General features: G+C 29.4%; 4 protein-coding genes and 3 long non-coding RNA genes across 7 annotated transcripts; 2 read left to right on the forward strand and 5 right to left on the reverse strand.

Moving 5' to 3' along the window:
- Positions 1-20,459: 20,459 nt before the first annotated feature.
- Positions 20,460-22,589, reverse strand: LOC136086712 (uncharacterized). Its single transcript, XR_010641526.1, has 3 exons — positions 22,405-22,589; positions 22,140-22,236; positions 20,460-20,655 (listed from the first exon to the last, which is right to left on the reverse strand). It is a non-coding gene; the product is annotated as an uncharacterized LOC136086712 (long non-coding RNA).
- A 3,586-nt stretch (positions 22,590-26,175) lies between these two features.
- On the reverse strand, positions 26,176-29,029 carry LOC136086713 (uncharacterized). The gene is made up of 3 exons (XM_065809019.1): positions 28,364-29,029; positions 28,045-28,131; positions 26,176-27,964 (listed from the first exon to the last, which is right to left on the reverse strand). The coding sequence occupies exons 1-3, from the start codon at positions 28,892-28,894 to the stop codon at positions 27,257-27,259; spliced, it is 1,326 nt and encodes a 441-aa protein (XP_065665091.1). The 5' UTR covers positions 28,895-29,029; the 3' UTR covers positions 26,176-27,256.
- Positions 29,030-33,206: 4,177 nt separating this feature from the next.
- On the reverse strand, positions 33,207-36,514 carry LOC100202286 (heat shock 70 kDa protein-like). The gene is made up of 4 exons (XM_065809022.1): positions 36,165-36,514; positions 35,925-35,998; positions 33,589-35,085; positions 33,207-33,479 (listed from the first exon to the last, which is right to left on the reverse strand). The coding sequence occupies exons 1-4, from the start codon at positions 36,367-36,369 to the stop codon at positions 33,267-33,269; spliced, it is 1,989 nt and encodes a 662-aa protein (XP_065665094.1). The 5' UTR covers positions 36,370-36,514; the 3' UTR covers positions 33,207-33,266.
- Positions 36,515-41,168: 4,654 nt separating this feature from the next.
- On the forward strand, positions 41,169-41,977 carry LOC136087083 (uncharacterized). Its single transcript, XM_065809589.1, has 3 exons — positions 41,169-41,223; positions 41,271-41,504; positions 41,586-41,977. The coding sequence occupies exons 1-3, from the start codon at positions 41,169-41,171 to the stop codon at positions 41,975-41,977; spliced, it is 681 nt and encodes a 226-aa protein (XP_065665661.1).
- Positions 41,978-51,041: 9,064 nt separating this feature from the next.
- LOC136086714 (uncharacterized) lies at positions 51,042-53,047 on the reverse strand. The gene is made up of 2 exons (XR_010641527.1): positions 52,917-53,047; positions 51,042-51,622 (listed from the first exon to the last, which is right to left on the reverse strand). It is a non-coding gene; the product is annotated as an uncharacterized LOC136086714 (long non-coding RNA).
- Positions 53,048-56,347: 3,300 nt separating this feature from the next.
- Positions 56,348-59,581, reverse strand: LOC105844776 (heat shock 70 kDa protein-like). The gene is made up of 4 exons (XM_065809023.1): positions 58,997-59,581; positions 58,768-58,841; positions 56,761-58,257; positions 56,348-56,651 (listed from the first exon to the last, which is right to left on the reverse strand). The coding sequence occupies exons 1-4, from the start codon at positions 59,199-59,201 to the stop codon at positions 56,439-56,441; spliced, it is 1,989 nt and encodes a 662-aa protein (XP_065665095.1). The 5' UTR covers positions 59,202-59,581; the 3' UTR covers positions 56,348-56,438.
- A 6,818-nt stretch (positions 59,582-66,399) lies between these two features.
- Positions 66,400-69,968, forward strand: LOC136087285 (uncharacterized). The gene is made up of 4 exons (XR_010641688.1): positions 66,400-66,684; positions 67,625-68,295; positions 69,248-69,322; positions 69,459-69,968. It is a non-coding gene; the product is annotated as an uncharacterized LOC136087285 (long non-coding RNA).
- Positions 69,969-72,089: the final 2,121 nt, after the last annotated feature.

Genomic DNA, 72,089 nt, shown 5'->3' on the forward strand with positions numbered 1-72,089 from the left:
CGAACATCAGTTCTTTGGAATTCGTTTCCTTCACCTTGCTTTCCTGATTCATATATTTTGCAATCTTTTAATTCGTCTGTCAATCGTTTTCTTGCTCTATAAGCTTCATCTTTTCTCTTCCAGTAACTTCCAACTCTATTAGTGGCTGCTTGCAGCTATGTTGGAAGCGAAGATGTTGAAAAAAAAAAAAAGCTAATCTATTTAGAGCCTACTTTACTTAAAGATATGCAAGGTTATCACTGGGGCACTTTACTTTTAGATTGTAAAATTATATATTTACATATTATTTACAAATCTATATTTTTTTATAGATTTGTAATAATTTATATTAACTACAAAAATATATTTTCACATTACCATTATTAAAATAAATTACACATTTAAAAATTTTATATTTATATTGTAACAAATATATTACAAATAACACAAGTTATAATAAACTATTTTTATATTACAATATGCAATTTTAAATTATATAAAGAGGTATTTAGAGATCAATTTAATGCCCCATTTTGCTAAAAAAAAGTAAATTTTAAAATCTTCATTTTATTAAATCTTGCTGATAAATACATGAAATCTGAAAATCAATTCAAAAAACAAAAGCATTAGCCAATATAACAATTACAACATGGCATTTTGTGAATGATAAAATCAAACTAACCATGAGCGAGACTAGGTTTTTTCAAACCGAGACAAGACCGAGATGAGAAGTTATTACTTCTCGTGAGACCGAGAACAAGACGAGACGAGAAATTTAACAATTTTTGAAAACAAATTTATTAAAATCCAAGTAAAAAAAAAAAATGTAAACATGGTTTTGACAAATAGACACAAATGACATTTCTCAAATGTAAACAACTTTTTCAAATATTAATTCAGAATTTTTTTGCCAAATTTTTCCAACAAGACAATGTTTTTTCTGATTAAGATGATTTGTTCTACTTTTTCTGGGTCTAAGTTGTGTCTGGATGATCGGACGACATTTCCACCTGAGCTAAAATCTCTCTCGGATTTAGTTGAACTTGCTGGAACAGCTAAAATTTGTCTAGCTAATGAAGAGAGTTTTGGCAATGTATTTGAATGCAATTTCCACCAATCAAGAATCGGAAAGTCTTTTTTGGCATCAGGGAGATATTCATACTGATACATTTCGCTCAAAATAGGATTTAGATGTTGGCTCTTGTGTTTCAAGTCTGCATTTAACTTGCGCTTCAGTTTTAAATTAGGGGACAAATCTGTTGAAAGGACTCTGGCAAAAGGTTGGCACTCAACATTATCCTTAACCTGTGAGGCTAACCATTCTTTTGTTGTTTGAAATTTTTTGAAGAGCTTCAAGTGAAGTCCTTTTAAAGCAGGATTTAAGTAGTTTGCTGCAGCACTCAATAAGTTTCCAGTGTAACAAAGAGGAAATCTTTTCTCAATGCAGCTTTTCAAGTTTTTTGCATACAAGACACTGTAGCCATTTTTTCCATCCGTCTCAATAAATTGATCAATTTTGTCATGGATTAAATAAAGAGAATCGACGACAGTGTTAATTGTTGGAATAGACTCAGCCGACCACGTTTCTTTAGCTTCTTTAAGTGGTACCAAAATTTTTACTGCCCCCTCGATTGATTTCCACTGTGATGCACTGATGGTCTTTAAAGAAAAAATATCTTCATTTGCACATAAGCTGATAATTGCACTCTTTAGATGTAGGACAGAAGCCAAGCAATCCAGTTCACTATTCCATCTTGTATCAACATATTGGCGTAACTGTCTAAAATTGATTCCTTGAGCGCCTGATTCTGATTCAAGCAACTCAGCTGCAACTGTTGACTGGTGAGTTAAAGAAGCCAAATCTTTGCATGTTTGCAACGCATCATCAATTCCAGCAGTCATTCCAAATAAGTCTCGAACTGCACATTGCAAAATATGATTGTTGCACAAGTATTGGTCAAGGCGCTTTGACAATTTGACTGCAAGTTTCATGTCTCTTGCCTGGTCGTTCACGCAGTACATTAGCAAATCAGCAGGCAAATTTAGTTCTTCTAAGAAAGAATCTAGCTTTCCTTCAATTAAGATACCTGTGTGTCTGTCTGGGAACTCTTGGATATGGGGTGTCCAGTAATGTAGTCTCCAATTTTCGTCAATAGCATAAAAAGTCCACGAGATGTAGCTGTCCTGAGCTCTAGAAGTCCAAAGGTCAGAAGTAAATGCAGCATTTTTTAGATTTGGCGTAATCTCCGTTATTATGCTCTTCATTCCAGCTTGAACTTCTCTTGACCGAACTAAAAGCTTTCTTGAATATGTTGTTCCGTGATGAAGGATCAGTTTAGGGTTTGCAATGTCAAACAATTTCTTGAAACCTCCTCCTTCGACTGCTGAAAAGGATGCCAGATCAGTGCAAAAGTAATCCAGCATTGCAGAGTCAAACTGTTTATGAATGGAATTGTCTTTGTCATATTTGGACATTGTTTCAAGCATTTCGACCATGGTTCATTGTTTCTTCTTAGGAAGAGGAAGAAGAGAGTCGTCATTTTTTTCAGAATACTCAACGTAATCTTGGCTGTGTTTTTTTTCGAGGTGACGATGAAGTCCGCTTGTGTTTCCATCTTTTGTTTTCAAAGACTTTTTGCACGCCTTGCATTCAGCATCGTCATCGTTTTTTGAAAATATCTCCAGATTTTGTTTTTTCTTGGTGACATTTTTGATCGTTGAAATGCGGCAAGAATATTTCTTTTCAATATGAACAATATGTGTCAAGTTGAATTCCACTGGTAAACTAATGAAACTAAGTCGAAAGTGCACCTATTCTAATTAAAGAATTTAATTAAAAATCTAATTAAAAATTAAATTTTTAATTAGATTTATTAAAATCACTGAGTCAAAATATTAATTAATTAAAAAAACAAATTATTAGGCATTTTGTAAATTATAATAACTTTTAATTTGGAAAATAATATAATATTTAAGTCTCGTTCTACTTCTCGCGAGAATTTTCTATTTCTCGTTTCTCACGAGAAGTTCCATTTTTCACGAGAAACGAGAATGAGACGAGATCTCGCTCATTGTTAAATCAAACCAGTGTTTTTGGTTCTGTACCATGGTGCTTAACATATAAATTTTCAGGCGCTTAAATGAATAATATGTCCATTCACATTCATATGGAGTTAATGAATAATATGTCCATTCACATTGAATTTTTTAATATTTAATATTTGATTCACATTGAATTGTTCACATCCACATTGGAGTTAATGAAAAAATAGTAAGTAAATTTTTAATGTTTTCACAAGCAGGAAAATTTATCACTTTTAGCAACTCAGTAATATTAAAATGGATATGACCTTTTTAAATTTAACCAAAAAGCTTCGCATAAATGAAGCTCACAAGGTTAAAGCATGAGAATTCAGTAAACCTGTTCCATAAAAGATACTAAAGATATGATAAAGTCCTTCATCATATCTTTTAGTAACTTTTATGGAACTGAAATGAAATGTTGCAAACACTTGATTTTTAAAATATTTTACAAGAGTTGACAAGACTCGTATCATTACAAGAAATTATCTTTTTCTGTAATATACCTTTTCAAAGAGATTAATTTTGTTTCGTCATTTTGCTGCGTAATGTTTTCAACTTTATAATTAAGTGACATTTCAGGCTTACACTTCTAACATCTAACATTAATTTTAAATTTCATAACAAACTTTATATATTATAGGGTGGAAGTGTTGCGGTACGTCAGATAGTGTTTTTTTTATAAATAAAATCAATTACCCAAAATTTAAATATTAAAAACTAAACTAAATAAAAAAAATCAATCATAGAAAAAATAATGTTACGTACGTCCTGATAATCGCAAAACAAAGGATTTTGACCAAGATTTTAATTAGGGTGAACTTCTTTGGGTATGTCCAAAAACTGTTATAAGTAAAAATATCTTGCTTTTTTAACAAAAAATAAATAAAAATTTAAAAAGTTTATTACAGTTTAATAAAATAATATTGGGGACATCCATCGATCTTTCTAATTAAATATTATTTATTATTACTTTAATCCCCATTTAAGATATTTTTGTTTAAACTTAAAAAACCGCTCTAAGCAAGGGGTTCAAGGTCGTTAAAGCGAAAAAGTTACTGGTTTCTATTAGCAAAACATAACAAAAAAAAAAATTTTTTAATGAAAACGAATTTTCACACATTTTAATATACTTAAAGTAGTAAAATTAATATTATAAAATTGTTGATAAAATATTTATTTATTTATAAATAAAAAGTGACATAAATGCAACGTTTTTTAAAAAAGATAAAAACCAGGTTGAGTTATTGAAAAAAAAAAGAACAAAGGAAAAATCGCTTTAACAACTTTTCGCTTTTAAACTTTTCCCTTAAACGACCCGCTACCAAACAAGAAGCAATTTGTTTACTTTAAACATGAAGCACAAACTTTTTTTGTTCTTCATAAGGGATATAGCGATAATAAAACTTAGATCTAATTTACTTGACGTTTTAGTAAAAAACTATTTTTATACGCAATATCAAATATTCTATTAACTTTTTTTTTTTTAGATTCAATTTTATTTTTGGGTGCGTTTACAGACGTACTAGACGTACCCTACATCTGCCCCTAAAATTATACACATTATGTGATTATAATAGTTCGTAGGAATAGAAAAAATCAAGGCAATATGATGCGGCTTCTCCTTTTCTATTTAGTTTATATGGTTTAACTGCGTTGTTCGTTTAATGTTTAATTTCCATTTAGTTTGTATGGTTTAATGCGATTCTTCGTTTTATATTTATATTGTAACTAACTTTTGTATATTTGTATGTTTTGAATGTTTTTTGTATGTTTGTAGAATAATTCGTTTCATATTTAGTTTCTACTTAGTTTAATTTATATGGTTTATGGTATTAGTATGGTCACTCTTTTTATATTCAGTTTATAAACAAATGAGTATATACGTTTTAGTAAAGTTATTCTTTTAGTATTTAGTATAAATTTAGTTTAAGTTAATACGGTATACTATAAATATTCGTTTTCTATTAAATTTATTTTTTTTTTTTTTTTTTTTTTTCTTTCGCTGTTTATATAAAATAAAATAATAAAATTACAATGAAACTTTTACGTTACACAAAGAATATATATAAGACAGACAGGAGCTCAAAGAAGATACGGATGACTGGTGTCACCACAATCTTTTCATAGAGCCCCTTTACAATAACATTTAAAGCCCACATGGCTTTAGTAAATTTACAATAAAACATTTTTTCTGAAAAATACTACGTGAAGAATAAAACTCAATAACATAATTTACAATAACATTAAATAACATTTAAAGCCCACAAGCCTTTAGTAAATTTACAATAAAATATTTTTTCTGAAAAATACTAGGTGAAGAATAAAAACTCATATATACATCCTCATATATACACATACACATACACAAACACATATGCAAACATACTTACACACATATATATAAACATACACGCATAAATATTAGAAGTTAAGGAGATGCAATTTCATTTGTCGTTTAAAAGAGGAAGTGCTTTTCAAATCTTTTATATTGTTATTTTTTAACTGATTCCATAATGACGGACCTTGGTTAATAATTGAGAATTTTGACACTTGCGATTTTACTCTGCTCAATTGATAGTTATGGTTGCTATTTGATCGAAGATTGTATTTTTGTGAAAACGCCGATGTAAAAATATCAGAAAATACTTTTGGCAGCAAGTTATTCTTATATTTATACATAAATATTAATATTTGAAGCGAATTAAGTTTTGATATATTTAACACATTCATGTATTTCATTACAGGGGAAGGGTTTTCTAATCTTTTTAAATAGTTAACCGCTTTACATGCGTGGTTTTGTAGCCTCTGTAATCTTATTAATTTAGTTTTGTGTGTGTTAGCCCAAACAATATTAGCGTAAGAGAGATGACAATGAACAAGACTGAAGTAAAGCATTTTGCGTGATTTATAATCAAAAAAGGCCCTAGATTTATATAATACACTTATAGCAGAAGATATTTTTGCTTCAATAAGACTAATATGTTTTTTCCATGATAGGTTCTCATCAAATATTACTCCCAAAAACCTTGTATAATTTACTCGATTTATTTCATTTTTATTAATTGACAGTTTTGGCAATTTTAACGGAAGATTAGTTGATTGTCTTATTTTATGGAAGAGAGTAAAACTTGTTTTTTTACAATTTAATGATACCTTATTAGCTATAAACCATTGGTTAAAGCTTTCCAGTTCAGCGTTCATTGTTTCGAACAATATTTTTACATCAGAATTGCTGTAGAATAAATTTGTATCGTCTGCATACATAATTGACGATATTTTATGAGAAGCTTTATTCATATCATTAACATATATTAAAAATAATAAAGGTCCCAAGATCGATCCCTGTGGGACACCGCAATCAATATCAAGAGCTCCTGACTCCTCCAGGACAACAAACTTTTATTCAGGACAACAAACAAATTTTATTTAAGTTATACGGTTTAATGATGTTTTATGTTTTGTTTTTAGTTTATATTTATTTTAATTTTACACGGTTTATTGATGTTATTCATTTTAGGGTGGTGCAGCTGTTCGTTTTATATTTAGCTTACATGTAATTAAATTTAGTTAAAATGGTTTGGTAGCAGGAAAAAATCCCCCTGAGAAAAAATTCCCCTGGATTTTTTTTACAACGCATAAAATAAACGATATCAATAAAATAGTTGTTTATAATATTAGTATTTTATACATACACATTAAAATACGAACAGAACCTTAATCCTTCATTTTTCATAAATCAACTGACAAATAAGTAGAACATACAAGGAGTGTACATATATCGACTGACAAATAGATAGAACATGCAAGTAGTGTACATATATCGACTGATAAATAGATAGAACATGCAAGGAGTGTACATATATCGACTGATAAATAGATAGAACATGCAAGGAGTGCCGCTAAATTGACTGAGGGTTTTGGTTTGAACAGGCAATCTATCATTTTCAAAGCAATATTTTTTTAAATAATTTAATTTTGGGGGGATTTTTTCCTAAAACCAATCGTTTATTGAAAATATTTGTTTTACATTTAATTTACTTTATATGGTTTAGTGAAAATAATCGTTTTTTATGTTTAATTTTTATTTAGTTTTAATTAATTTTATACATTGCAGTCCAATTCTTTAGTCTAAAACTAGTTTGTTTAATTTGAACGCTTAAGGCCCGTAGTAAGTTTAATACATGGAAAGAATAGGTATTACACTAGAGAAGGTATTTTCAACCCAAAACTTTTCACTTACAAGAAAGAAACAACAGAACCTTTTTATGTGTTTGTGTAAAACTTTGCATTAATAAGTACATAAATTAGACTGAAAAAAATTAGAAATCTGGTTAGAAACCTGGTTAGAAATCTGGTTAGAAATCTGGTTAGAAATCTGGTTAGAAATCTGGTTAGAAACCTGGTTAGAAAGCTGGTTATGACAAGAATAACCATAAGTAGTTTATGTGTTAAAACCCAAACATTTATGATTGCCATCGTTGTAGTAAGGATAATATGATAAACCAATTAACATAGTATTACAAAATTCCTCTAAAATGTTATATATAAAGCACAACACCAGCAGTATTATAACAAACAACGATAATAAAAATATATTATAATAGAGAAAGTACGAGCAGAATTACTTAAAGAAAGAGTATTAAAGTATATCAGCGTTAAAAATAGTTCGTAAATTATGTAGTAAAATACCAGATTCTCGTAAGGAAGTGGATATAGTATTGCCCTTACAAGGATTCAATACTCTAAAATATGACGTTTGAATATTTTAGAGGTGGGTTTTACGAGCTTTCTAGGAATGCTCATTCCTAAAAAGCTTGTAAAACCCACCTCTACGTCCGCGTCAAGCCTTTTTATGTTACAACATTTGAGAGGACATACATTTAAAAAGATACACACTGGTATATCTTTAAGAGAGTTAAATTATGTAGTAAAATACCAGATTCTCGTAAGGAAGTGGATATAGTATTGCCCTTACAAGGATTCAATACTCTAAAATATGACGTTTGAATATTTTAGAGGTGGGTTTTACGAGCTTTCTAGGAATGCTCATTCCTAAAAAGCTTGTAAAACCCACCTCTACGTCCGCGTCAAGCCTTTTTATGTTACAACATTTGAGAGGACATACATTTAAAAAGATACACACTGGTATATCTTTAAGAGAGTTAATAAAAACTATTGTGCAAAAGGTAGTCTTAAGGGAATAGACCTAAAACATAAAACCTAATAACCAAGTGAGTGTTTAAAACAAGGACATATTTGTATGAACTAACTCTACCTATAAAAAGCTTTTGTAATTTTTTGTGTAAAAATCATCTAATAATCTCTTGTCATTTTGTAAATAACAAATATATTAGGTACATGGTTATCAAACAAAAATGCTAAACTCAAAATATCAACAAACCAGACCTTTTATACATTTTATTTTGAGTTCTCAATACAGGACATCAAAATGTAATAATGAGCCTATTATACTTTTTTGATTATTTAAAATTAAGCGAGAAATTTTCTTAAATTTCGGAAAGAAAAGGCTATATTGAGGCAAAATTAAATATTGTTTTGGGTTGACGAAAACAAAAAAAGAATTTCAAAAGCGCTATTTTATTCAGAAGTGCTTCAGTGGACAAACTTCCGTGAACAATTTTAAAAGCAAAAATACAAGTGTTGTTACCGACTTCGACTAAATTGACTAAAAGTCGGCTGGACAAAAGTAATCCACTTCAAAAAACCGAATCGTCGATTTAATTGTCTATGGTGTTACAAAAAGTCGAGTAACTGCCTTAACATTCTAATATCTTTTCATTCGATTTAATTTCAATTTCAAACTTTTGCTTGTTCATTTATTAACAGTACATGTGCTACTATAACTATTACATATTACAGTCATTTTTTTACTCTCTTAAAGTTTTATCTAATTTTAGCATCTTAGCTGTTTTTCGAACTTTATTTTTCACTCTATGCTTGTGATTTTTATCAACACTTTCATACAGACCGTTCCAAGCTTCGAGACCTTGTTGAAAACTTAATGGCGAAGATTTAAAATCTAAATGCCACTTTATAATGTTGCAGTGTATAGCAGAGAGGTTTTGATGATTTAGAGCAACCTTTGCGCAGTTGTTAGAGTTCTGGCTTAGAACCCAGAGGTCCGAGGTTCGACGCTGGCTCTAGTTCAATAAACAACATTCGTAAGGAAGGAGGCGTGAACTTTTGAGTTAAATGCTCTTCCGTGGTCCTCTTTGATAAGATTTTCTGGATAGGATTTCTGGGAGCACCTTAAAAACTACACAGAAAAAAAAAAAAACTGTATACCAATAATTTAAGGTTTCTTTAATCTGTCTGGGTAAAAAGCCCGTCGCCAGAGCTGGCCTGCTTGCACAACTGTTGTACAACAATTCTACAACTATTGAAAACCAAGCTTTACTTTTGATAAAAAAAAACATCAGAGGAATCCAATAACTTGACTAAAAAATTAGGAAATCATTATTGCAAGTCAAGTCGCGATAATCATTTGCAATAATGATTTCTTATTTTTTATTAGTCATTTTTATAAGTCATTTATTAAATGACTTATTTTTTTGCATTCAATAAATGACTGTTTAAAATCCCGCTACTAAAGTACCGTAAAAACACCTAATTTTATTTTTATTTTTTTATAAACAAACTTTAACAGTATTAAATTAACACAATACAAATCAAACGATAAAAAAAATAATTCAAAAATTTATTTACAATTATTTTAGCTTTTAAATTGAAATCTAACCAAAAAAATGAGAAAATAGCAAACTTAGTTTTGCAAATAAAATAAAAGTTGTATAAGCACTATTTTGTGCTAATTTGACGCTGAATAATATTATGCAAAAAATTGTATAATATTAATAATATTGAATATTGCATAACATTAAGTATCTATAATATCTACAAAAGAATATCTAAAGAAAAATTCAAAATGAGACAGAAACAAACAAACAAAAAAAACTTATTTCCGGATACAAGTAATTATCATTTGCTCTCGCATAATCTACAGTATTGGACAAAACATTTGCAACCAACATCGAGCAATGCTAAAAAGTGTTCCTAATTTTACATGTCTCAAAAACATAACGAACTATACTACCACAGCAAACAGTTCAGGAGTCTAGAGTCATAGCATGCCATGACATGAGCAATCAGCTGACAGGTGACAGCACACAGGCAGAATTTCGTTGACAAGTGCCATTTTGCAGCAGACAAAACAAGTGCAACTTTTTTGGTTTGTTTCATTTTCTTAAGTCTGGTCCGTGTCAACGACACGGAAGTTTTTTAATAATTAAAGGAAGTATCCAGAAGTTTCCAAAAGTTTCCAGAAGCATACAGAAGCTTCCAGAAGTTTCCAGAAGAAGCATCTGGGAGCATCTAGTAGCATCCAGAAATATCCAGAAACACTCAGAAGCATCCAGACGCATCCAGAAGCTTCCAGAAGCATCGAAAAGAAGCATCTAGAATCTTCCAGAACAGGTTCACACAGGTTCATTTTACTAAATAAGAGACATGTAAACCGACATGTAGTTCAGTCAGTATATGGAAGTCAATCAATCAGTATTATCAAGAAAGTTTATCGAAGTGAGTTTTATCAAAGTGTTTTATCGAAGAACATCAATACAAGAAGTGAAATACAACAAGTGTTTCATTACATCAATACAGTCCACATCCAACCAAGACGTTGTGTTCCACAGAGCATTATTGTATCATCACAAGGTAAACGTAACGCGGTAAGCCTTGAGAAGCGTGATTATTTATTTTTATTATTTTTATGACTTCAATTGCAAAAATGGCTCCCGACAGTCTTGGATTGGAACTAAGAAAGGAAATTATTGGCGATTACGTAAGTGGAATGTCACAAAAAAGTATTTGTGATAAATATCGCGTGAAAAAATGGACCGTATCAAGACTATGTTCCAAATATCGTTCTACGGGGAAGTTGGCAGCAGATAACAAAGGTGGAAGACCGCGTTTCACCACTTCTAGAGACAATTCTATGATTGTCAGATACGTCAAGAAGGATCCCTGGATATCATTAGTCGAGATACAAAAACAATTAGAGCTGTCTGTATCGGACCGAACAATCAGACAACGTGCTGTTGAAGCCGGATTGTTTTCTCGACGCCCTGCAAAGAAACCGCTGATTTCACTAAAAAACCAAAAGAAAAGACTCCTGTTTGCTACATCTCATATTGACTGGAAGGTGCAGAAATGGTGAACTGTCCTGTTCAGTGATGAATCGAAGTTCAACATCATTCGGAACGATGGCATTTGCCGTGTACGTCGACCGGCCGGAAAACGCCTCGATTTATGTTACTGTCATAAGACCGTGAAGCATGGTGGAGGCAATGTAATGGTCTGGGGGTGTTTTTCTGCTAACGGTCTAGGGTCTAATACATCGAAACGATGGAATAATGGACCGTTTCATGTATAAAAATATCCTGAAAGATGTTATGTTATCTCATGCTGAATGGAATATGCCAATAAACTGGGTTTTTCAGCAAGAAAACGATCCGAAACACACTGCAAAAGTAGTCAAGCAGTGGTTTCAAGACAACCACCTATCGGTGATGGATTGGCTGCCTCAATCTCCGGATCTCAACTCTATCGAGAACCTGTGGGAGATCGTCAACCGCAGAATTAATCGTGAAGATATTCGTAATAAGGATCAACTGTTCGAACAAATCCAAAAGGCCTAGGCAGCGATTCCACAAAGTTTCATTGATAACCTGATCGAATCTATGCCTCGAAGATGCAAGGCTGTGATCAACAACAAAGGATTCGCCACGAAATATTGATAGCGAAATACAGCTTGGTCAACATTTTGTCGAGTTGCACTTGTTTTGTCCAGAAGGAAATCAACTTTTTTTAATACTTTTGATTAATTTATTAATTTTCGCGTACAAATAATGAACTTTGTGATGAATAAAACTTGAAGAACTTTGTCTCTAAACAGTTACATAGTTATTTCTCTCAATTGAAAAAATGCAGCACTTTTATATAAAGAAACTAAATTAGCATTATTTGGTTGCACTCGTTTTGTTTGATACTATATATGTATATATGTATATATATATATATATATATATATATATATATATATATATATATATATATATATATATATATATATATATATATATATATATATTATAATTGGAAAGGTTCAATTTCTTCTCGATTCGGGATTTTATTAATAATTTTAGTATTTAATCTTAATTAATTTAAAAAAAAAAAATCTGTATATTGGAAATATTGGTTGTATTTATATTTTTATACGGCAAAAAATGGAGAGAAAAAGAAAAAAAAAAAATCTTGTGTATGTAAATGTGTTAATTAATTTAATTCCAGATGCATGTAATTATTATTTATTCACCCATAACTTTGTGTATATGAATGAGTTTGTGCGGCCGTGGCGCAGTGGTTAGAGCGCTTGCTTTATAAGCAGGAGATCCAGGTTCGAAACGAGCTCTGGACAAACTTTCGCGTCACGGTATGGAAGGAGGCGTGAACTTCCTGGTTAAATGCACTTCCGCGGTGCTCTGTGACAAGACCGTTAGGACTTCTCCGGGCACCTAAAATAAAAATTGAAAAAAAAAAAATTTTAATTATAGTTACAACGTATTTATATAAATGTCTAGAAAAAATAAGGGACTAGGTGGTAAGACAAACCTGTCTTCTTTATATATATTATGCAACAAAGAACTTGTTCTTAAATATTTGTACGGCTAAATAAATGAATTAAAAAAAAAGAAATTGTTTTGACTCCATCCAATCCGTTTTGCTATTATTTTGATAAACATTTTCAGCGCCACCTATGCACAAGCTTTTCATAATATATTTTTTGCCAGTTGTAATATAACCTCAGCCGATGCTATAGTTTTGGACGAAACCAATTTTTTTTCTTTTAAACATCTTTGCTTCCAACAAGGCTGCAAGCAACCACTAATTAAAGTTGGAAATTACTGGAGGAGAAATGATGAAGATTGAAGAGACAGACGACTTAAAGGATTGCAAATTGTATGAATCAGTGAAGCAAGATGAAGGAAGCGAATTCCAAAGAACTGATGTTCGAGGAAAAAACTAGACGAATAAGCGTTTTTGGAGCACTTAGGAACAGTCATAGAACAAGGATGAGACTTAATTGAATGACGAGTAACACGAAAATGAATTTTAGTAGATGACACAAGAGACGCCAGCTCTTTAGAGCAGTTCCCATTATAGTATTTGTAGAAAAGAGAAAGAGAAGCAACTTACGACGATGTGATAATGGTTGAAGGTTGGCTGCAAGAGCAGGTCCAACTATGTTTACAATGCGTTTTTGCATCTTGTCTGAAAGAGAAAGGACACCATTAGAAGAACCGCCTCAGATATGGCAACAGTATTCCATTCAAGGCCGGATTTGAGATTTATAGAGATAGAGAATAGAATCCGAAGAAAGAAAGTGTCGAGCTCGATAAAGAGATGCAACCTTAGCAGATGCTAATTTTTCAACAGAATTGATACATGGTTTCCAAGAAAGATTGGAAGTAAGAGTTAATCCTAGAAGATGAAGGGTAGATGACTCATCGAGAACATTACCGTTCATAAATACAGGAAGATCTAAATTATTGCGATAACGATTAGCTAACAAAAATTGAGTTTTATCTGTATTGAAGTTCACCAGCCACTTTGAGCCCCATGCTGTAGCAAAAGTGAGATCCTTTTTAAGCTCAAATGCCCTCTCCAAGCAAACAAAGAGTATTGACTTCTTATCACGACTGGAATAAATGGTAGTATTATCAGCAAACAACGCCACCTTAGATGTGAGAATATCTGGAAGATCCTTAATGTAAATTAAAAAAAGGTATAGGGCCAAAAATAGAATCTTGAGGAACCCCTGAAGTTACAGAATAAGAAGAAGAGTGCTGTCCATTGAGGACAACTTTTATACTATGATTCGAAAGGAAGGATTTAATAATCTTAAATTTTTACCAGATACAACATAAGAAGAAAGCTTATGGAGAAGACCAGCATGCTAAACTTTATCAAAAGCTTTAGAAATGTCAAGAGCAATGGCCTTAACCACTCCACCTTTATCTAATGAACAATAAAACCTATCGGTTATTACTGTTAGCAAACCAGCTGTAGAATGAGAAGATCGAAATCCATATTAATGGTCAGAAAGTAGGTTATTAGATTCAGATAAAAAATTAAGTGTTTGTTAATTAAAGATTCAAAAACCTTGCTTATGATGGGAAGAAGATTAATGGGACGGTAGTCAGACAATTCAGATCGCGCTCCGGAATTTTTGAAAATAGAGATAACAAATGCCGCTTTCCAGCAGGCTGGAAACAAGACTCTGATAAGCACTTGTCTAATAGTTTTGAGAGTATAGACGACAGCTCCGGAGAACACTTCTGCAAGACAATAACAGGTATGTTGTCCGGGCCACAAGCTGAAGAAGAGTCTAAGATACAGAAAGCTGGATGGTTTTAGATACAGAAGCTGGAGTGATACGAATGTCAAGCAATGGATCAACCTGTTTGTTGGCAATATCAGGTAGAACGCAACTAATGGAATCAAGAGATGATATTGATAAAAAGTTCTTACCAAACAACTCAGCTTTGTCTTTAAGTGAGGTGACAAAGTCTGAACCATACAAGAGAGGTGGAAACAAAGATTTGTCCTTATTATTAATACTATTAAAGATTCTCCAGAAGTCACGAAAGCCTAACTTATGAGATGAGATTTCATGACCTGAAAATAGCGGGCTTTGGTGTTAGACAAAACTTTACAATAGTTTCTCGCAGTAATAAACAGACGTCTGTTTTCTGAAGATTCGTTTTGCTGATAAACATGGAAGTAACGGTTTCGATTGGCAATCGCAGCAGCACAGTGTGAGGAAAACCATGGAGGAGAGTGAGGCTTGACCTGGAATTGTCGAGAGGGAATAAAAGATTCCATGCCAGCCTGAATCCACAAAGTTATGTAAGAAGCACAATTGTCGACAGGAAGACAAAAGATTTCTACCCAAAGGTCATCACAAAGAAAATCGTGGAAAGAATCCCAGTCAGCTTTAAGGTAATTGTAAGAGGTACGATAATAGGGGGATTCAGGTGATGAAGAAGAATGAGATATTAGTTTTAGAGAGATCAAACTGTGATCAGAAGCAGCTAATGGTGAATGTGGAGAAGCTGAGCACTGACTAGTATCAGAAATAAGACGAGTAGAGAAAGTAAATGATTCGGATTGTCTGAAAAGCAAGTTAAAAATTTGGAAAGTTGACTATTTGAATTAGGGATGAGAAAGACAAAAGTTGTGGACTTTAATGTCTGCAGAATCCATGACAATAGATCCAAGCCATTCGATGAGCATTAAAGTCACCTACACAACAATATAACCTGATGGAGAAAGGGAGAGGGCTTGATCAATATGATCATAAATAACATCAAAAAGGGTGCAGTCTTGAGATGAAGTAGAGCGATATAGAACAAAGAGAAAGGCAATAGAGTGAAGTGGTGCTAAACGAAAGCACATAAAAGAATAGTCTGTGGATTCAAACCTAGTTTTTCGACTAATGGGTGAACTCTTACGAATGTAAATGCACAGGCCAAGCATGTGACTATTGGAGTCTTTACGAATTAAGGGAAGATAGTCATCAACACTAAGATCGCAAGATGATACAGCTGAACTTAAATTAGTCTCACAAAGAGCAAGTAGGTCTGGTGTGTTAAAATGTTACTTCGAAGACCACGAATATTAGTGAATGGTAGGTTTAGAGAACTTGGTGATGATAATGGTTTTTTGTGTTTTATAGTTTTTGGTTCTTTATTCATTTTTAAATTTGTTGAAGAGCTTGACTTAAAGCATAGATAGTACTCAGAACACTGTTCAATATGCCCATGCAATTGCCACATTACTAATAATAAACCCTAAACGTAACAAAGGGCTCCAAGTGTGACCTCGGCAATGCACACCAAAAGTAAAAACAGGGACACCATCCATGCGCAACATGGCACAGTCAATACTTTGATATTTTTCAGCTGTTGATGGAATCAGCCTCTCTGAGAGCTACCACAGAGTTCGGGAAACCTGACTACCAGCCGGCCAAAGAACCATAAAACTGAGTTTAAGAGTTGTACCTTCATTAAAAGATAATGGCATAAAACAGCATGAGTTGCCTAGTCATAAAAACAGAGACACAAGCAAAACCCATGCATTGAGTCAAGAAGATCCAGCATTCAACATCCTAAACTGGAATCAATGTAAAAAAATACATCTGCGATAGCCTAATAGCTGATGAAGGGGTGCGAGGCTGATCAATAGATAAAATCTGTTTGTTTAGGAGGCCTTCTACAAAACAGTAGCTGGATGCATTTACCATCTGCCCAAGATGAATGTTATCGAGACACCATCTCTAGCCTTTACTCAACCAAGAGCCCTAAAGCAGGGGGTGTTTTAAGTTGAAGTTGGCATCTCCTAGCCTTTGCCTAAAAAGGCGTATCCTACAAGGCAACAGGACATGAAGCAGATTGTACTGGGTTACATGTTACCAGTAGCAGGATAAGCTGATCTGACCTGAATGGATAGGGTAGGAATAGTTTGTTTGGTTTGTTCCTAAATATTTTGAAGTTCGCATCAGTTTGGTCGTAAATAAGGTATATAAGGTATCGTATTCGGTATATTTCCTATCTCTAGTTGCTGGCCACCCTTTTCCCTTCATATTGATATATTTTATTAACTAGATGTCTTACTTGCGGTATTTTACTGAAAGAAAAGTGAAGCCTCTTTATATTTGTTACTAAATACAGCCCGCTAATTGTAAGAAGGGCAAAAGCTGAAGCCGATGCATAGAATTTAAAAGTTAAAAATGCAAGTCAAATGTTCTTAATAAATTAAAGATAATTCATAAACGTTTTAACTTATTTAAATGTGTTATATGAGCCTGTATATTAAAAAGTTTTAACTAAGAATTACAATTCATAAAAAAATGCTTCAAAGTTTAGTTTCACTTTTGTATTCAAATTTTATCTTTCTGATCGGAAATGAGTTTATGAATGGGGTATTTCACTAAGTTAAGTAACCCGGAAATAAACTAATAGGGCAAACCGACCTATTAGTGGCCACGTCCTATTAAGAGCCGCTTTTTTGAGGGCTGTTTTCAAAGATTTTTTAAACAGGTTGATCAAATATTTGGATTTTTTCTTCAGCTATTTGTACTATAAATAATATGCAATATATATTTTTAGCAATAGTTTATAAATAGAATATTTATATTATGTTGAAGAATTCGTTTTTTTTGGGGAGGCATTTTTTAGGTTCAGTTATTTAAGTAGATTTATTTTAAAATTTAAGTCATATATTTATCTTTTAAACACTTTGTTAAGCTACAAATAATAAGTTTTAGAATTTTAAAAGGCTTTGTATAGCAACACTCACATTGCCCAATTATTGTCCACATAATGTACCATATTGTAGCCATTACTTTGTTTGTTTTTATTTTTATTGTAAACTTTTATTGACACAAGCATGATATTAAGAAATTTATTTAATTTACTCACTTAGGTATTCAAATAATTATTTCTTTCATTTGTAAGGTAGAAGTTTTGTTTTGCAACAGTCTTGTTGCAAAACAAAATAATAAAAAAAATATATTTGAAAAACTCAGACTAATAAAGAAGCAAAGTATTGTAACCTAAGTATTAGGCTTACTTTAGGTAGTGATGCTCTATTCTTTAATGATATAAATTGTTATTATTATTATTAGTATTATTATTATTATTATTATTATTATTTATATATGTGTGTATATATAAATATATATATATATATATATATATATATATATATATATATATATATATATATATATATATATATATATATATATATATATATATATATATATATATATATATATTTGTACGCATGTATGTTAATATATTTAACATGCTTATATTTAATTCGATTAATATAAGCATGTTAAATATATTAATATACATACTTATATATTATTCAATATAATATTCCCAGAGCAACACTAAGAAAATATCTTAGAGGAGACTCCGTAATTGGAGTTAGACCTGGACCTCCACCAAAGTTACCAAATTATGTAGAAAAAAAGTTAGTTAATTATGCCACATCTAGAGCACATAGCAGTAATGGATTTGGAAAAAGACAATTTATGAAATATGTCTCACAGCTTAGTAAGAAATACAAGATAAAGTTTAAACATGATACCCCATCAGAAAAATGATGGCGATTATTTAAACAACGCCATAAAAATATGGTTTTAAGAAAACCTGAAGGAACATCATCTGCTCGACATCAATACACGTCAATCCATAAAGTTTCCAAATATTTTTTAGCACTTCAACAAGTTTTTAATAAGTTGGGTACTTATGTTATGCCTACTTTAATTTGGAATATGGATGAGACTGGACTTCAATTAGACTTTAAACCACCCATTGTTGCAGCACAGGGTGCCAAACATCTTTAACCTCGCACTTCAGGAAAAAGAGAAATCATCACTGTTATTGCTGCTGTGAATGCAGCTGGTAAAACTATTCCACCACATCTAATACCAAAGGTAAAAAAATAAAATTACTTCAAGCTTTTAATAGAAGTGATGCACCAGTTGGTTCAAAATGGAGTGTTAGTGAGACTGGATGGACAAAACAAGGAATAGCATATCTTTGGTTTACAAATACATTTTTGCCAAACATTGGAATTAACAGACCACAGGTATTAATAGTTGATGGCCGTGATTCTGACAATTCATTTGAGTTATTATCAGTTGCTATTGACAACAATATTGAAATTGTTGAGATGCCAACACATTGCTCTCACTTGTTGCAGCCATTAGACAGTACTGTATTTGGTCCCATGAAGACTTATTACAATACTTGTTGTAGTGATTTAATGAATACTCTGTTACAATGAATAAGTCAAACTTCTGAGGATTGTTCAAGAAAGCTTGGGATCATGCATTAACTGCTGCTAACATTATTTCTGGTTTTCAATTATGTGATATATTTCCCTATAATCCTTCTGCAATTCCATATGAGGCCTACTTGCCCAATTCACTTTACTCTGACAAGTTAATAGGGAATGAGAATTTGCTTAAATCAAGCTTTGATTTCTTTAAAAATGATACCATAAATTATTAATCTGGAATATCACTAAACAAAACTTTTAAAAAAATGGGGATCCCAATTCAAATTGTACTTTTATCGATGACGTTGATACAAGTGAAACTATAGGTATCGTGTCTGAATCAGAAATTCTGAATGTAGATTTAGATAAACTGGATAATGATACAGCAATAATGTTATGGAATAGTTGTTTAACTCCAGAACATTTGAATGCTTTTAATTTCTGTTATCAAAATGGTTTTGATATTTCTGATAATTTGTATTTAGCATACAAAGACTATAAACCAGAATGCAATCAGTAATGTTTCTTTTGATCTCTCATTAAAAGAAGCTGTTGAAACAATTCCTTTATCAATAGAAACAGATATTCACTCTGTCTCTATACAAAATACTAGTGTTGATTGTTCTAATCCAATATCTATTAAAACAAGTTCATTGAAAAGTACCATTGACAATGATCATGATGTTCTCTCTTACCCAAATTTTGTTGTCGATAAGTCAAAAAACAATAGAAATACTAAACAAAAGTATTTTGTTCTAACTTCTCCTGAAGCTATGCAAGCCAAGTTAAATGATCTAAAAAAGAAAGAGGAAAAGGTTGAAGCTACAAAACTAACAAAACTGAAGCAACTTGAGGCAAAGGAAAAGAGATTAAGACTGCAACAGGATAGAGAAATAAAAAAGCAATCAAGACTTATTGATTTTGTTATTACCCAGTCGGCAAATTTAGTTGTAAATGCGCATTAGAAACTCGTTTAAATACGTATCGATGTGGTATGCATGTTAGCCATTTTATCGTGTCGAATACGCATTAGAAATACGCATTAGATGCGTATAAAGACAGGTATACAATACGACGCCTTCTGAGTATCAAACACGCATTTGAAACTCTTGTAAACACGTATAAAACACGATAACCAGAGAATATTCAATACGATATTTTCCTGGTATTACATGCGCATTTAAAACTTTCCAGAATACGCATTATTTACGAATATTTGTTAGCCATTTTATAGTGTCAAACGCGCATTAAAAATAGACATCAGATGCGTATAAAGACAGGTATACAATACGACGCCTACTAAGTATCAAACTCGCATTTAAACACGTATAAAACACGATAACCAGAGAATATTCAATACAATTTTATTAACTAATATGAATTCATAACATAATGGTAATGACTAGCAGTAAGCAACCCGTAATACGGGTTATGAGTTATTAAATCATTAATAACAATAAAAACACATTAACAACTTGATATATTATCTAAAAAATTAAATACAAATTTATCTATAAATATTTTAACTTTGACTCCCTATCAGCAACGTCATTGCTTATAGTGAACGACGAAGACCGCATTAACATCAGTTGAGTTCTTTTTAAAATCTGTCACAACACAGGTACCAGAAACGCTAAGTCAAGTAAAGCCTGCAAATACCTAAAAAAAATTACAATTTTTAATTACAAAAGTACAATTTGCATTTTATTGTTAGTAGAATTAGGATAATAATAACAGAAAATATATATTCCGTGACTACAGAATAATTAAAAAAGATTATAAAAAGGCTAGGCAACACAATGTAGTAACACTGGCAAATAACACCACAACTTAATAAAATATTTTATTAACTTAAATACTTGGACTGAAAAGATTTTATTAATTACAATATTTGAACAATCGTGAGACAATTATAGTTAAACAATTTAAACAATTATACCATAAAATAGCAAGCAAATCGTAAAATATTTCTTAGAAATTATCTATTTTTTTCATTTGACTACTATTTTCAAGTTGCCTATAAGCCTTTACATTAATAACTTCGTTGAGCCTAATACTATCTATTTCAATTTAACTATTATCATTAAACATATTAACAGTAATCTTACTATTGCTGCAACTGAATAAATGAACGTAAAAGAATCTTACAAATTGTGATCTTTTCTAATTAAAGACTTTATTTAAACTTAAGATTTATTGAAATCCATATCTTTTTATATGTTTACATACATTAGTCGTTTATCAAAAATATTAAACAACATTTATTTACATCAATTATTTTTAATTAAAAAAGAATCTAGACTACATTGCACAAAATTATTTTTACCTTAATGCACAAAAATAATAAATGCACCACCTTGTATAAAAAAATGAAGCAATGTCAATCAGTATATTTTACTCTAAATTAATTATTTAAATATATATATATATATATATATATATATATATATATATATATATATATATATATATATATTATATATATATATATAGGGGAACATGGGGTAAAATGACAAATGGGGCAAGATGACGACCTACAGTTATCTCTTAAGCAAAACTAAATATAACAGTTGATTTTAGCTGAAAGAGAAGTAGATTAATTTTACTAGATTTATCAATGGTTTCTTTTTAAATATTATTTTTGTGACGAAAGCTAAGTATTAAAAAAGTTTTTCTGACATTGAGAAAAAATTTTTTTATCCTTGTTTGACTTGATTTATTACATCGCTACATCACCAGCTAAAGGTAAGTTTTAATTTTTGGGACAGACTAAGATACAGGCGTTTTTCGAAACAGTTGTCATCTTGCCCCATGTTCCCCTATATATCTATTCACATACCTTTAAAAAGTGGTATTACACTTTACACAATGAAATATGGAAAAACATCATCGTTTTTTCAACTACTTTCAAAAGGAATTTATTTATTTTTTCTAGTCTGTTATTTTTTCTAAGAAAGAATATTTATATAGATACAGAGAAATATAAAATATACTGAAAGATTGGCAGATTTATGTTTATAAACTTTTGTGTCAACAAATTACAGTCAGTTTTCCATGTTAAATACATAAAATATATATCTAATATAACATAAACCAAATCTCAAATAAATCCAATATAAAATAAAACAAAATAGTAAACTTACTCAAATCAGGATCAGTTATACCGTGTGAAGTAACTAAACAACACTTCAGTTCTTTTCAATTGCTCTAAAAAATAACTTTCAGCTCTTTCCAATTGCACTAAAAAGAAAAAAAAAACTTACTTAGATAAGTTGCCAAGTTCTTAAGAATCTGAAAACAAATAAGTAAAAAAACAAAGAACAAACAAACATTTATTTGTTAAAACTACTATATTTAAACAAATTAAATTTAAAAAAAAAAATTTTCAGCTCAAATTTGCTTGCATACCTTGCTTGTAAAACCATGTGAATAAGAAACACATTTAGAAAAGCCTAGAAACTACTTAAAGATGACATATGCAAAATTGAAGTTTGAACGTTGACTGGACTAATTATTAGCAGATGTTTTTAAAAAATTCATAAAGATTTACATATATTTGTTCTCTTATATTGCATAAATCCATCATATGATAAATCTGACATGAAAAAATGTAATGGATAAGTAAATATAAAAAAAAACATCATATATGAATCACAAATCAAAATATCAGATAGAGATAAGATGTCATGATAAGAGAGTAGTAGTTGTTAAATATTGTTATTTCATGTTAGCTTTTAGAAAACAATTCATGTTGGTACGTCATGGTTCTAAAAATTCAAATTAAGATATAAACAAAATATATATATATGGCAAAATGATTTTTCTTGAGTGGCTTTTAGTGAATGATTAAAAGCAGTGACTTTCAATAATAAAACCACTTATAATTTTTAACAATAGACACCAACATAAAGGTAAGCCAAATGTAACAACATTAGTAACATAAATAACAACTTTATGCAAAATCTTGCTCAACACATTTGCCAAGTCACACACTTTGAAAACATGATCCATAAATATTATAAGAAGTGTTTATATGTTATATAAATTTAAATAAATATATTGTGTTTTATAGTTAGTATATATGTTTATACTATGTTGTTTCCATGTCATGGAAACAACATAATATAAGCATATATACTAACTATAAAACACAATATATTTATTTAAATTTATATAACATATATAAACACTTCTTATAATATTTATATACACAATAGATACATTTTACACTATTTTAAAAATACATTTAGAAAACAATTATACAACACATATTACCACATACATATATTTATCAAAAACATTTTAATTTTGAACATAATATAAACATATATGCAAACTACAAACATATATAAATTGAATTGAGTGAACAAAAAATTTAAAAATAACATGAAAAAATCTAAAAATTCATATTAAGAGATTAAAAGATTCATATTAATTTATATATAAAGACATATATCTCGTAATAAAATATCAAATTATAATCATATTTAATTTAAATCAAATACTTATTGAATAAAGAACAAAAAAACAGATAAAAGAACTGCAATCCTAATAACAAAATTTAACGTTTAGCAACAATTAAAATGTCAGTGTTGGCTCAAAATTTTAACTTATTTTTCTAACTTTTCTAAAACAGAACAAAAAAGGTAATAGCATAACAGAAATAATAATAATAAAATAATAATCAACAGAATAAAATAAGCAAGGTATGAAATGATAGGATTTAACGTATATTTGAATTATATTAATTTAGGACTTCATTAAACTAAATTAACAAATTTAAAAGTAGTATTAAATATTTTTATGATAAAGTTTTAGTAACTCTTTTAGTGCAATAAAGTACTGTAACTGTACTGGAGATAATTTACTAAATTTCTCAAGAGAAACCTTTTTAATTTAAATTTTGTTTTCGCAATTTCAGTTTAAGCATGCGCTTTAAAAGCAAAGATTTTCGTTTTTCCATTTTTTGTTAATATTTGATCAAAATCAGGTTCGATATCATATCCGATTTCGATCAAATATTATAAATACGTATTTTTGATAAATAAGTGGTATTGAACTCGAATTCGAAACTTAAAACTAAATGCGTATTTTTCTGGTATCAATGGCGGTATGTTATACGTGATCAATACTCCAAGTATTTACAATACTAGATATGCCGACTGGGTAACAAGTGAACAAGTTAATACTTTTTATCAAATTTTGTTAATACTTTTATTTGTATTTCTTGAGTTTTGATTGATAAAATTTCTTTGAATCAATATACAATTTTATAGATACAGTTTTACAAATAGTTTTTTTCTTTTGAAGTTATTCTGCCCATTGTTGGAGGGGGGTACTTATGTCTAAGCTAGTTTTTATTGAGTAATTATACCGTTTAAGGTGGAAAACTCCTCAGAAATATGAAATTTTTGAAAACAAAAATTATTTTCTTGTTTTATGCAAAATTTATCAGAGATTCACAATCTGAAAACTGTTTTTGAAAATTCGCTATAGATCTTCATTAAAATAGATTTTATTGAAACCTAGTATTTTAAGCTTCCTTAACCGCTATAGCAACTATACTATTTTTTACCTTTACTAAAAAATAGTCCAAAATCCTATTTTTTATATGAAAAATATATCTTATCAAGTAAATTGTATTTTCCATTGTTCAAAACAACTTTAGTATAAAAACAGTTACTGGAAAGCACATAAATATATCATAAATCTTCAACAATGGCTAAGGCTTGCAGAGACAAAGAACTAAAAATAACAAAAGGAAAAAAATATTTAATGTAAAAAAGAACTTAGTTGTAAATAATGTTGATATGGATGTAAATATGAAATCGAATATTGTAGATATGAACATATTAATGTTACTACAAGTGTTGTAAGTGATGTAAATGTAAATATGGAGAAACCAGTTGATTTTAACTTAATTAATTCTGATGAAATATGTGCTTCTGCTAGAAAAATAAAAAATATTTCGTCATCAAGACCAAAGTTATCTAGTAATATGATTTCTGGATACCGTTTTATAGATTTAGAAATACTAAATTCTGTAGTTTCTACCTTTAGATTTCCTAAATGAATGTTATCTAAGTTGTTTTTCTCTGAAAATGAAAACAAGAGAAAAGGTCTTGCCTCTTGTCTTTATGTTAACTGCTGTGTATGTGACTATTCAGGAGAATTTTACACCTCAATAATGAATATACAAAAAAGTTTTGATATTAGTACTAGGGCTGTATATGCTATGAGATCATGTGGTCAAGGCTATTTTGGATTCTCAAGATTTATTTGATTAATGAAATGCCTATTCCAATGACTGCTAATAATTATAATAAAATTGTTATAAAACTAACTAATGCAGTAAAATCTGTAGCTAAAGACACTATGATGGGTGCTGCTCAAGAATTAAAAGACTTGAAGAGTAATCTTATTTTAAATTCTATTACAGACCATGTGCCCAATGTTATTGATATGCCCAGTATCATGTGATGGCACTTGGCAGCGACGAGGTTATTCTTCAAACAATGGTGTTGTTTCTGTTATTTCGATGGAAACAGGCAAAGTAATAGATGTTGAAGCTATGAACAAGTTAAGTATACAGTTTGATTTTTTTTTTCTAGGTTTGCATATATGCATATATGCATTTATATGTTTGTGTGTGTATATAAACGCCCACCTAATTTGATATATATGTATATACAATACATATATATATATATATATATATATATATATATATATATATATATATATATATATATATATATATATATATATATACATATATATATATATATATATATATATATATATATATATATATATATATATATATATATATATATATATTACATACTAGAAAGATTAGTATTTTTTGAAATAAATTCTATTTGATGCTACATTAGGGTGTGTCGATTTTTTTTTTTTTTAATATTAAAAAAGAGTAGTGAAAAAATGTAAGTTTACAATTAGTTAACTACAGGAAAACTTTCAAAACCAAATTCTAATAAGTGCTAGCTCGGTAAATTTTGATTTTAATATTTCACATTTTTGGTTGTTTTAGACATTAGTCATTATATTTAAATTTGCTTATGGAATAGCGCTGATAACTTTTTTTATCAATTCACATGGTGTACGTCATACACCATGCATAGGCGTAGGAAAAGAGTAAAAAAATGAAAAAGTATCTATAACAATAAAGGTCGAAGTTTTTAGCTATTTAAACATTTTTGAAAGTCTTTATCTACTTCCCTACAGTTTTTACGAGGGTTGCCATATCTTTTTTGCTTCTATTTCGTGACATTAAATGTCTATCTACAAGCTGAGCACGTATATATGATTCTCTTCGCTCATGTGTGTAAACATGGCTTGCAGCTTCAGTTACCAATTTGACACATCTTTCAACTGACTGCGTATGAGAGTTCCAGTGAGGAACTTCCATAGGATAGTTTAAAAACTCTTTGATTGTGGCAGATGTAAGAGGGCAGGTAAGTGGAGGCTCAGTAACACTTAAATTCCATGTCTGATAGCTGCTTAGCATTAGGATTTATTTCTGGTGTTTTTCTTACTCTGAGACTACCATCTCCAACTTGAGTTACCTCATCTCCTATTCCTCGTATAGTAAGAATTCTGTTTACAGCTTCTTTTCTTTCTTCTGCATTTTTATGCTGCAAAGCATAGATTGTAAAATTGCTTTAGAATGTGCATACCACGCTGATCGTTTAATTGTTGGCATAACGATATCTAAAGCATTGTTACTCTAAGTTCTAAGTAACTATAGTTGATACAAGACATGTCTAGGTCCTTCAACCCAACTTGAATGAACTTTTATATTAAACCAGTTAGGTATATAAACACTAACAATAAAATTTACAACTATTTCTAAATTATCTAGATTTGTACCAGTAAGGCCATGATTAGACACCCAAATTCTGCAAAATCGAAGTGCTGTTGTTAGCCATCTACTGTGACAGACTGGTCCAATTTCCAGCATTGCTAACTTGATAGGCAGATCTCCAGTCTTTATTGCTTGACAAGTTTGATAAGCATAACTTTGGCCAGTGCTTAAATCCTTTACAATCCTCTGACAGAGATAAATCAAAGGGCCTAAATTTATTTTAACATAGTTGGTATTGATTTCAATCCCAGTTGCTGTGTTAAGCATTTTCCCAAGTGGTCCTGACCATTTATTATGAGAAAACATTGGACCATCTAAATGTTCAATTAAATGTCTTAACCCTAATTCTCCAGTATGTAGATCACAAACAATTCAAACTAATCTTCTATTTAATTTTTTTTCTACCCATTGCATGACTCCGCCCGCCCAACCAGTATTGACATTTGTGCTATCTCCTCTAATAGCCATGAGGTTTTGATTTTGATTTTTCCTGTTTAACCAGTCAACTATGTGATCTGCAATAACTTCAGCTTTCTTTTTATTATTGGTCATATCTGAAACAAAATGAAAAAGATAGTCACCACCAGGGTCTTTTACAAAAGAGTAATGTTCTTCTTTAATCAGACTAGGAAAACTTCTTTTATTTACCTCTATAAACATTTTTGTGGCATCTACTCTCCCGTCAAAAAAAAGACATGACACAGGGTTTTTTTCTAGGTCTACCTCAAACTGATTGTTTAATTTTTTTGCAAATTTTTCCTGAGCCCTTTTTACCTTGTTATGATCTATAATAAGATGGCAATCACTCTTGCTTATAATCTTTGCATCTATCAAAGTTGCTGTAGCTATTTCAGCAGTTTCTCTTAAACTTGTATGGTGTCTCATACTGGCCAGAGCAATATTTTCAATACTCATGGTATTATAAATTGAACATGTTTTCAGATTCAGAACATGATTCAGAGAAAATTTACACTGAGTTTGATTATCACTTTGGATTGTTTTCTGACCACTGCCATCTTTAAATGATGAAGAGCAGCTGTTTATATAAATTCCTTGAACATTTTCACTATACTCATAATCCTGAAAAATTAAATAAATTGTTTATATTTTTAATCTGTATTTAGACTAATATTGTATACAACTAAGAGTTTTAAACTTACTTGCTCAATATGTGGCAGTAAAAGAGATAAGGATTCATTCTTGTGCATGCAATCGATTTGTTCTATTTGATTGAATGTTTCATCTGGCTTTAAAATAAGTAATTTATGTAAATATATATATATATATATATATATATATATATATATATATATATATATATATATATATATATATATATATGTATATATATATATATATATATATATATATATATATATATATATATATATATATATATATATAATATAATATATATATACACATACATATGTTTGAGTATGTGATGTAGTTGTTCAAGCTTTCTACTTAAGTAGTTACCTTATCCTCTTTATTTACTTCTATTGTTCTTTGTTTTTGTTGTTTTATTTCAATTCTTTTGGATTCTTTCCTATCTGCACCACCAATATGGAAAGTTTCAAAACTGCCTATTTTAGTCCTCTGATAGTGGATGAACTGAAGCTCTAAAACCGGTATTTTTTCATCTCTCTTACATTTACACTTTATATGAATTTTTTCCATACATTTTGAATCACATTTGTACTCTGTACAAAGGATTAGTTTACATTTGCAAAATAAGATGTCCACAAGATTGTCAAACTTTAAACTAAATCTTTCTTTTTCAGCTTTTTTACCACGTCCAATACTAAAATCAACAGCTGGTTTCCATAAACATTTAAGTTTTTTGAAAATTGTTTTTTCATGAATAATAACAGGATATGTAAAAAGTGTACTTGCTTTCAACCATTGGCCAAGTAAAGCGGGTAACATATCAGTAACTAGATGATCTACAGTATAGTTCCTAACATTTTTATCATTAATTTCTCTTAAAAATATACCATATCTTAGCATATCTCTAGCTGTTGGAAGCTCAGATGTATAAAGTTCTTTTCCACGAGATTGCTAACATAGCTTTGTAATATTTTAATAGATAATGCATTCCTTGTTCTTTTTGACATTTTTATGTCAAAATGTTTCCGGAGCTTTCCTTTTGGTCCGTATTTATGACGTATTAATTACTTTTCAAAGAAAAAAAATGAAAACTTGCGAATTATTGGAAATAACCAAAATAAGTGAATTAAGAATCAAAATTTACCAAGCAAGCAATAAAATAATTTCATTTTTGAAAATATCACTTTTCTTAAAAAATGGCGAAGTTATATTTTTTCACTACTCTTTTTTCGAAATTATAAAAAGTTCATTTTACCTTAAAAATCAACACACCCTAATGCTACATACTTTAAATTTTAATATGTTTTTCTCAAAATATAGGTATGTAAAGCATGTTTTTATAAAGAACATCTAAAGAAAGAAAACCCATTAGCCTATGCAAAATGGCATGATAAACATAAATGTACTTTTAATTACCAAGGACTACCTGATGGAATGGGGCCAAAGGGAGGTCGCAGAATATGGAGTATATCTTTGAAAAACATAATCATTGATATACTGATTTCTATGGTGATGGAGATAGCAAAGGTTCACGGCTGTTTCACGCAATGTAAAATTGGGACTTACGTCACGAGTCTAGCAAAAACAATTTCCGCATAAAAAGTTTTATAAAAATTTTGGCAAATAAAATATAAAAATTCAATAACTTTAAAGTAATGGGTTTTTTTTTCTATAAACGCTTTAATCTTCAAATTAAAAAAATTTACAAGAACTATTTTTCTTGGTTAAATAAATATTTACTTTAAACAAAATAAAATTAAACATTGTTAAAATATTTTAAATGATTTTGGATGACTTTTCTGTTTTTAGCGATTTTTAAGGAAAACCTGTCTTGGGCCAACCGAGATTGACTAGCATACCTACATGGCTGATGGTTGAAATTTGGAACACTTATCAATGAATGTCTATTCTATCAGATTCCAACGTCATCCGTGTGATTTTATTACTATAGCTTAATTTTTAATGCATTTATACTTTTAAATTTATTTCTTTTAAATGTAAAATATTAATTTTTTGATGGATGACGTTAGTTATTAAAATTTCAATCTTTTATGCAGATGAAAATATAAAAACTATTTTACGTACCTCTTGCTATGTTAGTCAATATGCTTTTAAACTTGGCATGTTTTGCAACAAATTGTTTTAATTTTACGCTTAAACTTGTGTTAACATTTCTAAGCGATGACGTAACTTTATTGCGTTACTTCCCAAGCTATTTACTAACGAATTTTATTGAAACAACTGTTTCGGCGAGACAAATTTTGAAAGTATAAATGTAAACAAAGTTACGCGAAACTTTCTCTTTGGCAAATTGGATTGCCAAAGAGAAAGTTTCCAAAGAGAAATTTGAAGCCTCTGCAGCTACATAAGCATTACAGTTTGTTTCCGTCTGATCGTAAAGAAATTGTTTGTTTATGAATGAACAACTAACAAGAACAAACATAAGTTGTTTAATGATGCATCATTTGTTAAACATTACTCTTGAAGAAGCATGAAGTACATTTAACATTAGAAGTCAGCAAGATTATGAAGAGTATTTTTGTTACGGAATAGAAATAACACTATCAATTGCATGTACAAAGATGATTTACTACTTATATAACATATACCATTATATTAACTTAAAAAAATATATTTATGACAACCACAAAAACGAGTTATTTTAATTGCCTTTATTGCTATGTCTATTTATAAAAAAAAGTTGTTAGTTATTTTTCTACAGAAAAGAGTGTAAAGACATTATACAACCGAAATCGAAAACAAATAAAAACGTTTTTTTTTAATCTTTAAAAAAAAAAAAATTTGCGTATTTTTTCCCCCAGCTAATTTTGTGCCTGTATCAGTTCACATTTAGTGTAAATAAAGTTTATGTGCTTTAAAAGTGGTCTAACTATGTTTATATTACATATAAGTCAACAGAAATACAATTTTTCCGATTATTTTTGCTAAAAAGTACCATAAAAACTTCGAAATTTAGCCAAGTTCGTCATTTAGCGCATTTATTCAAAAATCAAAGCAGTCTTTGATTATTTTATTAAATGTTAAAATATAAAACATTTAATTATTGTTCATATTCTTTTTACAGAACGAAATTATCTTAAATATTTCAAAAGTTATGCAAGTTTTAGTAACACCCCTTGAGTAATTATTTTGAAAAAATAACAAGAAGCCGTATTTCCACTTTGAAACAGCCGTGGGTTATGATGCTGTAAAAAATGTTTATCAAGGTGTTCTTGTAAATAGACTTGAATGTGTTGGCCATGTGCAAAAAAGAGTTGGAACACGTTTACGTAATTCAAAAAAAAAGAAAAAGGTCTTAGTGGTCGTGGAAAATTGACGATGCAACTATTGATCGTCTCCAAAATTATTATGGCAATCCAAAAAAAAGTCAAAACAAAATTAATTTAAACGCTATGAAATCTGCTGTAAGAGCTACACTTTATCATGTTGCTTCATCAATTGATGAAGCAACATGATAAAGTGTAGCTCTTACAGCAGATTTCATAGCGTTTAAATTAATTTTATATTTTAACATTTAATAAAATAATCAAAGACTGCTTTGATTTTTGAATAAATGCGCTAAATGACGAACTTGGCTAAATTTCGAAGTTTTTATGGAATTTAAATGAAAATTTACATTTTCTTTACTGTCCAGAAGAATCAGATAGTTTGTGTCGGTATAATCGTGACAAAGCAAATCATACCTTAACATACAGACCTGGTCCTGGCTTACCAATATCTTACATGTATTTCGGCCCAATATATTAGCCTCTTAAAAATTATTATGAAAAATAATAGTTATCACTGAACTACCTTGTTAGAACAAGTATGCAAAAAAAGATTTTGTTAAAGCTGTGTACATCTTTGGATACGTTGGCCGGGGTCTTTCAATATTTATGTGTATTTGGCACCTGCTACAGCTACCATTTTACCCAAAAAAAAATTTTGTTCTTTTCAGTTAGTTTTGTTATTTAATTTTAGGTTTATGAAATTAAATTTAAAACATATTAATATTTGATCAAAAAAAAATTTTCAGGGGCTTTCCACCTTAATAAATTTATAAAATTTGATGTGTAACAGTTAATAATCACCAATTCATTGTCTTATTTTAAAACCTTTTTTTTAAAATCTTATGTACACTAAATTGATATCACATTTTAACCTGTGGCAAGGTTAGTGGAATCTAATTTTCTAATAAGCCAGCTGGCTCTTAATTAGTCATCCCGGCCATTAAACTGATGTTTATTCAAAATTTAAGTTCGAATGCATTGTTAATATTGTTTTTTATATTTTGGTTAGTTACTTAAAATTAATTGAAAATATGGCCATTATTAAATATAGCATAAAAAAATTAAATCTGACAAAATCTGCATAATGGCTTTTAATTAAGATGTTGGCATTAAGCCGTAAGCTCAATATAGAAATCTTCTTTCGTCTTAACTTAATCAAGAGCAAATTAATCGCTTATTTGCATTTTGTAAGTTTAACGCTGCGTAATTAAAAAACGATATAAAATTATCGGTAACACACTTTCTCAAGGATATTAGGTTAAGTGAATATAATTAAGCATTTGCTATTACTCAGTAATTGCACAGCGTTACGGGAGTAACAAAGGATTTTACTCTTGTTTTTATTCACGAATTGAAAAGCAATTTTCGCAGTAACTGCTTATTATTGCGTGAATAAAAACTGAAATTTCTTAACGTTTTTATTTACATTGATCAAAACAACTAGCGATTAAAGCATTTGCTCATTTTTTATCACACGGTTTATTAACATTACTGTTACTTTATTTACTTCATTCATTACAAAACTTTTATATTACTTTAATTCGCTTTTAAAAATAAGAGCAGCTTGCTTTTTAATTCGAAGTTTAGATACAAAGTTTAATTTTTTTTAACTAGGATTCTATACGCAGCTTTAAAATATGACATTTTGATTTATTAAATGCATCGAATTTTGGGGTTAAAACAAAGATAGAGATAGATGTCCTTCCGCATTATTACGGAATACATGTATTATTCAGGAGAGCTTTCAAAAAATACTTAGAATTCAGATATATTATAAACTTTTGATGGTTATTAACACAGAAATTTATTAAAATTGAGATTTTAAATCATTACTAAAGAAAGATTTCCTGAAATTTTAATGCTCTTAAAAAACGCTAAATTTTAAAAAACGAGCGGAAACGCCAAAACAAAATACTAATATGTAAAATTATCGGTGACAACATATTTAATACATGATTGCATCAGTAACAAAAATAACAAAATTAATCAACTTCTTCAATTGTTGGTCCACCTGAACTACCACCAGTGTGTGGTGCTGCACCACCACCTGGAAAACCACCAGGCATACCTCCGGGAAAACCACCGGGCATACCGCCTCCTGGAGCACCACCTGCTTGATATAGCTTTGTAATGATTGGTGCACATACCTTCTCAAGTTCTTTTTGCTTGTGTTCAAACTCCTCCTTTTCAGCAGACTATAACAATTTGAAACAAAATTAATCAAGCTATGCAAGAACAAAATTCAAAAAAAAAATGGAGATAACATAAAACAGAAACATCATTAAAACAAAATTACAAACTTACATGATTGCGATCTACCCATTCCACTGTTTCGTTGCACTTTTGCAAAATAGTTTTTTTGTCTTCTTCACTGATCTTATCCTTAACTTTGTCATCCTCAACAGTTTGCTTCATGTTATAACAATAGCTTTCCAAAGCATTTTTAGCTTGCACCTTGTCTCGCTGAGCTTCATCTTCAGCTTTATACTTCTCTGCTTCTTGGACCATTCTCTCGATATCCTCTTTAGAGAGACGACCCTTATCGTTTGTAATAGTGATTTTGTTCTCCTTTCCAGTGCTTTTGTCCAATGCTGACACATTCAAAATACCGTTGGCATCAACATCAAAAGTGACCTCAATTTGAGGAACACCTCTTGGAGCTGGTGGAATTCCAGAAAGTTCAAATTTACCAAGCAAGTTGTTGTGCTGAGTCATTTGTCTCTCTCCTTCGAAAACCTGAATCAAAACACCAGGTTGATTGTCTGAATATGTAGTAAATGTCTGAGAGTATTTTGTAGGTACTGTTGTGTTTCTCTTTATTAGAGCAGTAAAAACACCACCAGCAGTTTCGATACCCAATGATAATGGAGCAACATCCAAAAGAAGTAAATCTTGAACTGCTTCATGCTTATCTCCACTTAAGATAGCAGCCTGAACAGCTGCACCATATGCAACAGCCTCATCGGGATTAATTGACTTGTTCAGCTCTTTTCCGTTGAAGAAATCTTGGAGCAAACTCTGAACTTTTGGAATACGAGTAGATCCACCAACCAAAACAACTTCGTGGATGTCAGATTTAGAAAAACTTTGCCCGTTGCTGTTTTTTCCAGCATCTCTGATTGCATCAGCAACTGGACCAAGAGTGCCTCGAAACATGTCGATACACAATTCTTCAAAACGAGCTCTTGTAATGGATGTATAGAAGTCAATTCCGTCAAATAGAGAATCGATTTCAACACTAGCTTGAGTGCTTGCAGACAGTGTTCGCTTGGCACGTTCGCAAGCTGTTCTTAAACGCCTAAGTGCACGCTTGTTACCTGAAATATCTTTTTTGTGCTTTCTTTTAAATTCATCAACAAAGTGGTTGACTAGACGGTTGTCAAAATCTTCCCCTCCAAGATGAGTGTCACCTGCGGTAGATTTTACTTCAAATATACCATCTTCAATAGCAAGAATGGACACATCAAAAGTACCACCTCCTAAATCAAAAATAAGAACATTTTTTTCAGCTCCAACTTTTTTATCTAGACCGTATGCAATGGCAGCAGCAGTGGGCTCATTGATAATTCGAAGAACATTTAAGCCAGCAATAACACCAGCATCTTTAGTAGCTTGACGTTGAGAATCGTTAAAGTATGCAGGTACAGTGATGACAACATCTGTTACTTTTTTGCCAAGGTAAGCATCTGCAACTTCTTTCATCTTTAACAAAACCATTGATGAAATCTCCTCAGGAAAAAAGGATTTGGTTTCACCTTTGAACTCAACTTGAATTTTTGGTCGACCTCCTTCATCAATAACCTGAAAAAATTATTTTAAAAAAATAACTTAATCTTTGCAAATAATTTCGACACTAATGCAAAATCTGTAACACATATGCAATTAGGCTGGGTTTAAGATGGACTTTTTTTAAATAATATTTTATTTGACTTTATTTTCTATAAACAAAATAAACTTCATTTTTATTTAAAACAATAACTTTATAAAAGAAAGAAAAGAAACATAAAGTCTAATTTAAATTTAAGTACACTATACTAATGAAAGATTAAAAAGAAAATTTATAGGCTTCATATATTTTATGGCTATATGGGCTTCATAAGTATTTTTAACATTAGTAAAGGAAAATTTAGTAGAAGTATCAAGAGCAAAATTAACTAGTAGAAGTAATAAGAAAAAATGTTGTCTATTTAAATTGAACTTTATATTTTTATTTATTAAAAACTCAGATTTGTGACTACTTGTAATAATTTATCAAAAGAATATACTACTACAGCATTTACACTCTTTGCCAATATTTTAGAATTCTTTAGAACTATCTACTTGATAAAATTGTAATGTTTTTCTTAATTTCTTTTAGATTTTTTTATATCTAACACTCAAATCCCTGATTATTTTATGATTTATTTGCAGAAATTCGAATTTCCTGACTTTGCATTTATTTTAAAAGGTACTCTTACTAATATATGTTTAACAACTAAATATAAGAAAAATTAGAGAAAAGGTGATTAGTTTAAAGATGTTAAAATTAACTTTAACATCTTTAAACTAATCACCTTTTCTCTAATTTTTCTTATATTTAGAAAAAAAATGTTAACTGTAAAATATTGTAAAAAATAAAGTTTAGTAAAAAATCTACTTACATTAAATGGCCAATGTTTTCTATCTGAAGCTACTGTGGCATCATTATATTTTCTTCCAATGAGTCGTTTAGCGTCTAAGGAAAAATAACTTACATATAACAACTTGAATAATTACAAATTAGTGGATTTTAAAATGTCACTTTTATCTTATATAACTTATAAGACTACGATATAACTTATTAGATAGTAATATAAGACTACGATATAACTTATTAGATAGTAAAAGGTATATTAACTAACCAAATACTGTGTTAGAAGGATTGATTGCTGTTTGGTTTTTGGCGGCATCACCAATAAGTCTTTCAGTGTCAGTAAAGGCAACGTAACTGGGTGTAGTACGATTACCTTGTTCATTGGCAATAATTTCTACTTTACCATGTTGGAAAACACCTACACAAGAGTAAGTAGTTCCGAGATCTATTCCAATTGCTGGTGCTTTTGACATGACTTAGATATTCTTGGTTCAGTTTGCGTCCTGCCTTCCAATGCGGAGTAAGTTTTAGTAAAGACCTTTTCAAAGAACAGGCAAGATATATAAATGTAATAGGACGGGGGTTAACTTTTAATATTACGGCATAAATTTTTTGTTTCTATTGAAAAAAGAAAAAAAAAATTTTATCCTTAGCTCGTTTTTTAAAATTATTCAATCATATAAATTTTATGATTGAATATTTTTATGTTTTTTTGTATAATCAATTATTTTAAATAAAAAACAAAACTCCCTAAAAATAAACATTGCTAATACTTTCCAGATCATTCGATTCCATTTTAGAATATATTTTAAAACATAGTTAGGGGGCAATTTGTACTTTAAAGTTTTAAGTTTTATCTATATTTATCATCTTTTTATTAAAATAAAACATTTTTTCTGTTTTATGAAACTAGCAATAATAAATATTTTTTTTGGTCTATAATTTATTTTCTTCAATAAATTTGCATTTATAAAAAATTGAATATCGAAAATTTACAAATAAATTTTACACGCTTTTTAACATTGTGGAAAATACTCTTTGATCAATTATATATTAAAAATAACTTTAAGTATTAAGGGTGGAATGCAAGAAACGAACTTGAGTCAAGTTCGACATTGCAACCAATAACGGCAGAGTATGGGTTTTCCTCTCAAAAAATACTCTGCCGCTATTGGTCACAAAGTAAAGTTCAAGTCGAACTTGATTCAAGTTCGCTTCTTGCATTCCACCCTTAGAGTTTATATATTGGTTACATATTTAAACCAATATATTAGACTTAATATATTGGTTTAAATATGATCAGATTTCAAGCACTTATGAGAATATTTATAAATATTTTTATAAATATTCTCATAAGTGACCCTCTAACCAACAGAGCTTATCCAGCTCAGTGAGAATTGAAAGGCTTTTTTTTTCTAAAAGCAGCTAAAACCATTTTTTCCAAAATTAAGTTTTTTCAACTTTGGATTCTTAATTGAAAAACATGCAAATCTAACTATGTTAGTATGAATAAAGAAATTGTTTATTATTTACGATTTTCCTTGTTTATGATTGCAAAATTATTAAATTCAAATAAAATACTTAACTAATAGTTAACTTATTATATTATAAATATTATATTATAAATATTATATGATATATATTATATTAAAAATATTATATTATAAATATTATATTATAAATAATTAACCTAATAATTAACTTTTTTTATTTTTGTCAAAAAATGTAAAATGTGACTTTTAAGAAAAATACTCTTCAATTTTAAAAAATCGGCTCTTTAAATTTATTAAAGTCAAGGGGGCATCCATAAAGTACGTATACTGTAAAATCACTGATTCAAGATCCCCCCCCCCTCCCCCTTGAACGCACTTGTATGCTTTTAAGGAAACCTCCCCCTTCTCTCTCTCTCTGCGTACGTATACATTATTTATTACAAAGTCTAGCCTAGAAAGTTATTTGTTATTAACTTCCCGGTTTTTGTTAAAATAAAGAAAAATATTTTTAAAAAGAATTCTTGATGCGAGTATTTTATATCTTATATTTCCATAAATGGTGACTTAAATAAATCGAATATATTATCAAATAGAGGCATAAACTCTGCTTCTACACTTTTAACAGCAATCTCCTCACTGATATCTTCACCTTTATTAATAGATTGACTCTCACTTACACTCTATTCACTCTCCATTTCAGTCGTTGTGTTTGTGTGTGTGTTTTCTTGTTTCATTGCCGTTTCATTGCAGCCTTGATTGGCCAGTATTTATTGGCAATACAAATCAAATGGTATAATTTTGTACTTTTTCTAGGTATATCATGTAGCATGTGGCAATGTGTACAAAAGTTGATTGGTTTGATACGTTTTTAAAATATTGAAACGACTGCATTGCTTTGTAACAATTCTCGCAGTATTTTTCAGATTTCAGCCAGTTTGTTTGAAACGGTGTGCAACATGACTCCTCTTGGCGTTTTACGATTTGAATTAAGATTGCTGACAATGCTTGTTTACCCAAACAGGATCAGGAGTCGGCGGTTTATATGCTTTCCCAACTGGTACACCTTGGCAATGTATAAGATACCCGTCAATAACGACTTTCTCCCAAATTTGGGATAAAACGTCAGCCGCTTTTCTCTCTCTCCAACTTCTTCTCTCTCTTTAACTTCGAATTTTGTGTTTCATTTAACAAAGACGGCGCTAGATGGATATCTTTTTTCTTTTTGCTAGGTGGTGAAAAGGCATTTCCTCAGAATGACAAAACTGATCCTTTCAACTTTGTTGCTTTCACTTTTAACTTTTTTTTTTTTTTTTTATACAAGAATTGATCATTTTTTACTATTTTCCACAACTCTTGTGCGTGCTGATACTTCTTATGTTTTTCAAGTGTTGAATACGCATTTTCATACAACTCAAGGAATGGAAGATATTTTTTCTTATTCTCTACAAATCCATGCGGCATCTTGGTAATAATAAATGATAAGCTTTTTTCCCAATGTGGTGTATTTAGATTTTGAATAGAACGACTAAAGATTTTTTTTTGGTGTATTTAGTTACAATTTGTTAAGTAAACTGATTACCGTTAAACTATATTTTTATTTACCTCGTATATTTTGAACTTTATATTTATGATTTAAATTTGTATATCTTTACTGCCAATCAGTGATTGGTAACTTGTTATTACTTTGTAGTTGTAAAATAAAACATGTATAAAAAAAAAAAAAAAAAAAAAATTTGCCGTTGGATAATAAAAAGTATTGTTTTCCATCAGTATTATTACAGAAACTATTTTTTACAATTATCAAAATTATTGTCATGTGCAGGGCCATCCCGAAGAGATATTAAAGGGAGGGGGTGACTAACCTGTTTTTTGCCGACAAAGGCTAAAAAAAACTTTTGTGGCGACTGAGATCTAAAAAAAAAGGTCCTCGTTAGCTGAAATTTGCCATCTACCTACTATAGATCCAATTTTATCTCCAGTGTCCAATATAAATTTAGTAGAGGACTAGACAGTCCATACATCCCCCCACAGAACACCTCTGGTCATATATATTGTCGTATCTATGTTTATTTCGCTTTGCCTGCCCCAAACGATCCACGGTTTTTCGTTTTATACAAGCTAGGTGGGCAAAAATCAATTCAAGAAATCGACTAATTTATAATATTTTCACAATTACAGTCCACCATTGGTAATAATTTGCAGTGTTAATTATAAAAAACATTCCAGAGCAATTATTAATAAGCAATTAAAGTTTAGTAATAAGCAAATAAAATTTACAGCGTTTGTGAAACCATTTAACAAAATTTTAAGAAAGAAATCTTTTTATTGCAGTGATGGATTTTACTTTCGTTGGTTAGTAGTATTTAATTACATTAAATATTTTATTCAAAAGAGAATCAATTTGTATTAGAATATGGTTTGAAAAACTGCGTTAAAATTGTAAAATCTTTTTTATTTTTAATTTTTCAACTTATAGGGTAGAACGGGGTGAGATGGGACATGGTGTGAGATGGGACTTGGCAATATCTCAGTGAAAAATTTAATAAAACAAAAGTTTTTTATATATGTTATAAGTTTGCAATAGCTTCTTCATATTATTGTGTTTTTAAAGTTTCAGAAGTATTTTTTTTTCGGACTATTTGCGAATATGTAAAAATCTAACAATTTTCCTGGATTTTGAAGACATCATTAATATTAAATATTTATGTGTTGTTTGCATATATTTTTATGTTTATGGTTTTTAATTATTCACTATTGTTTTATTTAACTACTGAAGCAATATGATAAGCATATGGCTACGAGAACTATATAAAATAAAGGTTTTCTCACACCTACTAGTGATGGGGTGACTTGGGACAGGAGAACTGGGGTGAAATGGGACACTGTTCAATTTTATCATTTTTTAATCTACTGTAATTTAACTTTTATAATAAATAATTTTGTAAAAAAGCAAGTGAACAGAAAATTATGTTTATGCTTATGATAAGATTTCAATGTTTACTTTATAGTAAAGTGTTTTTTATCATAGAAAATAATAATAATTATATTGGATTTCTTAGTTACTTTGTCCTGAAGACATCTTTCACAGTAAGTGCGGCCGTGGCGCAGTGGTTAGAGCGCTTGCTTTATAAGCACGAGATCCAGGTTCGACACGAGCTCTGGACAAATTTTCGCGCTACGGCAAGGAAGGAGGCGTGATCTTCCCGGTTAAATGCACTTCCCGGTTAAATGCAAGTATCGTTTTAAATGCCAATCATTTTTGTATTTTAAATTCAGTTTAAACAAAGTTCTTCACTATTAGCCTTATTAAATTTAGTCACATTATAAGTTTTATAGGGTTATGATACTTATTTATTTTTATTAAAATAAATTTAAAATTTATAGCCTGGATTTTGGTTAATGCAATTAAAAAGAGCATAATCTTTTTTAATAATGGAGTGAGTAATATGAGTAATTATTTTTCAGATGCCAAGAAAGTACAAACGAGTGACAAGTCGGTTAAAGCCTGATGCTCATACAATAAAAACTGCTGTGATGGCTGTCGAATCTGGCAGTTTATCACTACGAGCAGCTGCACAAGAGTTTACAATTTCAAAATCAAGTTTACAGCTGAAAATAAATGTTAATAACGAAACTTCTTACAGTAACTTATACTTTGATGAACAACATAAATATATTTTTAATAAGACACAAGAAGATGAACTTTCAATATATCTTCGTTAAGCATCTAATATGCATTATGGACTCGATGTTAATTGCATATCAATATGCAATTAAAAATGACATTAAAATTCCAGAAAACTGGAAAAAGAGTGAAACAGCTTGAACTGAATGGTTTTATTTATTCTTAAATTGTACAAAATTATCTATTCGTACGCCAGAAGCTACCAGCCTCAGTCGAACAACTAGTTTCAATCGTACAAATGTAGATACTTTCTTCAAAAACCTTGACAGTGAGCAGAAGCGCTACAACTTTTCTGCTGATTGCATTTACAATATTGATGAAACAGGTCTGACAACTGTTTATAAGCCAGTGAAAGTGATTGCTGGTAAAGGAGTAAAGCAAGTAGGACAGGTAACTTCTGCTGAAAGAGGAACCCTAGTTACAATGGTGGGTTGCATTAATGCCCTTGGAAATTTTATTCCACCGTTTTTGATATATCCTTGTGTCCACTTTCATAGCCATATGCTTTAAGGTGCACCAACAGGTACAAAAAATGATGCTAATCCTAGTGGATGGATAAATACAGAAATTTTTTTGAAATGGTTTGATCATTTTGTGGAGTATGGACATCCTAGCAAGGATCATCCATTACTTTTAATAATGGACAACCACAAAACTCATATATTAATTGAACTGATGGATAAAGCTAAGGAAAGCAATGTTGTGCTCTTGACATTGCCACCCCATTGCAGCCACAAACTCCAACCACTTGACAGATCAGTATTTGGGCCATTAAAAAAATTTTACAATTCAGCATGTGATTCATGGTTAAAGACACATCCAAATACTCCTATGACGATATATGACATTTTTGAAAATTTAGGAATAGCCTATACAAGAGCCTTTACATCCCAAAACATTTAAAATAGTTTTAAAGCAGCTGGCATTTTCCCTTTGGATGCTTTTTGTATCCACATGTATCCAAGCTAAATTTTCAACAGTGTATAGCTTAAGTCCTAAGGTTTATAACGATGTAAACCAATCCACCACACCAATTCACATTTTTTAGAAACTTAATTATTTTCAGATCACGTGCGCTCTTTTTCAAAAATGGAGTTATTTGAAGTATAGCGGAAACATAATCAAGAAAAAGAAATTCTCGTTTGTTCGAATTTATTTTACAAAGATTTTGTGTTACTGATGTAACTAATGTAACTCAAGATTCAATTCAATTTTGAGAAAAGTAATGTAGCTAATGTAACTTCCTGGTTGCAATATTACTACACTTTATAAAATTATTTATAAAAATTTGTAACTTCCTGTAAAAAAATTTTCCTATAATTTGAATTTTTCTATATTTAAACATTCTTCCTGAAGAACCTGCTGAAGATGAAACAGACCGTAGAAGAAATTTAATTACTAATTTATATATGTGTGTGTATATATCAAGTGAGGTTTTCGCAGTTAAAAATTTCATGTCTGGCATCAAAATTTGCAACAAAATGTTCTGCAGCACATACAATGGTGGATCGTTTTTAAACAAAAATAAATGTTGGTTAGAGGGAGCAGATGTAGAATTTGAAATAAGAATATATCAGCGATGTCCCTTTTAATCATCCGGAGGATTTCAAGGTCGGCCCAAAAAACTTAAAATACTCGTCCTTTAAAACCAAAAACCGGAAGGTTGAAAACTTAGTAAAATTGCAAAGTGCAACTGAGTTGACCACCGCTGCTGAAGCAGCATGTTGTATGTTGGGGTACAGAAACCAAGCTACTTTAATCAGAAAAAGTTTAAAATCATCAGAAAAAAATAAATTCAAAAGGCTTTGCTTGTGGTGGCAGGCAATTAAATTGTGACGAAGCATTAACTTATTACATTGACTCTAAATGTACAAGTCATCTTATAAACAGACGCAAAAGTGGTCTTTAAAGGCAGGGCATATAGTATTTCATTCTTATTATAATCTATGCAAATCAAAAAAGCTATGTTATCCATTAGATAAACATATTTCTATTACAGAAACACGTGCCGAAATTAACCTACAAGCCATACTTGATAAAACTACTGAACGTCTAATTAAAGCACAGTGTGAAGTTCTTAAAAATTATACTTTTACTACGCCGTTCACATTATTTAGCAAATGGGGATTTGATGGGAGCTCTGGTCACAGCATATATAAACAGAGATTTACAGACTCTGATGCAACTGATGAGTTTCTGTTTTTATTTTCATTTGCTCCGGTGAGACTGAGTGACAGCTAAAGTATTATTTTAAAATATCACTTTTGCCGACCAAATAAGTTTATTTTTTCAAAAGAAACAAATGTATTTATTAAAGCAAAAACTAACCAAGTTTTAAAAGAAATATCTCAACTTATTTCAACATCTAAAAGATTCGGCGAATCTCAAATTGATGTTAAACATGACCTAATACTCTCAATGATAGATGAGAAAAGTTTATAATGCCTAAACTGACACAAGTTCTTTATGAAGCCAGAGTTAAGTGGTGAGATTACGGGTATAGACGTCAATCTCAATAAAAATTTCAGCATTTTATTAAGAACACTTTCCTCAGGTTATGATATTAATTATCATGAATTTGAAAAACTTTGTACTGAAACTAAAACTCTTTATCTTAATCTATACCCGTGATACAATATGCCTGTTACTGTGCACAAAATACTCGTACATAGCACGGATAAAAACATATCTCAAGAAGCCTGCATTTAAGATTTTTGTCGATTCCGCAAGCATCATACAAGAAAAAACTCACGCATTTCCACAAATATAGATTTGCTCAATATACTTTTGATAACATCAGATCCTGTTATCAATTCATAGAAAGAATTTTTAAGTAAGAAAACGAGTAAATTACTATTAGAAGTTTTGAATTTAATTGCCCCACTTGTAATAGCACAACAGCTGGTTGGAAATGAAAATTTTGTGAAATAAAAAGATTATTTAGGGTCCGATTCTTCGGATAGTGAAAATAGCAATGATTCATCCTATGATTGTTGTTAAGAAAATTTTTTTTTTATTTTACATTATCAGCTGACTTATATTATATTTTTTATTTTTATTTTTGACAAAGTTTTATAACATAATTTATGTGTTGAAATTTAATTTTATTACCTAACTAACTTTTTTTATTACTTAAATTTAAAAATTCTATAAACTATTAAAACTACTTACATATAAAACTTGAAAATAATCAAAAAATGCGTAACTTATCAAAATTTTATTAATTAAATTCTTTGGAATCATATTGTAGAACAAAATATTTTTGTCCATCTAGCTTATATAAAGCGATTCACTGTGCAATCTTAATGTATGTCGATGTTTACTTAAATTAATGATACAAATCATAAAATTGACTGATTTCTTATTTTATTATTATTGTTTAAGGTGGTTTACCAGGAAATAAAGTTTATATTTTTCAAATTTTTCAAATTTTCAGTTTAGATTGTTTTAAGATAATTAATTATCCCTGAATTCATTTCTGAAATCTGTTTTTCAGAAAAATAAACACAAAAGGTTTATTTTAAGATTTAAACGAGGTGGTTAAAATAATATTCCATAGTAGCGGCCCCTATCAACACACTTTGCTTTCTTGTTTTTGACTAATTTTTGTATACTTGGCATACTTTTCAAAAAATTGAATTTTAGTATGATGGTTAAGTCTGTTCTATACCGTAGATTAAAAAAAAAATTAACAAACTACATTTATTTTCAGTGTTATATAAGAGATTAATAAATGAAAAAAACTTTATATTTATGTTTACCTTTACTAATGAAGTTGTTTATGGATTTTAGTTCTTTTATTATTTAAATATAGCTAATATAAAAAGTAATGGGAAATAAAAAAAATCATTTAAGAAAAGTGAAGAGGGCATTCGCTGGGAACAAGTTCCAAAAAGCAAGTAAAACCGAAATAGTAACAACAACTAAAAAAATCATGTAGTGCTAAAAAGCTTAGCAAATTTAAATTGAATGAAAAACAGTGTTCACATGATTTTAATTTAATTATGTATTTTCCTATTTTCAAAGAAATATTAATGCAAGTTGGTAGCTGCCCAGATTGTCAAAATGGAGTAACCATACACAATGATGATTCAAAGAGAATGCGATTTTTACACAGTTTGAAAATCAAATGCACATCATGTTCATATGAATGGTGCACTTTTACAAGTAATACTGCGGACAAAATCACACAAAGTAAAGACAGGAGTGCATTTGATATTAACTTAAGAATGATTATTGCTTTTCGTGAGATTGGTCAAGGGCACGAATCAATGAGTCGTTTCGGTTATATTACAAATATGAGTTGCATGAATGTAAATGCTTTTCAACATAATCATAAATTGATTCAAGCTGCTTATGATTCTGCTGCTAAAGATTGTATGAAGTTTGCTGCAAATGAAATTAAAGCAAATGCTGTTGAAAAATCCACTACCGGTGTTCCATTAATCCAGGTTTCTCTTGATGGTACTTGGCAGAAACGAGGACATTCTTCTCTTAATGGTGTAGTTACTGCTATAAGTAGCGGTCGATGTGTTGATGCAGATGTATTAAGCAAGTATTGCAGAGGGTGTCAAATTTGGTTCAACAGAAAACAACATTCTAAATATGAAAACTGGAAAACAAATCACAATTGTTCTTTAAACCACACAAGCTTGTCAGGGGCAATGGAAAGGATTGGTGCACTTAATATCTTTCAACGCTCATTGGAATTGTATGGACTCATATATAAGTACTATCTTGGAGATAGGGACTCCTCAACTTTTAATTATGTAGTAGCAAGTGATCCTTACGCTGAGTATGATATCAAACCAGAAAAGTTAGAGTGCATTGGACACATTCAGAAAAGAATTGGAACCCGAATTATAAACCAAAAGTTAATCTACCTATATGGGTTCATGATATTATGTTAAGTGATTTCAATGATTTAAATGATGACCAATTATTGAAAAAGTGTGTTCATGGAGAAATACAAAATTGCAATGAAGGGATCAATAATGTAATTTGGTCTAGGTGTCCCAAAAATGTGTTTGTGAAGAAAGCTACCCTTGAAATTGGAGTGAATTCAGCTATATTGAGTTTTAATGAAGGAACATCTGGTCTTGAACGCGTTTTTGAGTATCTAAATATACCACACAGTAGTAAGACTGTAACCGGTTCATTGAAAAAGGACAAGCGTTGTGTTAGTAATATGGAGAGAAAAGAAAAAACTTTCATTAAAAAAAGAAGAATTCAATTAAGGGGATTATCTAAAGGCTGGTTTGATAAAGAACTAGAACTTGAAGCTAAAAAATCGTATGCTTCTAGAAGTTTTTAGACTGTTTTTTATCTTTATATTTTTAGAATGCTGTTTTCTCAATATGTCATTTTTTGCTATTTACCTTTACGCGAAACAAGATATTTCCAGATCGGTTTAAGATATGGAGCTGAAATTTTCTGCATTTGCAGTTCTAACTTAGATCTAGAGACTGAACTAAAATCAAGACCTAAGGTGCTCTATTTACAGTGTTATTTCACATTGTTCATGATTTTTTCATGTAGACCCCCTGAAAAGTGGTATAAGTTATAGCAAATTTTAATAATTGGCCTTTCTACTTGTGCAATGAACATTTTAGTTCAGGAACTAGATAATATAAGCAAGATTATTTGTGCAAAATTTCGAAAAAAAAAGATCATTTATCTTTGAGTTTTCTTGTTTCATCCATGTGTACAGTTTAATGCCTTGTTTCATCCATTTGTACAGTTTAATGTCTTGTTTCATCCATGTGTACAGTTTAATGCCTTGTTTCATCCATGTGTACAGTTTAATGTCTTGTTTCATCCATGTGTACAGTTTAATATCTTGTTTCATCCATGTGTACAGTTTAATGTCTTGTTTCATCCATGTGTACAGTTTAATGTCTTGTTTTATCCATGTGTACAGTTTAATGTCTTGTTTCATCCATGTGTACAGTTTAATGTCTTGTTTCATCCATGTGTACAGTTTAATGCCTTTTTCGGCTAAAATTTGATGTTTTTTATTCAAAAATTTTTTCATGACTAGTAACTAAATTTCGCTATTGGAACTATTTTATTTAACATTCTGAAAAAAAAAATTCAATTTGAAAAAAAAAAATTTATTTCCTGGTAAACCACCTTAAAATAAAATAAATATTAATTTGTTGTAACATTTTAAGAAAAATAGTAAAAACTAGGTTGGGTAATTAATAAAAAGGATTCAGAATAAGTTTGCTTTTATAACCGTCTTTTTGCATTTCATCTCCCTACAACCAAATTACGTTGCAAAAACTAAAAAACATTTGAAGATATTATCGCTCAATTTCTTTTTCCTCTCCTCATTATTTATAAAGAAATATGAAATAATAAGTCGTGACCGTAGTCAGAAAAAAAAACATAAGACTAATTTTTTATTCACGTAAAGTTCGATGCTTTTATTATAATTAAAAAAAAATTAAGGAGAGATAGCCAAACCGCGTACTAGCTAACTGTCTTAAACCCCCCCCCTCCTTCCATCTTTGTACGCATTCGTACGTTAATGGATAACCCCCCTCATACTTGCGTACGTACTTTATGGATGGTTCCTAAAGTAGCTGTAATTTAAAGAAGATATTTTGGGACAAAAAATTTACTTGCTTTTATTGCTCTTTACATATCATCATATATATATATATATATATATATATATATATATATATATATATATATATATATATATATATATATATATATGTATATATATATATATGTATATATATATATATATATATATATATATATATACATATATATATATATATACATATATATATATATATATACATATATATATATATATATATATATATATCACCATTTCACCATTGCTGAATCATTAGGAAGAGTCCGGAACTCTTCCTGATGATCCAGCAATGGTGAAACATAAAGTAGAAGATAAAAGTTAGATTAGTGTTTTTTACTAATTTAATTTATTATTGCTCTGTTCTTTAAGAACATTGAGCACTCTATTTGTAAAATACACTTCTCTTGATTATCTTCTCTTTCAGCAAATACCACACCGTATAAATACTAAAGATTATATAAACATGTAAGGATATTGTATGCCAACATCTAAATAAATAGCAAACATATATGTTAATATCCATAATATGTATGCATAAAACACATCTCGGAAGCTTTTAATCCTACTTGAATAAAAGTTTGAAAGCTTTATTTCTTCTCTTCAATTTTAAGTCTAGATTCATTCTACTCCACATTTTTCACCATCATGAGCAGTTGCTTTATTAAACCTTAATATTTTTTTACATCTTTTTTCCAAGAACATTTCTCTTAAGAACAAATATATTTTTATTATTCCAAGAAGCCGATGAAAAAAGTCCTGTCTGATGTTAAGCTCTGTTATTCTTAATTTATTAAATCTTGCCTCTTATCTCAGATGTTATGTTCTAGAGACTTTTGGTTAGTTTTCAACAGTGTCATAAACTAAAGTAAGTCTAAGATTTAATCTCTAATTATTGGGTCTGATCTTTTTACTTCTCCCCAGAATAAAGCAGAGTTATTTGGAAAGAAATTTTACTCTTAAATCCAATGGCCACACTCTTCCTGCCAGTTAAACAGATTAACCCATTGTTAACACATTCAAGTCACTCTAGCTTCCAATGCTAAAGTCAATTCTTAATTAAACACTTCTACAGTTTAGTTCTTCTCCAGAAATCTCTTGAGTTGAACTTTTAAAAAGTGCTACATATGTAGTTCCAATTTTTCAAAACTCTAGAAAACAATTTGACCTCTACAACTACCCTACGAATGGTCTTCACTCTGTTAATAATTTTTTGATATAAAGGTTTTGAGATTAATTTATTTATTTCTAACTGCAGTACTAAAGTTATTATTGAAGGCCTACACTCTTCTTTATTTCAAGTAATTTTAAGGGTACCAAAAGTTTCTTTTTTTGCTCCTGTATTGTTTCTCATCTACAATATCGATTTTTATGAAAATTTAACATCTAAAGTGACTCTATTCTTGATTGTTTAGAACAAGCAGCCGATTTTTAAACTGATCTCTCTTCTGTAACAGCCTAAGGCTTGCAGTGGCTTATGGATTTAAATTCTTGACTTAAAACTCACAATTTTTTTTTAGACAAAAAAAACTCATTTAATTACTGCAAAAAATATTGCAATAATGTTGGCATTGCTATATTGATAAATAACAATTCTTTTACTTTCAGACAAAGTCTAAAAGCACATTATAAATGTAATTAGACCTGCTTTGTTTGCCAAGCTCAAGCCACTCTCTCATTGTTGTATGGTTGCATTTCTTTCTTTTTTCTGCAAATGCTATCAATATGGTCAATGCTCAAATGAGCTATCTCTATTACGATAAACCAAAAATTCAAAATAATGCAACGATGTTCTTTTTATAAATTGTTAAATTCTGAAACGATGGTACAGTATCTGAGGGCGTAGCTGTCTATGGTACTTGTGTGGTGTGCGTGAGATAATACGAGACATAATGCAGTAGTTCGATCGTGTCATTTATTTTTTTGGTAGATTTTTGTAGATATATGTAAAGTTTGTCTTGTTCATTTTTATATAATAGTTTGTATAAAAAGGTAATTGTTATTGCTGAATGGTTTAAAGTGAACTTGATTGATGGATAAATTTGATTGATGGATGATTTGATTGATGGATGAATTTGATTGATGGATGAATTTGACTAATGGATGAATTTGATTGATGGATGAATTTAATTGATGGATGAATTTGATTGATGGATGAATTTGATTGATGGATGAATTTGACTGATGGATGAATTTGATGGATGGATGAATTTGATTGATGGATGAATTTGATTGATGGATGAATTTGATTGATGGATGAATTTGATAGATGGATGAATTTGATTGATGGATGAATTGAATTTATGTAATTGTAGTTAAACTAAATAAATCTTTTGTAAAAAGTTATGTAATTTAGAAATTGATTAGTAATTTGTTCGTCATTTCTTCCTATACGAAGACATGCAAACTTATAAATATATTTATAAGTTTGTATTGTATTGTGCTACCCGTGTGCCCATTGATGTGTCTGTTAGTTGGTGGTGGCGTTTGTTACTAAAAAAGAAAATGCTCTAATGTAGAACTCCTTTTATTAAGTTGTGATGGCTGCCAATATTGACTGTAGTTAAATAATCTAGCTTGTATTTTACTCTAGGTATAAGTCTCATATAATGTAACATAGCGTTTATGCTTTCTTTGTGTGGAATGTAAGCGTACTGTGATGACACGAGGATAAACTATGAGGAAGATAGTCTTATATAACATGTCGAGAAGTATAATGTCATTAATGTATGCCAATGGAGATTCTGCAAATAGTAAATTTGGTTAGATATTCAAATATATTGTCGATCAGTGCGCTAAAGACTGATCGTAGTAGAATATCAGGTTTATAATTATGTAAAGATCATAGAATTATGAGGGTCTGCAGAAATCGTGAAGGAGAAAAAAACTATCAGTGTGTTTGTCGATTGTATGCAATTTTTGCATGAAATTGGCATTTCAGTAATTCCTCTCACATATTTGTGTGGTATCCCGGGAGATAGTTCATTCAATTTTATTTTATATGTTGCTTTAATCATTATACAGAAACTTCCCCTTATTTGTCTTTAATTATTACGTCTCAATTTTTAACATTCTAAAACTAGAGGTATAGTGCCCACTATACCTCTAGTTTTAGAATTTTACATTTTGTATTTTTCTGTTCCACATAGTCATTTATCTCTAAACAGAGAACGAAAATATCAATCTTTTCGTTCTCTGTTTATTGAGATGCACAGTGATCGGGAATAACTTAAAATTAGGCCACAATTAATTTTTTTTGAAAATATTTATTCATAATAGCTGAAAATTCGCTCTATGGTGTAAAAAAGGTAAAAAAAGAAGGAAGACTATAAATCTTTAAAAAAGAGTCAAATATGGTCAGGGGAGGGAGAATTTATTTTTTTTGTAAAAAAAATGGCCTTTATATGACAATGAAACATAAAGATCTTTATTTACAGTTATTGACTCAAAAACAGTTGGTATGCCAGATTTTTCATCAAAACACAGTTTATAATAAACCACACTATCGTGAATTTCTTTAAATGTAAAGCCTCGCAGAGAATGTTGTTCTGTCAAAGAATCAAGATTAATTATTTTATCAACACTTTGAAAATCTTCAAACTCATCTTTTCCTAAATATCTCAAAGTTGGTTCTTTTCGGGGCAACTTTGGAACCTTAGAGTCGACGATCCACTTATTTCATTGGTTTAAATAGTTGGAACTGGAAGAAGATTTCATTTCAAAGTGCATCTTTTTCCGTAATTAATAAATTTGTCATCATATGATTCACACAAATAGCTGAATATTTTGATGGAACCCATTCTTTTCTATTAACAAAGTATATCGATCGTTCTCGCAAATCAAATTCTTCAGGAAAATGAAATGTTGACTTTTTTGGACCATTAGAGTAACCAGTTTTACAGTTTGTAACAACACATTTATTAACCATTTTATTACTAAGACAAATCAAAAAAATGTAACACAGTTATTTTTAAATATAAAGTTCACTTACATTTATTATTGGAATTATCTCCACTTAAATAACATCGCATAAAAAAAGCAGTTCGACTATATACAGTAATAATAATAGACTGTCTGTGTGTCTTTTTCATTAATCCACTCTCTAATGGAATATAATGAAACATTCAATCAGTCAGAATACATTCACATATTAATCAGTTCAGAATACATTACATATTAAATGACTATAAAAGCATAAACCAATGCATGCAAGCAGATATTTATATAGTAATTGTTACAATATTATAGTTCAATATTTTATTCAAAACCTTTGTATAATATTCACTGGTAAATATATTGTTGTTGTTGTTGAAACCTTTCATACATAATTTAAAATTTAAAAATAAGCCGTAAAAAAACTGGCCTCTTAATTTTTTAACGAAAAATGCAACAAATCAGGCCGTAAAATTACAGTAGGCCATGGTCATACTAATTTTTTTCTAATTTTTCTAATTTTTTAAATATTCTAATTTTTCGATAATTTTTTTATAAAATGAGTTTTTAAAAACCACATTATTTCAAAATGGGGCAAGTTGGGACAGCTAACTTTTTTAGCTTCTTATAGCATGATACAAACTCTCTTTTAAAAAAGAATTCGCTTCGTGAAGGAAGTCTAAGGTAAAAAGTCCTAGCTCTATAAAATCAGTTTAAACTTGTTAAAATTACATTTTTTAAATGCATTTTTCGCAAGATTTATAACACGTATTTCAAATACTTTATTAAATTAAAATAAATTATCTTATGTCTTTGTATATAATAAAAATTAAAATGAAAGGTTTTGTATTTGGGAGAAAATTAAGTTTTAATAACGATAAAATCTGAAAGATAAAAAAAAAGCTGTTTTCGGTCACTTTCAAACATAAATTAATGTTTAAATCTGTTATTTCAGTACTTGTTTTTTTAGAGCGTTAGAATCTTAAGAAACTGTAGAATATAGTTAGCTAATAACATTATTTAAATTGCGCTACTGAAAAAACTGTATTTTGGCCATATTTTAAGTGTTTCTAAATCACTGTTAGGTGTCCAGCTTATTATATCTTGTTAATTATAGATCTTATTTAACAGAATGTCTTTCGTCGTAGTTTTCTTTTAAACTTTTCAACACTTGTTTCTTAAACTTCTTTACCGCCTGTGCGTTAGATATAAACTTCAGTCTTTTTTTTTATTTGTCAGTACATGGTCGGATATGTTCGTTATCATTTTGACGTTTAATTCTAACAACATTCTTACCTTTTCATTATCAATCCATCTTCTAAATTTTCTGTTGCGTCTGATGTTTTCAACTGGTGGAAAAAGAGTTGTACTGAATGGATCGATTGTAGTTCTTTCATTTGATGAAGTAAATTTTTGTTTTTTGTCCTAAATGCAAAATATTTTGTTATAATTGTGTACTATTTTTATATAGTATGTTTTGCACTATTTTCTATAATATATATAATTGGTGTGGTGATTAGTGCCTAAATATTGTCTCGTGAAGTATAAATTCCATGTAACTACATCATAGGTGTTAATAATAAATAGTATATTATTTTAGCATAAAAGGACTAACTGATAGTATTATAGGACTTTATATATGGTGAGTTCAATAATGCTTTCAGCTTAAGTAAAGTCTTAATAAAAGCTTTTTCTTGAAAATAGCTTAACTAAATTCTTAATTTGCATTTGAAAGGAAGTTCTCACGCCTACTTCCTTTCAATGTTATAAAACTTTGCCGAGGTGGCGTTGAACCACGGATCTTTAGCTCCATGTACATGAGGGCATTTTCTGCCAAAATATCCCTTTCCGCTATTAATAAAAGATTTTTATCACGAAAACCTCCGCATAAAATATATAAACAGAAATAGAAATATACTATTTTTAGTACTTATTAAATATTTATACTTCATATAAACATTTATATTTCATATAAACATTTATATTTCATATAAACATTTATATTTCAAATAAACATTTATATTTCATATAAACATTTATATTTCATATAAACATTTATATTTCATGTAAACATTTATATTTCATATAAACATTTAATAAATACTAGTCATAGCATATTTCTAAATACAAGTAGTATAACAACAACACTACAGTAACAACAATGTATGTCTAAATATATATAGCAACCAAGACCGTATATTGGTCTTTGGGGTCAGGTGAAAAAAATATTTGGGGGCCCCATTCCTAAAAAAATATATTCAAAAACGAATGCAGCAAAACAAGAAATTATTTTTTTATTCACAAAGAATTATTTCACATTATCAAAGTCAATTGAAAACCTTTTTTCACTTTTTTCACAATTATTTCACATTGGCAAAGTCAATTGAAAACTCATTTAGTAAAAGAGTTCTTTCAATTTTCATTAAACAAAGAGCATTAAAATGACCATTGAGGAACGGAGATTAATCTTAACTCTTGCCACATGTGAAATTTCTCTTTCTTTACTACAATTAGTAATAGAAAAGGTTAAAAAAATCCTAAATGCAATATCATAGAATGTCAGCGTTGGAAAAACTGATTCTAATTTATTCCGACGAATTGCGTGTAAACATCTTGGTGAACTTGGAAATATGAACTTAGAAAACTTTATCATAGAATTGCAAATTGATGTCTTATATTCCAAAAGAGATTGAAGCAATCGCACACAAAGAGCTAAATCTGCACTTCTATCCTGAAGTTTGATACAAGTAACATCAATTTGTAGCATGATTTTGTGTCAAAGCTCCGTCATAAAAGCAACATCAAGCGTTTTTATCTTCTTTACAGTAGTAATGGCTTCGTGAATAAGTCAAAATTTGTCAGCTTCTATTACTGCAGTTGTCTATTTCTTCTGAGTCATGGGGTACCTGTTGGAATTCAATTTTATGAAGGCGGGCTGTAGCTGCACCCACCCACCCCGGTTAACCGGCGTTGATAGCGATATATATTATAAGTCAAATAATATATTAAGATATGTAAACAAAAATCGGAATAGATGTTACGAAAATATTTATTCAGCAGGTTGTAACTAAATATTAATGTAACTCCAAATAAATATACTCGAGGTAAAATATTGATAGTCATTACAAGTATGGTCATGAACATTTTAACTCAAAATATTTAAAGTAATTAAGGATATATAGAATATATTCAAATTTAAGTTGAATTATTCGTTTTATGAAAAAAATATAGCTAAAAACTATTTAGCTAAATACATGTGTAGTGTAGACCGTTGCGTTAAAGAATGATTTATTGTTCTTTTATTAAAAACAAAAAGGTTTTAATATTTTTAAGATTTTTATTTTAAAATATTTTAAAAACGCGTATGTAAAATAAAATAATAATGATAATAAAAATTCGCATTAACTTTATTTAAGCTTAAATTACGCGCCTCTATTAAAGGCGCAACTACATAATTTGCCTTATCGGTAATCCGCCACCGTATGTGTTTGTATTGAAAATAACCCGCTTCATTAGTTACATTAGGTAAATCAATTTGTTTATGTCAAGATGCAAGTGTCAAAAAGATACTTAATGCCCCAGGAATTTTTAAATTATATATTCAACTTGATTGTATTTACAGTATTACAAAGTATAATTACAGTCATACAGATATTTTTTGTATATTTGTAATACATTTTATAGTTTTATTTTCGTTTTTAAGAACTATTTCAATTACTTGAAGTCGTAATACTTTTTTTTGTTAGCAGTATTAGGTTTTAAAAATTTTAGAACTTACATTCAACATTAAACTACTTTTGAAACCAATATCAAGGTACACTAGGTTGTATTTTAGTTTTTGCATTTGGTGTCTTTTTAAAGAATTGAAAGTATTGTTTATCACTTTTGTTTAATGTGAAATGTATTAGTGTCAAAATATTATTTATATTTCCTAGGAAGCGATTATGATATTTTAAGTCTTATAAAATCTGGCTTTGGTAATAAACTTTTTCGTTCCCACCTACTCTTCAGAAATATAGATCACGTAAATGTTATACTTTTTCATGTGGCGCTGATAAAGTGAGGAGATTTTAACCCGATAGGTGCAGAAATAGTGCTAGCTGATGCGCAAATGATTAATTGCATTTCCAGATATGTATACCAATTTTTTAGTCGATGAGGCGGTATGAAAAAAACTCCTTTCGGCAGTTCAGTTCATACTACTTCTATAAAAGTCAGACCGATATAAATAATATTGTACTTGACTTTCACAGAATTGTTAATTAAAAACTTACGTTTAACAATTAGTAATTCAAATTTCATTACCTTTTAAACGCGCATTTTAACATACACGAAACGCATAAAATAGTTACCTTGCGTAAACAATAGTACAGAACATTGCGGCATATTCCTCATTACCAATTATATTATTTTGTTGTGCCAATTACATTATTTATGTTAATGCAGGAAAACCTTTATCAGCTTAGGTCCGGGGTAATTTACTGTCATAAATTACCGCATGTTTCCAGCGCTCATTCAGTAAATATTTGTTTTTAAATAGCAAAAGCAAAATGCTTGTTTTAAAATTAATGTCATAGCACATTTGGAATTTTACTTCCAAAATTTAAATGGTCATGGGTTTTGAATTTTTTTTTAAATTAATTTTTCATTAATTCTTAACTTTTAAAACTGTAGATAATTTTAACTTAACTTAAAAGTAACAAGTGTCCGCTTAAAAGAATGTAACAAAAGATATCTTAAACAATATTTTACAAAAAGCTTTAATAAGATAACACAGTACCGGTACAAAAAAGCGACAATATCCAAAGAAAAATAAAATTAATCAACTTCTTCAATTGTTGGTCCACCTGAACTACCACCAGTGTGTGGTGCTGCACCACCACCTGGAAAACCACCAGGCATACCTCCGGGAAAACCACCGGGCATACCGCCTCCTGGAGCACCACCTGCTTGATATAGCTTTGTAATGATTGGTGCACATACCTTCTCAAGTTCTTTTTGCTTGTGTTCAAACTCCTCCTTTTCAGCAGACTATAACAATTTGAAACAAAATTAATCAAGCTATGCAAGAACAAAATTCAAAAAAAAAATGGAGATAACATAAAACAGAAACATCATTAAAACAAAATTACAAACTTACATGATTGCGATCTACCCATTCCACTGTTTCGTTGCACTTTTGCAAAATAGTTTTTTTGTCTTCTTCACTGATCTTATCCTTAACTTTGTCATCCTCAACAGTTTGCTTCATGTTATAACAATAGCTTTCCAAAGCATTTTTAGCTTGCACCTTGTCTCGCTGAGCTTCATCTTCAGCTTTATACTTCTCTGCTTCTTGGACCATTCTCTCGATATCCTCTTTAGAGAGACGACCCTTATCGTTTGTAATAGTGATTTTGTTCTCCTTTCCAGTGCTTTTGTCCAATGCTGACACATTCAAAATACCGTTGGCATCAACATCAAAAGTGACCTCAATTTGAGGAACACCTCTTGGAGCTGGTGGAATTCCAGAAAGTTCAAATTTACCAAGCAAGTTGTTGTGCTGAGTCATTTGTCTCTCTCCTTCGAAAACCTGAATCAAAACACCAGGTTGATTGTCTGAATATGTAGTAAATGTCTGAGAGTATTTTGTAGGTACTGTTGTGTTTCTCTTTATTAGAGCAGTAAAAACACCACCAGCAGTTTCGATACCCAATGATAATGGAGCAACATCCAAAAGAAGTAAATCTTGAACTGCTTCATGCTTATCTCCACTTAAGATAGCAGCCTGAACAGCTGCACCATATGCAACAGCCTCATCGGGATTAATTGACTTGTTCAGCTCTTTTCCGTTGAAGAAATCTTGGAGCAAACTCTGAACTTTTGGAATACGAGTAGATCCACCAACCAAAACAACTTCGTGGATGTCAGATTTAGAAAAACTTTGCCCGTTGCTGTTTTTTCCAGCATCTCTGATTGCATCAGCAACTGGACCAAGAGTGCCTCGAAACATGTCGATACACAATTCTTCAAAACGAGCTCTTGTAATGGATGTATAGAAGTCAATTCCGTCAAATAGAGAATCGATTTCAACACTAGCTTGAGTGCTTGCAGACAGTGTTCGCTTGGCACGTTCGCAAGCTGTTCTTAAACGCCTAAGTGCACGCTTGTTACCTGAAATATCTTTTTTGTGCTTTCTTTTAAATTCATCAACAAAGTGGTTGACTAGACGGTTGTCAAAATCTTCCCCTCCAAGATGAGTGTCACCTGCGGTAGATTTTACTTCAAATATACCATCTTCAATAGCAAGAATGGACACATCAAAAGTACCACCTCCTAAATCAAAAATAAGAACATTTTTTTCAGCTCCAACTTTTTTATCTAGACCGTATGCAATGGCAGCAGCAGTGGGCTCATTGATAATTCGAAGAACATTTAAGCCAGCAATAACACCAGCATCTTTAGTAGCTTGACGTTGAGAATCGTTAAAGTATGCAGGTACAGTGATGACAACATCTGTTACTTTTTTGCCAAGGTAAGCATCTGCAACTTCTTTCATCTTTAACAAAACCATTGATGAAATCTCCTCAGGAAAAAAGGATTTGGTTTCACCTTTGAACTCAACTTGAATTTTTGGTCGACCTCCTTCATCAATAACCTGAAAAAATTATTTAAAAAAAACAACTTAATCGTTGCAAATAATTTTGACACTAATGCAAAATCTGTAACACATATGCAATTAGGCTGGGTTTATGATGGGCTTTTTTTTTAAAAAATTTTATTTGACTTTATTTTCCTTAAACAAAATAAATTTTTTTCATTTTTTTAATACAATAACTTGATAAAAGCTGTTTCACTAGAGGCTTTATATGAGAACACCCGCTTAAGTGTTCTCAAAATTTGTTAATAAAAAGAGCTTTAGAGAGATATATAAAATAATAACTTATATTCTATGATGAACTATTTTATTAAAATTTATCAGGCAAATTGTGTTTTCTTAACAAGTCATGAATATATATTGAATATATATTGAATATATATAGTATTTTTGTAATTATTAATAAAAAAAATTTTTGAATAACAAAAAGTAAGAAAAAAAGTGACTGTTAAAGGTGATTTAGAGAAAAAATGTTAATAATAATAAACATTTGGCAAAAAATCAACTTACATTAAATGGCCAATGTTTTCTATCTGAAGTTACAGAGGCATCATTAAACTTTCTTCCAATAAGTCGTTTTGCGTCTAAGCAAGTAAAACTCACATATAACAATTTAAAAAATTACAAAACTACACATATAAAGTCAATAAAATGATAATCAATTTTAAAGTCACTCTTTATCATATTAAATACACGTAGCGTAACACTTGTAAGATTGTAAAAAATGATATCAACTAACCAAATACTGTGTTAGAAGGATTGATTGCTGTTTGGTTTTTGGCGGCATCACCAATAAGTCTTTCAGTGTCAGTAAAGGCAACATAACTGGGTGTAGTACGATTACCTTGATCATTGGCAATAATTTCTACTTTACCATGTTGGAAAACACCTACACAAGAGTATGTAGTCCCAAGATCTATTCCAATCGCAGGCGCTTTAGACATGATTTATGTTATTGTTGTATTTTTGTTAAGTTTGCTTTCACTACAGCGTTTATGTGTATGCAAATCAATGTATATGCAGAAAAGTAGTTATATTATTATAACGAAAAATTCGACGGGGGTAGATTTTTGTTTTTAACAATTTTAAAACAATTTTTTAACAAGTAAATAAGTACTACAACAGCGTATGGAAATACATTTTTTAATTTAAATATTTTTTAATTTTTTTTTTAATTTTAAATTTAAAAAAAATTCACAAATTTTAGGGTATAACTTACTGACCACTTTACTGCACCTAAACTTTCCAGAATATTCCGTAGTTTTTAATTCGTTTGAGTTAAAAATGGAAAGTATTCGTATAGAGTATACGAATTACGTAAGTCGCGTAATTTTTAAACCCTATCGGAATAGGTAGAGATATGCGCAATCTGATTCGCTGATTTTGAATGAGAGGCTTTGACTCAAAAGTTTAAATCAAAACAAATATCAAAAATCGTATCAATTTATAAAAGTGAAACTGAGTAAATGTTAGATAATAATAACATAACAAGTGTGATTTTTCTATCCGATTTTGTACAATATAGTTCTTACATTTTTACAAAACTCAAAACATCCATGATTTTCATAATATTTTCCTAAAAATAAAGATTTAAGAAAATTAGTTTGTTTTCCTAATGGCTTTTATAACTCTAAGATATAAAAATGACAACCATTGTAACAAACTATAAACCAATGGTAAAACTTGACTATGCTGTGATTCACCTACGATAGATTTTTTTAAAAAATTTTAAAATTTACCTAGTAATATCAATTGAATATTATTAAATTGATATAAGTTTTTCCAAATTAAGTTTCCATTAATCCTATCATAAAACCCGAAAAAAATATTTTTAAAAATAACCTAATTTCTTTTCAGAACTTTACTCTTATTATTCCCATATATATATTGTAAACATCATTAAAACATTTTAAGTTTGAGAATATTGCTTATTGATTGTTATAGCTACTCCAGAGAACTTGCAACACTCTCAAAATAAAAGCAATTGTGAGCAAGAGCTGATTTAGATTGCATTTGATAATGTGTAGTAATAAAAAATTACGAAGCATTGCAGCATAATAAGCTATAAGAAAAAATTTATAACCTGATGTCCACAAGTGTGTTTTCATATAGTAAACTGACAAAAAGGAATAACTCAATAAGCAAAACAAATTAACTTACCTCTTCTTTATGAAAAACTAAGTGTAAAAAAGTAGAAACAAGAAAAATTGCAAACATACAAGTTCGTGTTGTTGTTTTTTTCTATTTCAAAAGTTAATACATGTAAAGCACATGTTTGTTGATATATAGCTTTTAACCTGAACAAAATATTGGTTATTGTATTCTATAATTAGTAAAAAAATGTTTACCCTTTAATAGCAACTGATGGTAAGTAATATCAAATAAAGCAACAAAGTTTGATAAATTTTACATTTATTATGCTATCAATTTATTTTACATTATATACTCCTGAAGAAAAAAAAATATAAAAAAACCTTTTTTTTTTCATTTTCCTAGAGTAGAAGTATTTATCTTTCATATTTCCAAATTTTACAAATAGCTTTATTATGTAATCTTTGGTATAACCAATATGATCGAGTGTGCTTTTTTTGAACTTCTGTGAATTTCTGTGAAAAGAGACTATCAATGTAATATAATGTAATATCAACGATATAATGTAATATCAACGTGAAAAGAGACTATCAATGTAATATAATGTAATATCAACGCTTATATGTAACTGTACAAATCAACTGTTCAGTAGAAAAACAAATAAATGTTACTTTTTTTTTTAAATTTTCCAATAGATTTATTAATATACAACTTTTATTCTATTTATATATAAGTTAAAATACCCAACCAAACTTTTTTTAATTTTTCACAAAGTGTTTAAAGGTTTAAGAATGATGTTTTATTAAAGTTAAGTAAATAAAAATATTGAAATACGCCTTATCAGCCTTTTCAAAGTTTAGACTAGACAGTAACTTATTCAGAGTTCGTAGATTCACATGAAACATATAAGCTAGTTAGGTAAAGCATCTGTGAAAATTTTCTTTTTCCTAAAAGTTAAATGTTTAAATATTTATAATTAACAAGTTGGTATAAAATCCAGTACCGAGCTTAGAACAACCCCTGACTCAGCTTAAAATTTATACTTTGCATATTTTAAGTACTTTACCAGTAGTTTGGTACAACTGCATATAAACTTTGTATTGAGCATGCTTTATAGAATATAGACATTACATTTGAAGAGAAACACATTTAGAAATCTTGCAAAATTGCACACATACAAATTCAAGTTAAATATTAAAATCAGTTGTCATGCTATTCATAGCATGACAAGTGATTTTGTTCTTTTTTTTTGATAATTTTATTGTATTTTTTTATTACTCATTTTTTATTAAACGCTTGATTTTAACCACTTAGTTCGGTTTTTTAAAATCTTTTTTTTTCTTACTATACAAAAAATGCCACAATCATTTGCCATAATCCACTTTTATTTGGTTAACTTATTTGATTCAATACTTTTTCAAGCTTTTAATGTCAGTGTTTATACGTAACTGTACAAAAAATTACGGTTCATTAGACAAACATAAATTTTTCTTCTTTTGTTAAATTTTTAAATAATATTTTATATATAAGTTAATGTAGCCTGCAAAATTTTTATAAGTTTTTAAAAAGTGTTAAATGGTTTAAGACGATGTTTTATTAGAGTTATGTAATAAAAAAATATATCAGTCTCCTCAAAATTATGGTTGAAACAAAACATGAAAACAAAATCTCCTCAGAGCTCATATATTGACATGGAACATGTAAGCTAGTTTTGCAATCAGTACAAATTTTTTATATTTAAAAGTCTAATGTTCAACTCTTTATAATTAACATATAAATAAATTTATACACAAAGCTCTTCACTAGTAGTCTGGTAAAACTGCATATAATCTTTATATGCAAAAGTACTTCACAAGTAGTTTCGTACAACTGTATATAAAATTTGTATTTGAGTATGCTTCAAGACCAAGAACATATTTTATTTTTATAAATCTTTTCAAATTTACTTTAACGTATACATTTTTTTTCCATTTCTTTAAATTAACAACAGGTAAAACCTCCATCACCATGGTAAACTTTATTGAAATTTTGAAATTTTTACGAGTGAAAATTCTCTTGTATAAATAGATTTTGATACTTTTGATACTACTCTGAAGAATACTAAAATAAAATAAATTTCCTGTGTTGATAGTAACACAAAACTTGTATTGATAAACTTAGTTTATTGATAAACTTAGTATATCGTTACTATGAAATTTATTTCAATAATCTGTTAAGATTTTAAATATATTTTTTAAACAAATATGCACTTGCCTCTTTTTCAAATCAGCTATTCTTTATTTAATAACTTGAAAGTCGAATTTTTACTTGCGACGTATTGCAATATTAACTTTTTTTTATCACTATCACAAACCGATTTTATGGTTTCCATCTTTTAAAACCCAGTAATATGGTAAGTGTTCTATTGTTTATCAGCGCGTTTGTGAATGGAACAGGAGCCTTGCATGCATTTTGAATGAGTCCGACAAACTATATCCTAAAATACCTTTACTCCATCTTAAACAATATCAATTTAAAAAAATTCTGAAAAACTTTTTACTTTAACTTTTAGATATATTATCCTTAAGATTAAAATATTCTTTTAATTTTCTTTTCGTCATTACTACAATTATCATCAGCACTTTTTGTTCCTTTTTTTATTATTATTATTAAAACCTGAAAATTATGATTTTTACATGTTTGTTATAATGTATGTTCTATGTGCTTTAATCTATATGTTTACGGTCCATATATTTCAATGCATACTTTCTATTACTATTACTATAATCTATAATATAATTGCTACAGTAAACGTTTAACGTCGTTTTATTAGTTGCTAGGCTTTGAAAGAGCGCGTTCTCGAAATTTCTGTGATACTATTAAATATTTTTGTTCATTTTTAGAAAATTTAGAAAAATAAATTAAAATTTTGTGCTAACACTGACATGACATGTCACATGTTATTGTATGTAAAGATTAAATTTTGTTACGAGGATTACAGTTCTTATAAAAAAAAATGAAAGTAAAAAGTATTGATTGTATATATATATATATATATATATATATATATATATATATATATATATATATATATATATATATATATATATATATATATATATATATACATATATATATATATATATTTATATATATATATAATATATATATATATATATATATATATATATATATATATATATATATATATATATATATATATATATATATATATATATATATATATACAGTATTGGACAAAACATTTGCAACCAACATCGAACAATGCTAAAAAGTGTTCCTAATTTTACATGTCTTAAAAACGAAACGAACTATACTACCACAGCAAACAGTTCAGGAGTCTGGAGTCATAGCATGCCATGACATGAGCAATCAGCTGACAGGTGACAGCACACACGCAGAATTTCGTTGACAAGTGCCATTTTGCAGCGGACAAAACAAGTGTAACTTTTTTGGTTTGTTTCATTTTCTTAAGTCTGGTCCGTGTCAACGTCACGGAAGTTTTTTAATAATTAAAGGAAGTATCCAGAAGTTTCCAGAAGAAGCATCTGTAAGCATCCAGTAGCATCAAGAAATATCCAGAAACATTCAGAAGCATCCAGACGCATCCAGAAGCATCGAAAAGAAGCATCTAGAATCTTCCAGAACAGGTTCACACAGGTTCATTTTACTAAATAAGAGACATGTAAACCGACATGTAGTTCAGTCAGTATATGGAAGTCAATCAATCAGTATTATCAAGACAGTTTATCGAAGTGAGTTTTATCAAAGTGTTTTATCGAAGAACATCAATACAAGAAGTGAAATACAACAAGTGTTTCATTACATCAATACAGTCTACATCCAACCATGACGTTGTGTTCCACAGAGCATTTTTATATCATCACAAGGTAAATATAACGCGGTAAGCCTTGAGAAGCGTGATTATTTATTTTTATTATTTTTATGACTTCAATTGCAAAAATGGCTCCCGACAGTCTTGGATTGGAACTAAGAAAGGAAATTATTGGCGATTACGTAAGTGGAATGTCACAAAAAAGTATTTGTGATAAATATCGCGTGAAAAAATGGACCGTATCAAGACTATGTTCCAAATATCGTTCTACGGGGAAGTTGGCAGCAGATAACAAAGGTGGAAGACCGCGTTTCACCACTTCTAGAGACAATTCTATGATCGTCAGATACGTCAAGAAGGATCCCTGGATATCATCAGTCGAGATACAAAAACAATTAGAGCTGTCTGTATCGGACCGAACAATCAGACAACGTGCTGTTGAAGCCGGATTGTTTTCTCGACGCCCTGCAAAGAAACCTTTGATTTCACTAAAAAACCAGAAGAAAAGACTCCTGTTTGCTACATCTCATATTGACTGGAATGTGCAGAAATGGTGAACTGTCCTGTTCAGTGATGAATCGAAGTTCAACATCATTGGGAGCGATGGCATTTGCCGTGTACGTCGACCGGCCGGAAAACGCCTCGATTTATGTTACTGTTATAAGACCGTGAAACATGGTGGAGGCAATGTAATGGTCTGGGGGTGTTTTTCTGCTAACGATCTAGGTCCAATACATCGAAACGATGGAATAATGGACCGTTTTATGTATAAAAATATCCTGAAAGATGTTATGTTACCTCATGCTGAATGGAATATGCCAATAAACTGGGTTTTTCAGCAAGACAACGATCCGAAACACACTGCAAAAATAGTCAAGCAGTGGTTTCAAGACAACCACCTATCGGTGATGGATTGGCCGCCTCAATCTCCGGATCTCAACCCTATCGAGAACCTGTGGAAGATCATCAACCGCAGAATTGATCGTGAAGATGTTCGTAATAAGAATCAACTGTTTGAACAAAACCAAAAGTTCTGGGCAGCGATTCCACAAAGTTTCATTGATCACCTGATCCAACCTATGCTTTGAAGATGCAAGCCTGTGATCAACAACAAAGGACTCGCCACGAAATATTGATAGCGAAATACAGCTTGGTCAACATTTTGTCGAGTTGCACTTGTTTTGTCCAGAAGGAAATCAACTTTTTTTAATACTTTTGATTAATTTATTAATTTTCGTGTACAAATAATGAACTTTGTGATGAATAAAACTTGAAGAACTTTGTCTCTAAACAGTTACATAGTTATTTCTCTTAATTGAAAAAATGCAGCACTTTTATATAAAGAAACTAAATTAGCATTATTTGGTTGCACTCGTTTTGTCTGATACTGTATATATATATATATATATATATATATATATATATATATATATATATATATATATATATATATATATATATATATATATATATTGTTTACTTTAAATCTTTTTAAATTTTCTCGCGTCATTTCTAAAATTTTTGGTTCCACATGTTTATTGTTTGCGTATATGCTTTTTTGATAAGTATGTGTATGTGGTAATATGTGCTTTATAGTTCTTTTATCAATGTGTTTTTTTAATAATGTAAAATGTTTTTTTATTGTTTGTGTATGCCCAGTAAACACAGATTGGCTCAGAATTAGTCAATATTTCATTGAAATTGGTCGAAAAATAGATAAAACGTTTAGCGACCTATTATTGACTAAAAATTGACGCTTGATTTGAAATGTATATTTTAAACTTTTTTATATATTCGTTTACTAAACGTCGATCTAACGTTTAGAATATCGACTTACATTAGTCAATTACATTACTGTGAACCTTTAATCAATCTTAATTAAACCTAAACATTTATAGATTTAAAATCTACGCTTTAAATCTTTTAATTTTATACGTTTATTAAACGTCAATCAAACGTTTACAATATTGACTAAAATAAGTTGTTAATCTAAACGTTTGATCGACGTTTAATAAACGTTTTTTATATTATAATATAGTAATATAGCCATTGGTCAGAAGACTCACATAACAGCTAAAGTCACGCGGTTTAAATAGGCTTAATTAAGACGAAATAAAAAAAAATTATTAAAAACAAACTTTTTATTGGCTAAATAATTAATTTAGATGCGTTTACAAGATTCACTTTCTTACAACAACTGAAAGCAAAACAACTGATTAATAAATAATAAACGAGTGTCGGAAGCTAAAAAGTTAAAAATCTCTTATCGCGATAATCTACCTTCCTAAATGCCAACAACTTAATGGACTCAGATGTTTTAGAAATTATTGATTACAACATTGACATGACATCGTTATGAAATTTTGGAAACTTCCATTCAGAAAATCCTCTATATGTAAAGTTGTTACATATAGAGGTTACAAATCAGGTTACGAAATCAGACAATCAGGATAAAAATCTAGAAGATGATGTTGCACAAACAGGCGCATGAAAAACAAGTGGTAGACGGTATTTTAGAAAGATTTTTGATAATGCATAAACCAGTGATCCAAAATAATTGTTTATGAGTTTATTAATTTTATAAGTAATCTTTGACTTAATCTTAATGAAAACTTTTATTTTCTGTTGAAATTATATTTAAAAAATATTTGATAGAAATTTTTGAATATGATATTTCCACTGCCAAAAGCTTGTCCATTTAATTTTTTTTAATTATCGAAGCATAAACAAGCATAGTGCACAAACATTTATTATCTAAACCCCCACTATATGCAAATGTTTTATATAAGTTTATAACTTTATAAATAGCTTTATAAAATAAAAGTATAGTATAGTAGTATATTAAATAAGTTTATATTATAATAGTTATAAAAAAATATAAAAAATAAGACCAGGTCTTTTATAACTATATCTTATTTATAAATTTCATTACTTTTACAACTATATCGTATTTATAAATTTCACGACCTATATAGCTCTTATGACTTATAAAAGTTAAAAAGTTACTACGTAATTTTAACTGATATTAACTTTAAAACTTAAATAAATCAAATTTACGTTAACTAAATCAAAGAAACTAATAGACAAGTTTCATATACGTTTACTCAGACTAAATCTAAACGCTTTACATACGTTAATTAGACTAGATTTAAATGTAAATTAGACAAAATCTAAACGCTTTACATACGTATAATAATCCTATAATAGACGTCTAAAATACGTTTGAATATAGACGTTTTATGGACGTTTATTCTAAACGTTAATGTGAATTTCATTCTAAACGGATAACTGACCAAATCTGAACGTTTTGTTGAAACGTTGTTTTGGCGTTTAGTAGACGTTTGTGTGTTTACTGGGTGTGTTAATACGTGTTATATAATTGTTTTATAAATGTGTTTAAATATGTTTATATAAAGCTAAATGTATATATTTTGTTTATAGTTGGTACATATGTTTGTACTATGTTGTTTCCATGCTTTCAAAGTGCTGTGATTTGGTACACGTGTAGAGCAAGATTTGTCAACCTTGCCAGCCAAGTGGTTTACTTATAGCAGAGGGTTACACGGCAGTGTTTAGTGTCAAACTGTTACTGCTTTAGCTCTAGTTGTTTTCAAGCTTTTATAATTAATAATTCTGAAAATACAAAATAATGTATTTTAATATCATTTTGCGTAATGTTGTTACTTATGTTTTGTTATATATGAATGTTGTGTCACTCAAGTTATGTTATATGCATATTATATTAATTTATGATGTGTGCTATTGTTGTGTGTTGTTGTTGTGATGTTGTTTTTCTGTTATCTTTTGAGTTGATAGACATTTGGCATACCTTCACTTAGTGTCTATTGTTTAAAATGATAAATAGGTAATTTCATTATTAAAAATCACTGTTTTTAATCATTCACTTAAAGCTAAGAAAAATTATTTTGCCATATATACAATTTGTTTTATCTTTGTTTGATTTTCTATCTTTAGCGCTGTTTATAACATGATTTTGCTGTTAATATTTTGGAATAATGATGTACCAGCATAAATTATTTTCTAAAAGCTAACATGAAATAATAATATAACAACTACTGCTCTGGCAAATCACAACAGCTTTTCTCAATAAGGTACATTGATTTTCATTTTTGTATGCAATGTTTTTCTTATTTATTTACTTATTCGTTACATTTTTTATTTTAAGTTTATCAAATGATGAATTTATGTGGTATGGAAGAACAAAATATTGTAAAGTTTTGTGAACTTTTTAAAAATGTTTACTAATAATTTTTTTAAAGAAATAATATTGAAGTTTTCAAAAAAGGGTTTACAACGTTTTTTTTTTTAAATTTTTCTGTGTAAGCAGTATGTTTATTATAAGAATTGCATGTTTTTAACAATTTTTTTTATTAGTATTTGCTAAGTTAATTTTTTTTCAAACATCTCCTTGCTGATATATATATTTTTTTAAAGTCATAAGATTATTTTATAATTTATTTTAAATGACAGTTTGTTATATATAAAAGTTATTTGTGTGTGCTATTTAGAGTAGAAAAAAAATTATGTAGGAAAGATCACAATCTTCCAGATTCGTTTAAGATTTTTTGTTACTACTTTCAACTAAAAGTGAAGTTTAAATTCATTAAATTCATATTAATTTCATGTCGCTTAGGCGAGATGAAATTAATAATCAACAAATGTTAAAAATGCTGCTCGGCAAGCTGTAAATAATTCAAACCCAAATGAGGAGAGCTTGGTTAGGCGAGTTAAAAAATAATCGCCGCAGAAATGAAAGAGATAGGCTTAGGCCTGCTCATTTTAAGAAAAAACTGGACAACCGGCTTTTGTCTTCTGGGGTACAGATATTAAGATTTAAAGTTTATTTTAGTTTATAGTTTTGGTTTAGTTTATATTTATTTTTAGTTTACTTTTAGTTAGTTTTAGCTTCAGTTACCTCTTTTCTTACATTAGACAACTTTATGGAGGAAATGAGGGGAATAGGTAAAAAAGTTATAATTATATATTTAATTTATATGTAAATATTATTTTACTGATTATTAGAGGTATATTTTTTGTCTTTAGTGTCTGGTAGAAGCATAATTGGTAGGGCTGTGTTTTAAATTTTATATACTTTGTATGGAGAAATATGTGCAATAGGTAAAAGAATTATTTAATATAAACATGACATTTTTAAACTGTTCGCGTTTTACTCATATTTTTATTAAAATAAAATTTTTCACATGTTTAACCCTTTTTAATTTATTCTCTCTTCTTTTTTTTTTAATATTTTTAGCATCGTCCTCTGTTACCTGTGAAAATGGTCAGGTTATGCTTTATATTTTGATTACATAACATTGCAAATATTTATAACTTTTATTATATCCTTCTATTTGTAATTTTAGGGCCGTTAACATTTGAGAACTTTTATGACTTTAGATTCGTTAACATTTGAGCAGTGCAGAAATTATCGCTCCCAACACCCAGGGCCTCAATAAGTGGTGTAGTAATATAGTTTAATTTATTGAACTCACTGCTTTTAAAATTTACTATAAGCCAAGATAATATATTTAGCTATATAAATGTAATTTATTTATATCTCAATTTGATTTTTTATTTTTTATGTTTATAGTTTGGCTCCTTGAAACATTTGTTATTTTGCATTTTGATTAAAATATTTTAAATCCATTGTGATGTCTTTTAAATTAAACTAAAGTTTACTAAAAGCCAACATGAAATAACGTCATTAAACAACACCGACATGCTGCATCATGACAGCAACTGAAGTATGACAACAGGTAACTAAAAAGCAGGTAAATTGTTTTCCAGTTTGTTTGTTTTTTGTTTTTTTATGTCTACTTATCTGTTACAATTTTTATTTTAGGGTTGTCATATGACGCATTAATGCAATATAATAAATCAAAGTTTACATATTTTTTTAAATTTGTTATACACATGTTTGATTGTAAATTAAATTTTTTTTGTTTGAAATGTATTTGTACTTAATTGCTTAGTTATTTATAATAAACTTAGTTATTTTTAATAAATTTATTAAGTTGTGTGCATTTAACGTTTTTAAGACAATTTTGTTTTTTAAAGAAAATGAATCAAGGGGATACCAAAAAATTAATAACTCATGTATAATATAATTAATTATAGTTCATGTTATAAAAAATATAACAAGAATTTAGTTTTAGTTTTTCGTCAATTTAAAGCATGATGAGGTGTTATTATTTTGTGTCAGTAACTAAAAACGCGTTGCGTTGAACCTAGGAATGTCGAGGAAAATGGTTCTGCCTTACGCTAGTATGACCTATGTCAGTTGTAAATTACTTGATAAATGTTAAATAATTAGTAAATTATTTTACCTCCTCATACGTTTTATGTTGATTTTACAGATGGTTTAATTTTTTCAAATTAAAGGCGTCATTCTAGAAGTTTGTAAATTAATTAGGTCACAGATCGACCATAACTCGAATTACGGGTTGCTTTCTGCTAGTTTGTATTAATTTTTTATTATCTTATATTATTATAATATATTATTATTGTTATTATTATTGTTGTTATTATTATTGTTATTATTGTTATTATTGTTATTATTATTATTATTATTATTATTGTTATTATCAAAACTATTGTAAAATGATTTACAGAAAATAAATAACTTGTTGTTATTGTTGTTGTTGTTGTTGTTGTTGTTGTTCCTAGTTTCACTACACCTTTTTAAAATGTAATAGAGAACTTGAAAGTTGTAATTAAGAAAAGTAAGATGTAATTAAGAACTTGAAAGTTGTAATTAAGAAAAGTAAGATGTAATTAAGAACTTGAAAGTTGTAATTAAGAAAAGTAAGATTGGTGCAAGCATTTATTTCACCAAATTTGTTTACAACCACTTTTGGAACAACCAGAACCACCTTGTCCAATTTGTAGACATGAAATACATACAACTGAACAAGTTGAAAGAAAACATTATGTTTTATCTTCATTAAATCATAGAAGAAGAGTAATTGAATGTGCTGAGCGAAACGGCGATTGGGTGACTCTGGCGCAAACTTTAGGTGTTAAATATAAGACAGCTTACAATTGGGTCCACAGCGGAAATTTAAATTTTATTGGAAAAGGTGGTTTTAAACCAAAAAAATTAACCGATGATCAAATTGAAGAAACACTAACATGGATTGAAAGTGACTGTTACATTGGTGGCGATTGAAACAAGGATATTAAGATAATTTAATATTAGCGTCAGCACAACTACAATTGCCAATAACCTCGAAGGCAGACTATTTTCATTTTAAAAAAGTGCACAAGGAGCTACTATAATGAATAGTAATGAAAACAAACAAAAAAAAACTGAATATGTTAGGAGCATTAACGAACACATCACAAATGGTTATCAGATAATTTGGTTGGATGAAACAGATTTTTTTTGTAGAAAAACGCAAGGACGTGCCAAACAGGGGAAAAGTGATCAATAATGAAAATACCTTCTTTAAAAAAGTGCAAACATAGATTTGATTGCAGCTATATCAACAACAAGTGTCGTCATGATGGAAACTCGCAGAGGATCATTTAAAGCAGATTCTTGTAACGAGTGGATGTTGGCTTTGTTTAACCAGTGGGTTACATCCGGGAATCGTTTAGAGGATTTGGTCGTTGTAACAGACAATGCTCCATGTCACGCTCGTTTGGAAAGGGTGTTTGAAAATTCACCTGCTCAGTTGTTACGATTAGGACCCTACAGCTCAATGTTAAACCAGGTGGAAGCTATCCGGTCCAAAATAAAAATAAACGTTAAAAATGTTATTTGGATTCCATTTGTATTTGGTGCTGGAATTATGGAACAACGAATGCAGTATTTATAAAGAGTTGTTACTGCGGCAAAAAATACAATAATGGCAGGTGATTGTACACGTGCTGTACAACATAC

The sequence above is a fragment of the Hydra vulgaris genome, chromosome 11 (assembly GCF_038396675.1).
Source record: "Hydra vulgaris chromosome 11, alternate assembly HydraT2T_AEP".
Lineage (NCBI taxonomy): Eukaryota > Metazoa > Cnidaria > Hydrozoa > Anthoathecata > Hydridae > Hydra > Hydra vulgaris.

Coding starts and splice junctions, on each gene's coding strand:
- LOC136086713 (XM_065809019.1), bottom strand. CDS start 28,894: ATGCTAAGATATGGTATATTTTTAAGAGAAATTAATGATAAAAATGTT. Junction 28,132..28,363: donor AAGTAAATAAAGAGGATAAG/GTAACTACTTAA, acceptor CTTATTTTAAAG/CCAGATGAAACATTCAATCA. Junction 27,965..28,044: donor TACTGCCACATATTGAGCAA/GTAAGTTTAAAA, acceptor TTAATTTTTCAG/GATTATGAGTATAGTGAAAA.
- LOC100202286 (XM_065809022.1), bottom strand. CDS start 36,369: ATGTCAAAAGCACCAGCAATTGGAATAGATCTCGGAACTACTTACTCT. Junction 35,999..36,164: donor TCCTTCTAACACAGTATTTG/GTTAGTTAATAT, acceptor ATTTTTCCTTAG/ACGCTAAACGACTCATTGGA. Junction 33,480..33,588: donor AATGGGTAGATCGCAATCAT/GTAAGTTTGTAA, acceptor AAATTGTTATAG/TCTGCTGAAAAGGAGGAGTT.
- LOC136087083 (XM_065809589.1), top strand. CDS start 41,169: ATGACATTAAAATTCCAGAAAACTGGAAAAAGAGTGAAACAGCTTGAA. Junction 41,224..41,270: donor GAAACAGCTTGAACTGAATG/GTTTTATTTATT, acceptor TTCGTACGCCAG/AAGCTACCAGCCTCAGTCGA. Junction 41,505..41,585: donor AACCCTAGTTACAATGGTGG/GTTGCATTAATG, acceptor ATATGCTTTAAG/GTGCACCAACAGGTACAAAA.
- LOC105844776 (XM_065809023.1), bottom strand. CDS start 59,201: ATGTCTAAAGCGCCTGCGATTGGAATAGATCTTGGGACTACATACTCT. Junction 58,842..58,996: donor TCCTTCTAACACAGTATTTG/GTTAGTTGATAT, acceptor TTACTTGCTTAG/ACGCAAAACGACTTATTGGA. Junction 56,652..56,760: donor AATGGGTAGATCGCAATCAT/GTAAGTTTGTAA, acceptor AAATTGTTATAG/TCTGCTGAAAAGGAGGAGTT.